Source organism: Peromyscus eremicus, chromosome 7 (assembly GCF_949786415.1).
Source record: "Peromyscus eremicus chromosome 7, PerEre_H2_v1, whole genome shotgun sequence".
In the NCBI taxonomy this organism is placed as follows: Eukaryota; Metazoa; Chordata; class Mammalia; order Rodentia; family Cricetidae; genus Peromyscus; species Peromyscus eremicus.
The window spans coordinates 73083405-73155493 of NC_081422.1; the positions used below are offsets into that span (position 1 = coordinate 73083405).

The window sequence follows — 72089 nt, forward strand, 5'->3', positions numbered from 1 at the left end:
TGCCACACAAACAAAACCAAAAATAAATACATATGTCATTTATCAGTACATTGAAGAAAATAGAAAGCAGGAAGCTCTAAGTTCTTGGACTAAATTTCTGTTCTTATCCTAAAGACTTACTTGACACTAAAGAAATGATGTCATTAGAGTGAGCTTGCCCTGTCCCAGGCCCGGCCACAGTTGTCTTGCTTTACAACCATATGTTCATTATTGCTGCTTTTGAAGCTGTGTTTTCCCAGCAGTCAGCAGAGTCCTGTCACCTTGTGGGTGCTAATTGAGAGTGGAAGCTACTGTCTTTGAAGCGGATGTAGCCCCTTTGCTCTTACTTGGAGCTTTCGATGGAAAGTCATGTAGATTTTGCTTCATTTGTCATGTTCTTAGTTTGGAAGTTGATCTCGTCTTGGCTGACAAACCTCCCTGGCTGTTTGTTATTGGGGCTTCGTTGATTTTCAGTTTGTTTTTTTCTGTAGTTACTAAGGGGAAGACAGCACATCTTCTTAGATTGGCTAACCACACACTGAGCATGAGCATATAACGGGTTGTTTCCAAATTAGGATACCTTTGAGAATGGAATAAGGACACCAGGCAACAGGTGTAAACTGGAACTGTCCTGCACAAGGGCATGGAAGATTGTCCTACACAATTGCCCACCCTGGCCAGCATTTTTCCTACACTTTCTCTTCATATTTGAGGATAAGTAAATTTAGATAATCAATTTTAAAATGGGCAATGATCTGCTACAGATGGATTTTTCTTACTAACTCATTAGGGATTCTTAGCATGATAAGTAATTGACTTCTTTCCATTTAAAAATGGTCTTATTGAAGTATAATTGTATAATACATGTAACATTGTACAAGTTTAAAATGTGCACATTGATACAGTGTGACACACACACATACACACACACACACACACACACACACACACTTCAATGTGGTGATATTGTGTTCCCCAAAATATTGTACACCCTAATAAATTTATCTGGGTCAGAGAAAAGAACAGCCACTAGATAAAGAGGCCAGAAAATGGTGGCACACACGCCTTTAATCCTAGCATTCCTAAGGCAGAGATCCATTTGGATCTCTGTGAGTTTAAAGCCACACTGGAAACAGCCAGGCATGGTGTTAATTGTTAATGGTAAGGAAAAAAAACTGAACAAGGAGATTAGATTAAGAGTTTTTGTTTGACGCCTTTAATCCCAGGAAGTGATGACAGAAAGCAGAAAGGTATATAAAGCATGAGGACCAGGAACTAGAGCTGGTTAAGCTTTTAGGCTTTTGAGCAACAGTTCAGCTGAGATCTGTTTGGATGAGAACTCAGAAGCTTCCAATCTGAGAAAAGGGGATCAGCTGAGGAATTGGCAAGGTGAGGAAGCTGTGGCTTGTTCTGCTTCTTTGATCTTCCAGCATTCACCCCAATACCTGGCTCTAGGTTTGCTTTTATTAATAAGACCTTTAAGATTCGTGCTACACTTCAAGACTGTGAACCTCCCAAGAATATGTTTCTTGGTGTCTCTTCTTATAGCCTCAGGCAACTCCAACCTATTTCCCCCTTAACCCCCACATTTTATTTAAACATTTAAAAAAATTAATTCACACAGCACTAGGTTTCATTAGGGTATTTTTGAAAAATATAGTTTTTGTTGATTCTTCATCCTCCTCTTCTACCCTCCACTCATAACCCTCTTTCCAGCTTCTATGGCTCCTGTGTTGCCCAGCCTTCGTTCTTCGATATCACTCATGGTCTCCTTCCTATTTCCTAGCCTCTACCCGCACACACTCTAACACTATGTAGAGATAAACATCAGAAGCAAGAACGTGTATATGAGAGAGAACATGTGATTTTTGTTTGAGTAAGAGTTACCTCACTTAATGTAATACTTTCCAGATTCATCTGTTGTCATGCAATTTTATTTTTCTTTACAGATGGATAAAATTCCATTACACACACACACACACAGACACAAACACACAGACAGACACACACAGGCACACACACAGACACACACACACAGGCACACAAACAGCACACACACAGACACACACACACAGACACACACACAGACACACACAGGCATACATACAGACACATAGACACACACACAGAGACACACACAGACACAGACTCACAGACACACAGACACACACCAGACACACACATACAGAGACACACACAGACACAGACTCACAGACACAGACACATACAGACACACACAGAAACACACACAGAGACACACACAGGCACACACACAGACACACAGACACACACCAGACACACACATACAGAGACACACACAGACACAGACTCACAGACACAGACACATACAGACACACAGAAACACACACAGAGACACACACAGGCACACACACAGACACACACAAACACACACAGACACACACAGGCACACACACAGACACACACACAGGCACACACACAGACACACACAGGCACACACAAACACACAGACACATATACATATATGCCACATTTTCATGATCCATTCATCTGGGGCAGACATCTAGGCTTGTTCCATTTCCTTGCTGTTGGGAAAAATGCAGTAATAAACATGGATGTGCAGGAATTCTTTGGTAAGATATAGAGTCCTTTGGGTATATATCCAAGAGTAAAATAGCTGGGTCATATAGAAGTCCTAATTTTAATTTTGTGAGACACTTCCAATGCTGATTTCTATAGTGGTTGTGCCAATTTCCACTCCCACCAGCAGTGAGTAAGTATTCCTGTTTCCCAATATCCTGGCCAGCATGTGCTGTTTCTTAAAGATAGCCATTCTGACTGGGGTGAGATGGAATCTTAAAGCAGTCATGACTTGCATTTCCTTAATTACTAAGAATGTTGAACACTTTTAAGGTACTTATATGCTGTTTGTTTTTCTTCTTTTGAGAACTGTCTATTCATTTCATTAGACTGTTTGTTAATTGAAAGAATTGATTTTGATGTTTAATTTTTCCAGTTCTTTATATAGTATAGATATAACCACCTGTCTGATGTGTGACTGGCAAAGCTTTTTCTGTTGTTTAGGTTGTCTGTTTGCTCTGTGGATATTTTTCTTTCCTGCGTAGAAAGAATTAATTTCATGTAGTCCAGTTGGTTAATTCTAAGTGCTATTTCCCGTGCATTAGAATCTTGGTCAGAGAGTTCTTGCAGTATCTGTATTTGATGTGTACTCCTTATGTTCTCCTCTAGCAACTTCAGGTTTCAGTTTTAAATTAGGGTCTTTAAATCCACTTTGATTTTTTTTGTGCAGTTGAGAAATAGATATGAATCTAATTTCATTATTTTTCATGTAGATATCTATCTAGTTTTGCAAGATCATTTTTTGAATAGGTTACTTCTTTTCCAGTGTATTTTTTTATTCCTTTGTAAAAAAAATTTGGTGGCCAGTGGATGTCCTTCTCTATCACTCTTGTTCTCTTGAGACAGGTTCACTCAATGGGAAATTCTTCTGGGGCTAGGATGGCTGTTCGGCAAGCCCCCAGAATGCATCTGTCTCCACCCCAACACTGGGATTACAGGTATGCTAGGTCATGAGGTAAGATTAGAACTCAGATTCTCATTGTGCAGAAAATGGTCTTGCCAACTGAACCTCCTTTCCAGACCCTCTGGAGTATAATTTGAGGTCAGGTGTTTCCATATGCATTTTAGGATTGATTTTTCTAGGTCTGTGAAGAATGACATTGGGATTTTCTTGGGGATTGTATTGAATCTACAGTTTCCTTTGGGCAGGATAACCATTTTATAATGTTGATTGTACCAGCTCAGGAGATGTAAGGTGCTTTCGTCATCCGGTACTTTCTTTAGTTTCTTTTCTCAGCATGTTAAAGTTTTCATTGTAGTGTTTTTTTTTCACGGCTTGGTAATGTTTATTCCTAGGTCCTTTGGAACTATTGTGAATAGGCTATTTTTCTTACTTTATTTCTCAGCAAGTTAACTATTGTTATATGTGAAAGCTACTGAATTTTACATGTTAATTTATATCCTGTAACTTTATTTAAAGGTATTTATTAAATCTAAGAGCTTTCTGGTGGAGTCTGTGGGGTCTTTTGAGTATAGAATCACATCATCCATGAATAAGGATAATTTGACTTCCTCCTTTCTTATTTTCATCATTTTGTATCTTTCTCTTGCCTTATTGCTCTGTCTATGACTTCAGACACTATCTTGAGTAAGAGGGGAGAGACCGTGGGTACCATTATCTCATACCAGGTTCTGGAGGTAATTTCATTACCAGATTTTTCCTTTTGATAATGTTAGGCATAGGTTTGTTGTGTATAGTTTTTATTATTTTGTGATATGTCTTATCCATTAGTAATTTATTCAGGATGTTTTATTATGAAGGCATCCAACCTGCTGTTGCCACAGTAGATTAATTTGTATTTTCCAAAATTGTGCATAAATAAGATCATGTGGTATATTATTATTTTGGAGGGGTTTAATTCTCTGAGGGTCTTCCTTATTGGTTGTATCAATAGTTCAGTCTTCTGTGGTATGTAGCACCAGCCCACTATGAAGACATTTCAGTTCCCTTACCCAACCATATGTGGGTGGTCACTGTGTTGTTTCCAGTTCTCAAGTTTCAGAAGTAAAGCAGGTATGGGCATTCACATATGTGTTCTTTCCTGGAGAAGTGTTCTTATTTCTTTAGGTAAATCCCTATGGGTGGAACTGTTAGCTTGTATGGCCAGATTTTATTTAACTTGGGAAACTACTGAACTGTTTTTCAAGCTGGTTCTAGTGTTTGCATTCCTGTCCCTCACATAAATAGGTGACATTGCCTCTCATCCTGATATAGGATGCCAATACCAGATACAGCCAGGCATCCTAAAACTTATATTGTAATACAGCTGAAATGATCTTAATTTGTAGTTTTAATTTGCAATATGCATTTTCCTTACAATTAATGACATTGACCATTTTTTGTCTCCATTATTGTCAGGCATGTAGAATTAGGCAAAATGTTTTTTCAGTCTGTCCTTTTATTGGCGTGTTTTCTTATTATCGTGTTTTGTAAAAACATATTTACTAAGAATTAGTTTTTAATGAGATATGTGATATGATTTGTCATGTCTTACATCGTTGCTTAACAATGTTTTTTGAAGATGTATCTGAGTAGTAGTCCTCCTTTTTCCTAATTTATACCTCAGATGTCATTTTGTATTGATCTGGATCTGTAAAACTTCACCTCACCATGTATTTGCTTATTGATTCAATTCTTTCTATGTAACACCAAATTTAAAGCTTTTTGCATGCAGGGGAATGGTATGCCCCTTTGAATACATTCAGTCTCTCTAACAAGTAACCATTAAACACTTACTGACATGTATTAAGATTTAAGCCAATAAAAGAACTCTTCTGAGCTTAAGGAACCCACAGTTGGGGATATAGTCCAGTGGAGGACACTTGCCTAATATGTTCAAAACACTGTGTTTAGTTCCTGTGCATGCACACATGCACACATGCATGCACACATGCACCAGAACCCAGAAACCCATGATCTGAAACAACAGTAGCAGAAGCCTGGAGCACTAAGTAATTGGACTGTTTGTGTAAAAACACAAACCCCTCTAAAGATTAAGTAAAGAAACCGATAAGGATTGTGCCAATGTGAGGTTCTAGTGTTCTCCTTTCCTGTAGACTTAGCTTTTCATTACATTTCCGTATTCTTAGAATTCTGTTTTCCTCTATTTGTACCTTAAACACAAAACTTACATTATGCATAGCTGAAAGAGACTAGGCTTCTTCCTAATACAATGACCAGTGATAATCCAGATAGGAAAAGCCCCGGGGAAGTAGCAATAATACAAAAATAAGCGCTTGGTTGTGCTTTACATTGCCTTCTTCCCTATCCCATGACCAAAACTGTACTCTTCTCCCAAGTAGGTCTCTAAAGTTCCTTGTCTGTTGGCACAAGGAAGGTTTTACCTTGTTTCATCAGCATTTGGAATATACTTAGTTTGGGTATCCTGCCCAGGTTAAGGACAAATATCAAGTTTCTTAATTTGTCTTTTCTTTATTCAACTAGTTGCTTTCTCTTGGACTAGGTTCTTGGTGTGAGGAGAGATCCACAGTGGAGCTCCAGATTGCTAGTATGAGACACCTGGCTTGTCTAGCTTTCCTCTGAAGTCTGGAGTGCCAGCTCACAAATGATTCATAGGATGTTTAGTTATGCAATGCTAGTACACAGACACAGGAGATAAACCCTGTTCAAATTTAGTTAAAGCATGAGAAATTCTAATAGCCCTGAGGTCATAGCTACAATTTGCATAAAGCAAGTTTGACATCAATCATCACATACAATCCAGTATCCTGATATAAGCTCCTTTGAGTTGATTTGCATGCTAGGAAGAGTGTGGCAAGATATTCTGAAATGGTGGATATCAAAATACGGTCTCTAGTTCCACCTTGTCAAGTTGACCTGGGGATTTGCTTCAGTGAATGTTTTCATCCTCCATTCCAGACCTGCAGGATTAGAACTCTGGAGGTGGAACCCAGATCTTTCAGATCCTTCAAGGGAGTCTTCGACTCTCTATATAGTTAGAGAGACTTTGTTTTCAAAGACCCATTTCCATTTTAGAAATACCACATGGAGAGCTGATTGTGTTTAACCTCCAAGTGCATTGATAATAGGAAGAACATTGAATAGAAGCTAATGAACTCCAGCTCTTGCAGCAAGTCTCTGCACGCTTGTGAGACATTTTTCCATTGCCAAAAGATTTGGCAAGAATGAGTGAAGTTCAAGGAGGCAGATTACAATCTCTGAACCAGTGAGTAAGTGAAAAGTCTCCTATCCTCACTGCAGTTCCAGCCAAGAAAAAAGATGGGGAGAGAAGAAAAATCCCCTCAAAGCCAGATCAAAAGCTGTAAGAGGACAGGGGCAGGGTGCTCCTTAGAGGGCAGTGGATTCTAGTCCTGGCCACAAGAGGAGCGAGGCCCCCACCCAACCAACACATGTTATGAATTGTGAGTACTAACTCTTTCCACATTTGCCTCACATTTACGTGGCTTTTATTTGTGGCTGAATCTGCCTTACAGGTGCCCTATGTTCCAGAGAGTAGAGATCAAAAGAATTCACTTCTCAGGATTCAGCATTGCATGCACAGCCAAAGCATGAAATACGCTTTTGTATTGTCTTTTTTCCCCCCCTACAAATGGGGCACTGGGTTTCTCAGGCTGAAGGTACTCCCTTCAAACAGAAGCAGCAGGAACAACAGCAAGCATCATCATCATCATCATCATCATCATCGTCATCATCATCATCGTCATTGTCATCATCACCATCTTCATCATCAACAACGACAATAGACCCTACTCCAGTCGAAGGGCTTCAACATAACATTTACTCTCAAGTGTTCAATGCTCTTAATATACCAAGTTCCATTAATTATTGCAGAACAGATGAGCTATAATAAACCCACTGGTAGATTCAGTATTGTTTCATTTTTCAAGAACTTTTCATTGGTGTGTGTACATCTTGCATAGCAAGCACTAAAGACTTTGTCTGGGCAGGCAGTTGATGCATCATGGGAACTCCTGAGAGGCAGCAGAAGCTTATTGAGAGTTTGCCCAGGGTGTCCTGACACAGTCAGATTGACCTGGCAGGGGAAAGAAAGAGTTTTTCTATCCCTGTCTATAGAGTGCCACCATATCCTGCCTGGTGTAGGGTCTTTCACTTGCAAAACTGGAAACTTACTTTACCCTCATCTAACCAAGCACGCTGGATCCATCCCAACATGTGCTGGATCCATCCCAACATGTGCTATCTGTTTTGTTTTTGCCAAGTCTTAGCATTTCATTTGGGAATTGGAATAATGTCAGATTGCTCCAGGAACAAGTACTTTTGTTAGGTTTATGGAAACTGTATCCGGATGAGGATTTCTCAGATGGTGCCCTTCAAGTTCCTTGTCTTAAGAGTGTCTGGCAATATGTCCTCTCTGGCACAGTTCTGGGATTCCTCTGTTGACTTCACGATATTTCCCTACAGGGGTGGTGGTGGTACCATAGGGATATTAGATCCAGATATATCCATTACTTATTTATTTCTGCAGAAGTTGAAGTGTAAAAATATAAATTTTTAAAATTGAAAAATTTACATATATTAGCTACAACATGATATTCTGCGATACTTATGAAGTGGTTAAATCAAGCATGTTAGCATATGATCTGCCTCATATCTACTATTTAAAATTCATCATTATTATTGTTATTCTTAGTGTATGTGGGAGGGGGAGGTTCACACATGTTATAGTGTCCATGGAGGCCAGATGACAACTCTGTGGAGCTAGTCCTCTCCTTCATTCTTACATGGATTTCACAGATGAAACTCTGATTGTCAGGCTTTTGTAGCTAGCCATCTTGCCAATTGATTGATTGGTTGATTGATTGATTGGTAGGAACACTTCAGATTTCCTTCTTGCAAGTTTCTGAGTCAGTACTGTGGTGCTTTGATTACTGAGGCTTTATAGTCAAATTTGAAGTCAGGAAACATGATGCCTCCTTCAGTTTTGTTCTTTTTGCTTGAGATGGGTTTGGCTATTTGGGAGTCTCAGTGATTCTATTTGAATTTTAGGGAAATTGCTCTATTTCTGTGAAAAATGTCCTAGACACTTTGAGATTGTGTTGAGTACAGCTTGCTTTGGATTGTATGTACATTTTAACAATATTGACCACTCCAGTGTGTGAACATAGGATATCTTTCTATATATAATTAGTCCTTAGTATTCATGAGTGATTGGTTTCAGGACTCTACACTTAACAGAATCTCTGGATACTCATATTATTTATATAAAATTTCATAGTATTTATATATAACCTGTTCATATATTGTTACTTTCTTCACATAATCTCTGAGCTTATATTACTTAATATAGTACAAGCACTATGTGTATATATAGCTATTATATTGTACTCTTCAGGGAAACAGTGACACAAAATAAAAGCCCATGTGTGTGTAATACAAATGTCCCCACCACCTCATAATTGTGGTCTTTGGTTGTTGGAATTCAAGGAACTTGGGCAGAAACTGTGGATGGGGGAGGAGTGGTGGTTGACAAGTATTTGTATCTTCTTTACTTCCATCAGTGTCTAGGAATGTCAATCTCCATGACAAATATGTTTGCAAGAAGTCTTGAAAAACATTGGCAGTCTGAATGTGGCGGCACATTAAAAGCATCACTCACATGCTGTTCTCTCTCCTAGTCCCCATACCTTCAGTCACTCTGCCACCTGACTTCAGAGGGAGTGGGCTTCAGTGGACACGCAGTGCTTTCCCCAACCATACTCAATGTACAGAATGTGCTCTTCTGACTTCAGCTGTTGGCTTCTCCCCCTTGTTGACCTTTGGTATCTGGACAGTCTTATTTGAGGACAAGGTTTGCACATCCTCAGCAGTTCAGACTCTAGCTCTCTTTGCTGATAACAGAGGCATAACCTTATCCTTCAGTTGATCATTAAAACCTTTGGGTTTCTACTAAGGCTCCCTGTAGAGATCGACAAACAAGAAAATACGTTCTCATGGCACTGACAATTTTAGGTCATGTAGAGAAATTGTTCAAGGATATTAGTTGTTTGGCACACATTTTCCCCGTAAATATGAGAATTTAATGAGTGAAATATCTTAGAACTAGAGTCAATTACAGGAATGAAATGCTTACAGGGTTTTTATTAATAGGTAATAATTGCACAGAAAATCACCTCATCAGAGCTAGTGGGGGAGTTGATTGGTTGCCTGTTTGAAAGACATGGAATTGTTTCTGAGTGTCTTCAATTAGCTTATCTAAAAATATCCCCTCAAATGAGTAATACATTAGATTTTGTATATATTTTGTAGTTTTTAGCTACTATGGTAGGAATTGATATTAATTTAGTTCATTAATTAGTTACTAAATTATTAAGTCAGCAACAATTTGTGTAGAGATAAGTGGAAATAAAGATATCAGATTACATTTTATGTACTCAATTACTCAATTTGTTTTAGGAGAGGAGCAATATTTGATTTTGATACCAAAAGGCTTTTGATTCTTACTAATGGCCACAATTACTCACTGTGAATGCGGCAAGTTTGACACAGACACATAAAGACACAGACACACACACACATACACACACACACATACACACACACACACAGAGTCAGTCTCGTTTATTTTAGGCTGGCCTTGACTTAATATGTAGCTAAAGATGACCTTCACCTTCCGATCTCCTTGCTTGTGCCTCCTGAGTGTTGAGACTAGAGGCATATGCCACTGTACTCAATCTATGTAGTGCTGGGGATCAAACCCAGGACTTTGTGTATAATGAGGCAAGCACTCTAGCAACCAAGCTACAGCTTCAGGCCTCTGTTTAGTTTTCAAGACAAGGTCTCTCTCTGCAGCCAAGGCTGACTACAGGGTCTTCCACCCTTAGCCTTGCAATTGCTGGTATTGCAGGTGTGTACCACTTGGCTTCATTTAAGTTTGTCATATTAAATGCAGTTTCTTAACAGCTTAGCTATCAGAGTAAAAGGTATAGTAAAAAAAAATCATAGGATATATTTGGGTGTTTGAAGGTTCTTGGAGAAGTTATTAATTGTTCCCAGTGACATGTATTCAGTGAATATTTTGATATTTGAAATAGCCATGTAAGTATTACTTATGATTGTCCTACTCTTTGACTTATTGCCAAAGAAATCTTAATTCTAACATAGACTCTTAGTGATATAAAATATAACTCTTCTGGAACATGGATTTTCTGGACTCCAGATTTAGTGCTCAGTAGAGTAGAACTGATTGCAGAGAGTTACAGGAGATTAAGGCAGAAAGGGTCTTTTGAGCTAATTAAACACAGACCCGCATTTTAAAGATGAAGGAATTGAAACTCAGGAGGTTAGAGGAGTCAGTCAGGGTTACACATCTTTTTAGCAGAAGTGATCATAGAATTTAAGACTCCCAAGACTCAGTTTGACTTTGGCATCTGTTGGAAAGGATTAAAACCAAATGTGAGAAACATGGACTACTGCACTGTTGCCTTGGTGCCTTTGTATGGATTTCTGGTGATGGAGCTGAGAGACAGAACACATAAGAGGGATTTCACTTAGCTCCTTTCAATTTATTAACCTTCTCTCATACGGCTCTGCAGTAGCTTTTTCTCCATGTTCTTAGTTGAATACTTGACTCCTTTGAATGTTATACATAGAGATGGATGCTGCCTTTGGATTTAGATACTGGGTTTTGTTTTCTGTCATTTTGTGAAGATGAGACCACATAAATGAGTTCAAATGAATTATGCAAAGTTTCTGTGAAGTGAGGGGTAACTATGCCACATGCTGAAAACATCTCTTTGTTTTCTTGTTGGTGACTGACGGTGTCCACCTAATTATGCACTGAATGTGCTGTAGAGAGAAATTGACTGGACACACTCCACTTAGGAAGAGAAAGGCTGCTCAGCAGGGGTGAAACTGAGTTAGACAGACCTCTAGAGGGCAGTGTTAACTTACAGTTAAGAACCAGCATGAGGCTGAGTCAGGTAAAGCAAGTTGAGTTGTCTTGGATAGCCACACCTCTTGGAGTTCTACATTCAGGAATAAGGAACATGTAAAGTGTTGGTATTTTGAGCAGGGATGTCTTGGACTCATTTCAGAGTTCTAATCTTTGTGGTGTAGAGAAAGGATACTAGATGAGGTATCAGCACATCTGGGCTCCCATTCTCCACAACAAAGGAACTGTGTACCCTTAGGTCTTCGGACTTTAACTGAGAAACTAAGTAGTTTGATGATATCTTCTCTCAAATGTCTGAGCAAGCTAGTTGTCCCCCCCCCTTCCAATCTCCCCAAGTCTTAGTTATACTCAGTTTCATGCTAAGGGCTCATCACAGTTTTTAACATTGGTATTTAAAGTGATATAACAAGGTACTCTTTCCAGAGATACATCTCCCATGTCTCTTGGCTACCAGCTCAGGCTTCTTTTCCACAATGACTTTCTAATTACATTACCATTCCAAGGCAGTCATTCTGGCCTATTATAATGTGTGAGAAAAATCAGTAATTTAATCTTGACTTGTTGACCCTTGTTGTGGGTTGAATTGTGGCATGCCCCAAATGAACACATTGAATGTGTAGTTCTTAATGTGACCTCATTTGGAAATAGGGTCTTTATAAATGTGATAGTTAAGTTGACATTTCACCAGAGTAGATTAGGCTACTAGCTCAATATGTCTAGTGTCCTTAGAAAAAGGACTTTGCATCTAGATACACACCCAGGAGAACACTGTGTGAGGGCTGCAGTGATGATATTATAAACCAAGAAAACCACTAGAGGAGAGCTGGGACACATATTTAACGTTTCAAAGGACTGTGGCTCAATGAGATCTTGATCTTGAAATTTCAGCCTCTGGAACTGTGAGACATTAAGTCTCTGCTGTGTCAGCCACTTAGTTTGTGGTCCTTTGTGACAGCAGCACTAGCAAACGGAAATAATCTAGTGAACCCTAGTGCTAGGTATTGAATGGAATGTTCCCTTAACTGCTATGACATCATGATGACTTGATCCTGCGACAAGTAACCTCACCAACACCAATATCAGTACTTTGTTCAAAGCGACAGCAATTTTCATGTCTCTTAAGGCATATAATAAACTTAGTAGGAGATTGTACCCTTCTGTATCATCTGATCACCTTTGTGTGATCACACATTGACCTCGGAAGCAGATAAAAGCTGTCAGCTTAGTGATACAGAATAATCTTCATCTTTCAGCAGTATTTGGAATGCAAACTCTCATTACCAAACAGAGAACACAAGTTATTTCTAACAGAATAGGACAACTCATAGGTTCTGATCATTGCAATGGAGGAAGGAATTAACCATGGTCATTATGTTCCTAGAATTTGTCACCTACATCTTTCTCCACAGATATACCTCAAACAAAATATATTGAGAAAAGTAGAACAGAAGTTGTATGCTGGAGAGTGGGAGGTAAGGTGTGTTAGAGCAGCATGGAGATCTTGTTTGGTCTGGGTCTAGATTTCATCTAGAACCTCGTGAACACTTATGAACAAGGACTGCCACTAGATCTAGTTCTTAAACGTGGGAATACCTTACATTAAAATATGCTGTGTAGAAAAATACCAGCTTGGATATGATTTAGAAATTCAGCAGTTGGTTCAGTTGCCTGGTGCCTGGTAAAACTCTCTCTTCATGCTCAGTTAAGGTCATCTCTGATTCCTGCATTACTTTGGTCCCCCACATAGCTCCTTGGATGCTGCTGAATTCCTAGGTAACTGTAGTCTAGGAGGCTGACATTGGCAGGCCAGGAGATTTAAGTCCCAGGCATAAGCACAGCATGGACGGTGCTTTTATTTATTTTATTTTATTTTTTCTATTCCCCAGTTGTGTTTTTGAACTTCAGATTCACTTTTAATGAGTTCCTATGCCTTGAAAGTGGGAAACAAAAGCTGAGCATTAACTTTGTTTTGTTCTACAGAAGAAATATAATTTATTTAAAAATATTTCTGATAAACTATAGTCTAATTACCAAAAAAAAGGAGGTAAAATATATTTTCATGCCTTTTTAGCAAAACCAATGAGATAGTTTAAATATATTTTCTATTAATTTAGAATATTTTTTTGGTCTGTGGGGCCCCTGGTAGTGAGACTAGGATTTATCCCTGGTGCGTGAACTGGCTTTTTTTAGCCCATTCTCTACCGTGGGATACCTTGCTCAGTTTTGATGCAGGGGGAAGGGCTTGGTCCTGCCTCAACTTGATATGCCAGGCTTTGTTGACTCCCCATGGAGGCCTTACCCTCTCTGAGGAGTGGGTGGGGGGTGTGGTGGGAGGGAGGTGAGGGGAGAGTAGGAGGAGGGGAGGGAGGGGGAACTGTGGTTGGTATGTACAATGAAAAAAATTTAAATTAAAAAGAAGATTTAATTTTATGTGTATGAATGGTTTGTTCACATGTATGTCTTTATACCACATACATGCCTGATACCCATGGAGGTTGGAAGAGGGTGTTGGATCCCCCGGAACCAGAGTCATTGATGGTTGTGAGTCACAATGTGGGTGCTGGGAATTGAACCCAGATCCTCAACAACAACAAATGTTCTTAACTTCTGAGCTGTCTCACCAGTCCCCAACTGGGTAGTTAAAAAAATATTTGTCTTTGGATATATATGTCATAAACTCCACACTTTTTAACAGAACAAACGATGATGTCATATATATATATATATATATATATATATATATATATATATATAAGCATACTATACATTCCACAAAGAAAAGATTAAATCATTAGCTGTGGTTTACAGGAAACATTTGGGTATCTTGAAGGTATGTACCATGTTGACAAATGAAGGTTTTTATCTAAGTAAAAGAGATCTTAGAGATACTGTTTTCCAAAGTAGGTTCAGTTTTATGAATTACCATGTACAGAAGAAGGGGATGCTAATATATTTCCTTTTTAAAAGGTATAGTGGCCTGTTTTAGAGTTGGTTTCATTCCGTGGACTCTATTTGCTTTTGTTCTTCTATGGGCAGAGACCTTCAGTCAAAGACTCCTGGAAATTGATAGTTAATTATAACCCATCATTTGCAAGCATCAAAATACCCGTAATTATTTCCCTTTTTCCACACACCAAGTTCACTCTCTGTTATATTAGTTATTCATTGCTTCATAAAAATCATTTCACAATAGCTTGGTTCAAATAACACATATTCACCTTAGTTTCTGTGGAACCAGAATGGAGGGGCAGTCTAGGTCTAGCAGTGTTTGAGACCCCTGTGTGGGCAGGGGCTGTGTCCCAAGGTTTTACAGCTTCCTGACTGTGGATGATGGGAGGACTCATTCTTTGCGGGACTGGAGTCAGGAAGTTAGACAGCAAGAGGAGAGCAGGATGGAAGCCAGAGTCTTTGCAGACTGATCTTGGCAGTGATACATCATCACTTCGTTACATGTCAATGTGAACTCCAAGGTCCAGCCCCAATACAAGAAGCAGGAAAGGAACACCACTGAGAGTCATTCAGAAGCTTCCTTACACACAAATGGTGGGCCTTGTGCTAATTCTACTTGTTTAACTGAATGATTCTCAAGGTAGGTTAGTACTTTATCCCACAGGAGCTTTTTAGGAAAGCATACGTTTAACAAACTATTTTCCTCTAAAATTTCTTAATTGTGTGTGTGTGTGTGTGTGTGTGTGTGTGTGTGTGTGTGTGTGTGTGTATACAGGTACATGCTTGGCAGTATACATGTATGAAGGTCAGTGGGTGACTTTCTAGAATCAGTTCTCTCCTTCCGCCGTCATGTGGGCTTGGAGTATTGAACTCACATCACCTCACTTGTTTGACAAAAGCCGTTACCTTCTTGGCCATCTTACTGGCCCACTGTTTCTCTTTAATATTTCAATGATACTTTTTTTTATTCCATCATTTTTAAGGCATAGATGTAGTAATATCTTTCAAAACTTCATGAAGGAGCAGTTAATATAGTCATTTTGTAGTTGAGATCGGTGTCATTTAGACCTAATAGTCTTTTGTCTACATGGGTAGAAAACAATATACATATGGAGAAGTGACTTCTTTTATTTAGAATTCCCCAGCCATTCTAGTGGCTGTGGCTTGGAAGAGGGTTGCAGTAGACTGGGGAATATTTCTGTTGTGAATGCTTATGGGGTATACAAGTACAGCAGTATCTCAGGGTGGGCTACCTTCTTACTAGTAGTTAGAATATCACAAAGATATCCTGTTACAACATCCCTGGAAAGAACAAATTTGCCCAGGAAGGAAACTTCTGCATTCTATTTCTGCTCACATTAGAAGCTTAGAGAATAGGATGGGCAGAATGCAAGGGAACAGAAGGAAAGATGTAAAAATTCAGAGTATATAGACCTCAGGACAGGACCTACGCTGGACTTCTAGATATATGTTGAAGATGTGGCTGGAATAGCCTCTGCATCAGTGGAGTGACTTCTCTGTGTTCTTTCACATGGGTTTGGCTGGGACATATGGAAATAACACTCTAGTCAGGCCAGTTGTAAAAATTTGGGCAAAACACACTGAAGACAATGGGTTGTTTGACAGGCTGAGATGGTTTTATATGGATTTTTATTACCGTGATGGGTAAATCAGCTGTGCCTGTACAAATTGTCATGTTTATAGTCTACTTGATGAAAAATAGTAGCATATGCCTAAAAAATTATGAGGAAAAAACCCTAAACTTTATAGCCTTCTAAAGGTCATAGCCAGAAAAAGGATTTTTCAAAATTTTTTCCTTTTTTCCCCCCTCTAAATTGATTCTATGGAAAATAAATTAAATCTCCTAACTGTGGATGGCCCAAGTTATCTCTTAGTGGGCAGCTCTGGATGGTGTTAGTCCCTCCTGAAGCTGTATTAACTTTCCCAAACACCTATGGCAGTGTGTGCCCACCAACACTTGGCTTCTCATTCCTCCAAATGAAAGGCCACATTCTCTACATTAACTCAAGTTTGCACGAGCGTTAGCTTTCCTGTACCCCAGAAGTACTCAACAGATGTATATTCTTACCGTACCAGTTAGTCTTCAAGTCCAGCTGATTTCTTGATATTTTGACGTAGACGTTGATGAACGATTTGTGTATTATGTGTCCAGTATGAGGACCTTGGATCCCTCACCTGTTCTCTCCTACTTTTGCACCCAGAGACAGTTGCAGGCACAGTTGACTTCAAGTTGGTTGCTATGTTTTAATGTTACGATGGTGTGAAGGTGGTACATGGTCAGTGGAAAAAGTGTTTGAAATTCTGAAGTTTGATGGGTTCACAGTGAACATCCCTGTCTACTCTTAGGTCAAAAATGTTAGAAATCATCTTAATTCCTATGCTTTTGTCAGGTTACATGTTCAATAAAAACAGAAACTTGTTCAAAGTAGGCATTTTGCTATCACAGCCAGCATCATGCCACAAGTCCGAGTTACCACCTCCCCTAACTCGATGGCTTTAATAGCTTCCTAGACGTTTTCTTATTTCCATGCTTTCCCTCTCAAATTCTGCCATCAAAGAGAAATCTTTAAAAAAAACTTAATTTCTGTATTTAATTTGGCACATTGCATTTGCAGCACATTTAGAGAGTAGAATGTGATCTTTCTTTTGCTTATTTTCTTTCGTGTTTTTGAGACAGGATGTTGGTATGTAGCCAAGGCTGGACTGGAACTGACTGTGTTGCCCAGACTGGCATTGAACTCATAGTTCTCCAAAATCAGTCTCCTAGGTGGTAGATTATAGATGTGAGCTACCATGTGGCGCTAGAGTGTGATATTTCATGTTGATGTATGTTCACAAGTGTATTAAGCTATCAAGGTAATTGGTTTCTTATCATCTCTAATGTTTATCACTTCTTTGTGTTGGGAATGTGAAAAGATTTCCTCAGTTGCTGTTTTTAAATATACAATTAATTGTAGCCCATTATAGTTATCTTAATATGCTTTAGAACACTGAAGTTACTGCTCATACCCAACTCCTCTCTGGTATCCACTCACCATACTCTATCCATTACCTCTTTCCTTATAGTAGCATGGCTATTTCCTCTGGACATGACATGGTTATGCCATTTCCATCTTGAAATAGAGATTATCTTGACCCAGAAGTCATGATGATGAAGCAAGCAAAGTGATACAGTGATGGATGGTTAGGTCTATGGCAGTCATAATGGAACTGTTGTCATTCTTCAGCAGAAGGGTAGAATCCCAGAACCCTCACCTAGGATTCTAGTCATCCTCCCTTCTCTCCTCTAACTCCCAGTTACATGCGATTTTGGGAGTGCTAGAGTGTGTGGAGAGTGAAAGATTAACTGGAAAGGAGCCCCACAATATAGCTTCCGTGGTATTGTCCATGATGGAGTGGGACTTTGCAATGATGTAGCTGTTTGGAATCCCACATTCCTGTAACAAACCTTTCATCATGCTCCTGTAAGTAAGCCGATAAATTCACCAAAATAGAATTTAATGGAACCCTTACTGTCATCAAGGCCCTGTTTAGGGGAAATGGACATTTTCTTTCATATCTCTTCAGGAAACACTGACACAGAAATTGATATCAAATTTGGGATATGACAGGATGAAAAATGAGATTAGGAATAGTGATCGCAAGAGTCTTTCTATATATGGCATCAAACTGAATCTGAGACTGAACCACCTTAGGATGAAGAATGTCTAGAGGCAATCTCGCCATGGCCATCATTCCCCATGTGATATGTGGTGTCACATTTTTTTTTTTTGCCATAGTAATGTTTGCTTGGACCTTCTGTGGGTATTAAGACATGTGATGAAGGTGAAGCCATTTGTAAGTGGAGTGTATGTGGAGGGAATACCACGGTAGTGGCCATATTCCTCTGTATGGTGGCATACCTGCTATGGGAGGACCCTTCTGTGCGCTGTGACTGTGTGTTGCTCTCAATGATTGATAATAAAAGCTGATTTGGCCTATAGCCAGGCAGAATAAGGCTGGGCAGGAAAGCCAAATGGAACTTATTGGCTTACTTACAAGAGCATGATGAAAGGTTTGTTACAGGGAGAAGGAAGAGTGGAGCCAGCAGACATGATCCAGCGGCCCAAGGAACAAGATGTCAGAGAACTGGTAAGCCACAGGCCACATGGAGATACATGGATCAATAGAAATGGGTTAATCTAAGTGTAAGAGCTAGTGAGTAATAAGCCTGAACTATAGACCAAACATTCTGTAATTAATATAAGCCTCTGAGTGATTATTTCAAAGCAGCTGAGGGACAGAGCAGGACAGAGAAAAGCCTCTGTTTACACATGCCTACCTAATGAGTGAGGTTTGCCATATGAGTAGCCCTCAGGGGATGTTCTGTAAATTGCTGAAGGACTAGAGTACATTACATTAGATAATTAGATACATTACAGTCCCCAAGAGTAGTGCATATGGAATGAAGTTCCTGGAAAGTTATTGCAGTGGTTGTGTGTCTGCTACTGTGTGTAATAAGACATGTGACTGAGGCCAAAATGTCTGTCCAGAGGAATCTTGCTTATCTAAAGGAAGAACTGTAATGGAAAAAAGGGGCATGTGGGCAGAATCCTCCATATCAGACTGTGTTTTGGCAGGGAGATTATATAAAAGGGAGGATGAGATAGAAATGCTGGCTTGTCATTTACTACAGTGCCGGACCAGGCTGAAAGGCAACAGAATACAAATTAGGTCTATGTTAGAGAGCCCCTCCTGGGAACAAAAAAATTGGAACCTACAGTAAAAATCAGATACTGAAGAGGTAGAAAGTGAGGTGAAGTGATTAAAGACACCCCTCAGGTCCAACTTTTAATGCAGAGGAAGAGAGAATCCACGATTCAACATAAGGCTGGAGACCCAAATAAAACTATGATGGAAGCAACCATCTTAAAGGCGAAATATTCTGCCTCTGGATTCTTCAGTTGGGAAGGACTTTTAAACAAGAAATGAAAGGGCATCTTCTAGCCAGTGTTATGAAGTTGGTACACACAGATATTGGAGTTTGGTGGCAGCTATTGAGGTTTCCAGGTTCTTCTGTCCCAGAACAAAGAATTGAACAGAAACCCCTACAGTGGGTGCTGAGACATGGAGCCGATACTGAGTTCTCTATCACAGGGAAAGTCTGTCTTCCTCTCTATGGGATAGGGTAGAGAGCCTGGATGATGAGTGGGGTACAATGAGGGAGTAAAGAGATGCCCTAAAAAGGCTAAGGGTTTAGAACAAACTTTGCAGTCTGTAGAGTAACGTGTAAGGAATCAGTGATAACAGGTTGCACAGAGGTTTCCCGTATGGTAAAAAAATGTTTTAGGCTGACATAGCAAAGGGAGGGAATGGCTGCTGAGACCATGCCTGTTTGCAGGGGGAGGGGAGGGGAGAGCAAGACAGCAGTTCAGGATTCTTTGAGGTTAGTAGTTTGTACTGGGGAACTGCTATAGGATATGGGTGGTGAGATTTTATAGTGTGCAAAGACTGACCTGTGTCTGCTATTTGGGGAGGCTTCTCGCAGGCATGTCTGGAATCAGTAGAAAGCTTAAGAGATTAGAAAAATAAACCATACCACTTGGCTGTCTGGCATGCCAACTATTCTTGGTGGGTATTGGGGTTATGTAGGCAGAGCCACATGGACAGTAGTCAGCAAAGCAAGAGAATTTATTAAAAAGAATTCACTCTCAAGGGAGTAAGTAGGACAGAGCAGAGAAGAAGTTCAGAAGTTTAGTGGTCTCATGCACAGAGGATTGGAACCTTTATGGGTCATTTGCATAGCATGGACTTTCTCAAGCTTGCAGCATCTGTTACACGTTGCAAGGCTGAGGACTTTCCAGTCCTCTTTGCCATCAGATTTTTTTTTCATATACTAATTTTGCATCTTTTGTGGAAGGCCTCTCCAGACCTCACTTTCTGCTCCATTCTCTTGCCCTGAAGCTGTGGGACATGGAGGTGGGTGGGGCCACTGTGAGTGAAGTGGAACCATAAAAATGGAGCAATGTATCCACTCATCCCTTGCTGAAACCAAGGTTGACTATTCTGAGACAACATGGAGGAAAGAAGTCCTTGCTGACTGGTGCCTATGAGCCACTGGGAGCACTTGGTTATCACCAGCTGAGGTGCCCCTGGGCTGGGCTGAGCAGCTTGAGCTGACCACTGAGCACTTTGGAAACAGGAGATGCATGGCAGCCTCATAGCAGTGTCTAAGGATGCAAGATTATGGAGAGTGAGATAAACTAGTGGAACCATTCTGGCAAGGACAAGGATATTTTAAAGAGAGAAACTAGTGGCCCCTAACTTTGCTGGTCAGCTGATTTAAACTGTTTCCCAAGGAATTGGCATTTCCCCAGGGATATTATGCTAGGAGAAGGAAAATCTGAAGCCAGCCAGAGGAGGAACGTCTCACAGAGTTCTGACAAGTTAACTTTTCTTGTCTTTAGATTTATTTTATGTATATGAATGTTTTGCTTCCATTTATGTCTGTGTATCATGCGGGAGCCTGGTGCTTGTGGAAGTCAGAAGAGGGCATTGGATTCCCTGGAACTGGAGCAGTAGATGGTTACAAGCTGCCCCTCTAGTTGCTGGGTATTGAGCCCAGGTCCTCTGCAAGAGCAACAGTGCTCTTAATAACTGAGCCATCTCTCCAGGTAACTTGTCTTGTTGGACCAACTTGCAGGAGAGACTGGAGCTGACACAATGATAGGCCAATGACCACTCCTTGACCAGATCTGCTTAGCTATGCATATCCAGGGATGCTAGAATGTACAGGAAACAGAAAGCTAACTAGAAGGAGGACTTTGTGAGGTCATCATCCAAGATTGGGTGCGGCTGTGCTAATAGAGCTGTTTTGGAATCATCTACTGCTGTGGGATGTTCTGTATGGCAAATGTGTTGCTAATTAGTCAATAAATAAAACACTGATTGGCCATTGGCTAGGCAGGAAGTGTAGGCGGGACAAGGAGGAGAATAAAGCTGGGAAGTGGAAGGCTGAGTCAGAGAGACACTGCCAGCCACCATGATGAGAAACAGCATATGAAGATGCTGGTAAGCCACAAGCCATGTGGCAAGGTATAGATTTATAGAAATGGATTAATTTAAGCTGTAAGAACAGTTAGCAAGATGCCTGCCATGGCCATACAGTTTGTAAGCAATATAAGTCTCTGTGTTTACTTGGTCAGGTCTGAGTGGCTGTGGGACTGGCAGGTGAGAGAGATTTGTCCTGACTGTGGGCCAGGCAGAAAAACTCTAGCTACAATCTACACTCCTTTAAGTCACCCATGTGCTTTTAAGCAAGCTCATAATGCTATCAGTTCACAAAATGAACATTGGCTCACAAATTTCACATTGGTGAAATCCTTACTTTTGGTGAAATTGGTCTATCATTGGTGCCCTATCTGGGGTGAATAGATATTTGCTCACATCTCCCAGGAAATACTAACACAAGATTACCAACTCCTTTTGCCTTCTCAAACTCTGATAACAACTATTCATTTATCTCCTAGGAGCTCAACTCTTTAAAACTTTCAGATGAAAGTGACAATATGAGCAATTTGCTTTGCTGTGCCTGATTTATTTCTCTTAATGTCCTACAATTTATTCACTTTACAATGCGATTTCCTTATTTTTATGGCTGAACAATAGTCGTGTGTGTGTGTGTGTGTGTGTGTGTGTGTGTGTGTGTGTGTCTATTCGTGTGTGCGTGCACGGGTGTGCATGTGTGCGTGTGTGTTATTGATTTTTTCCCCATTCATCTATTGATGAACACTTAGGTTGATACTGTGTCTTGGATGTTGTGAATTGTACTTCAGTAAGTTGTGCACATGTCTGTTTGACATGCTAGGTTCCTTTCTTTTGGATGTATATCCTAGGTAGGAGTTGCATCATATAGTAGTTCCATTTTTAATTTTTAAAAGATCCTGCTTGCTTTTTACTACCATGACTAGACTAAATCTGCATGCCCACCCGCAGTGTGTGATAATTCCTTTGTACCACATCAGGGCCAGCAATTGTTTTTGCCTTTTTTGCTCTAATGAGGATGAAATGTTTTCTTATTTTGGTTTTGATTTGCCTTAACCTGATGGTGAGTGATAGTAAGCATTTCTCCACATAGTATTGTGGGTCCTTTGTCTGTCTTCCACCCTCCAGTATTTTTTTTTTTCTGTTGGTTTAGCTTAGCAGCTGCACCTAAATCTACTGATATTTTACCTACCTTCTGTGGCCCCACACCCCCACAGCCATTGCCTACACCACTCAGGCCATGGTCTGGCAGGACTTCCAGTTGTGATGGCACCCACTGGCTCTGCTGCTGCCTCCAAATGTAGTTTTTAATTAAGTCTCTATGTTCTATTTACCAATAGAGACTTGGGAGTCAGATGTTGGGGTGAAAACCTGTTAGCTCAGAGAAGCTGAGAAGCAACCAGCTGACTTTTGTTTTTGACTGGAGACCCAGCAAGAGAGTGTCCCTCCAGCCATCCCAAACCAAAAAGACCACCAAAACTCCAAGTCTCCCTACTCTTCCCTGTGCATCTCTCTATTGGTCTTCCTGTCAACTCTGTCCTCTCTCTGACTAATTCCTTTTAGTTGCTGGCTCTGCCCCCTGATCCAAGGTTGATTTTATTAACACAGTCTCAGGTTTCACAGTGCAGTCAGGTATCACGTAACACCCTAGGGCTGGAGATTGAACCCAAGGCCGTGTACATGCTAGACAAGTGCTCCGCTGCTGACCTAACATCTCCAACCCTTGCATTTGAATGTCTTCTTTTTTTTTTTTAACATAATTTTTTTCCTTTGGGAATTTCACATCATGCACCCCAGTCCCACTCATTTCCCAGTCCCTCCATAGCTACCCTTTACCCTTGTAGCATTTTCCTGACAAATGAAAACTTAAAAGGAAATAATAAAAAAGCAAATAAAAATATTAATTAAAAACAAATAAGCAACAAACAACCCCAAACCAAAACAAAAGCCAAACAAACAAACAAACAAACAAACACTTTTCAATCCTCCATCTTTTCCACATCTCCATGGCCTCTCCATCATCTTGGTGGCATTGGGAGTTGCTGTGTACCATGCAGTATACCCTTTTGTCCAAACAGCTTTTCTTGTAAATGTTTATTGGGTGATGTATTGCTGGTTAGTGTCTTAGGGTTTTCATTGCTGTAAAGAGACACCATGACCATGGCAACTCTTATAAAGAAACATTTAATTGGGTGGAAGGCTCACGTACAGTTTCAGAGGTTCAGTCCATTATCATCATGAAGGAGAGCATGGCAGCATACAGGAAGATGTGGTGCTGGTAGCTGAGAGTCCTACATCTTGCAGTCAACAGGAAGTTGACTGACTGTCACACTGAGGGAAGCTTCAGAAAAAGAAACTTCAAAGCCCACCCCCACAGTGACACACTTCCTCCAACAAAAGCCATACCTCCTAATAGTGCCACTCCCTTTGGGGACCATTTTCTTTCGAACCACCACAGTTAGATTCACCATCAATGCTGGACCCTTGCTGAGACTCCTCTCGGATATCCTGCTATTGTCCTGAGTCATGGAGACTCTGAGGCTATGGTTCCAAAGGCCCAGTCCCTTCATGAGCTCCAGCAGGTCATAGATGGGGTAGATGTTGGGGAGCGTTAACTCAAAGCCCTGGATATATGTCTGGGTGGTAGCAGAATTGGTCAGTTCAGGCTGCTGGAACCACCCCCTCAGGTGAGGGGTGGAGCCAACTCTCCAATGCCCATGGTGAGGGGTGGAGCCAGCTTTCTCAAGTGTGTGTGTGTGTGTGTGTGTGTGTGTGTGTGTGTGTGTGGCAGCTCTCCTGTGCCAAGGTCTGCTATCCCATGGCTGGTGATGGGTGGAGTCAGCTCAGCACAGTCCTCATACTTCAACACCCGGTCCAACACATGGTTTGAACGAGTCCCTGTGGTAGCATAGGCAACGGACATCAACACAGACCCCAGCTGCAGCAAGACTACAGCCCCAGACATGGCTATTAGTAGCAACTTCGGCCCAGATTTCACTAAAGCAATGGATGGCAGCACAGGCCACTTAGATTGGCATGCTGTGGCAGTGGCTCATGATGCCTCAGACCCCAACATGGCCACAAGTGGTAGCCCAGAACCTGAACATCCTTGTAGCCTTTGGTGGCAACATGGGCCAAGGACATCAATACAGACCCTGGCTGTGGTAGGACCATGAACCCAGACATGGTCTTTGACAGTAGCCTGGGCCTGAATGTCACCATGGCCCCAGGTGGCAGTACAGGCCACTCAGATCAGCATTACCCTGCTGTAGGGTGCCCCTAGGACACCAACATGGCCCCAGGTGGTGGCCCAGGCCCAGACATCTGCACAGTCTTCAATGGTAACATGCAGCATGGATACCAACACAGACCCTGGCTGTGGCAGGGTCACATACCCATACATGATCCTATACTGCAGCTCGGCCCAGATGTCACCACAGCCCTGGGTGGCAGTGCAGGCCACTCAGATCAGGATGGCCCCTCCAGTGGCATGGGCCTCAGGCATCAATGTAGCCACATGTGGCAGCACACACCCCAGGTATTTGCCTGGTCTTTGGTGCTAACAGGAGCCACTGACATCGACATAGACTAGCTACAGCAGGGCCACGGACAGAGCCACCCAGACATGGCTCTTGGCAGCAGCCCATGCTTGGACATCATCATGGTTCTGGGGGCAATCGGGTAACCCACATCAACCCATTCCTCATAGCCTTTGCCTCTTTAGATCTGCCTCTTTCCACAGGACATGAACAATTCTTCTCTCTCTTTCCCATGACCCACCATATATTTGCTCACCTGGTTGAGCAGACCCTTGATTTCTTATCCCTACCCAGAGCAAGTGGCCCTAGGTGTGTGTGTGTGTGTGTGTGTGTGTGTGTGTGTGTGTGTGTGTGTGTGTCCTTCACCTGCCCAGTCCTAATGGTGCCAGGCAGGCCCATGGTTTCTTCTCCCCAGCCAGGGCAAGCAGATTCAGAAGGGCGTGTGAAGTGTCTTCTTATAATAAATATCTATTTAGATAATTTCAGACCCATTGTTTCTTTGCTGTTTAGTTTTTTTGGTTTCTTCATGGATTATGGATATTACTTTCTTCTTGGGTGAATAGTTTGCAAATATGTTCTCAAATTCCTCAGATTGGCTCTTCAATTTGTCAAGACATGCTATAAAGAAGCTTTTGAGCCTGAGGGAATGTTGTTTTCCAGTTTTTGCTTTTGTTGCTCATGCTATTGGGGTCATATAGTCTGAAAAATAACTCTAGTTAGACTATGTACTGAAGCCCTTCCTCTGTGTTTAATTCTAGTAGTTTAATATTTTTAGGTCTGATATCTAAATTAATTTCTGATTGGTTTTTGAAAAAAGATGAAGATAGACCTCCTTAAATTACTGCATACATTATTATGCATAGATCAATGAGTTCTATATTCTGAAAAAGTATCTCTGGATGATTTTGTCATTGTGTGAACACCATAGTGTATTATATTATGTATAATACTATGTATAAAATGGCTACAAAATCAGGTTAACATAGTCTTTGGGCTCACTGATTCTTCATTGACCAAAACAGCATCATGTAGCCCATGTCTATAATGATTACATCGTTTCCCTTCTTAAGAACTCCCAATGTCATTCCATGTTACTTGTTTTTTAATTCTATTTTCCCATTTTAAACTGTTTGTACTACTACCTGAAATTATTTCTTGTTGACTTGTTTTCTACTATAATCTACTACAGTCAAACACGCTGAGAAGTGGTTCCTCTTCTGACTTCCTTGTTTTTGCTGCTGGACTTACTACCCAGAACTGGACTGTGCTGTGGTAGATACTGCAAGACTGCCTACAAGTTGAATTGAACCAATATTTAAGTGAGATTAGTTTAGTTATAGGTTCCTGAAAATGTAATAGTTTATAGTTCTTGAATTAAAAAACATTTCTAACAAAAAATTCAGTTTCTTTGTTTCCCTACTCATCCATCATCCTGGCAAAATCAGTTCTTTGAGGGATGTTAGTTTGAGAACCTCTGTTTTCATACTCAGTATTAGCTAGAGGTTACCCACACTTCCCTGCTTTATGGTTTTTCCACATGACAGCTTGTGGAAAATCGTTTCATAAGATCAAGTACACAAGAGGAGTCAGACAGAAAGTGAGAATACAAGCAAGATGGAAGTTACAGCTTTTGTTGTCTCATCTAAATCTCTACAATAAGATGTTGTCTTATTCTGTTCACTAGAAACAAATCACCATGTCCAGCCCATGTACATGGAAGAAGGGATTACATAGGATGGGATTACAGCAGGGAAGGCCATTAGAAGATATTTTTAGGAACTGTATTCTTTCCACTCCTTTCATGCTGCTATAAACTTTTTATTGAGTAAGTGTTTAATACTAGGAATTACATAACATAGTTCAAGGAAGTGTCAGCAAACCTTATTAATTATTAGAATTGTTCAAAGAAGCTCTTACAGATTATCTGAGTCTTACCTTTGATAGTCTAATTTGGAAAATCTGGAAACTATACTCAATTGGTAACCATGAGAATGAAAACTTGATTTAAAAAGACTTATTTATCTGGGAAGGAAAATGTCACATTACTACAAGTAGAAAACTACCAGCCAGAAGAGGCTCTAGCTCTTGCTGCTGTCAATATCTCGGGAGAGCTCTACTTTCGATTAGGGCTATGCCCTGTACTGGAAGGACACATCCAATGAGACATATAGATGAATGTTTTGGAAAATATTTCTTTCTGGATTACATTGAAACCATTTCTAATCATTCAAAAATCATACATTTGTAGTTTTACTTGCAAGGAGGCTACATTCCTTAACTAATCCTATAACTCCAGGATACATGATGGAGAGATAAAAGTTTTCAGTGAAAAATCTGTAGTGAATTCTATTTCAGAGTATTAGGAGGTAAGTCATCATGTTATTTATAGAGTCTTCAGGGTTTTGTGTCAACACAAAGCTGATGGCTACCAGTCTTCAGTTACTTAACATCTTTTCCATTGATGGTGCTCTGCTCTGGTGATTATAAATGGTGGAAGTCTAAAACTAATGGAGTTCTCAAAGCAGTGCATAGAAAGTTCTTGTTATTTTAGCCTTGCCTCACATGTCCAGCTGCACGTAAGCTTTGACCTGTCCAGAGCATATTGTCTTCCTTTTCTCTTCCAGACGCCATCATTCTTGTTGCTAAAGGTGAAGCAGAACTGAATGAAATTCATAGTGCCTGAGGATTTTCAAAGAAGTTTTTCAATTCAGGAACTGGTAAGTGATAGACTCAGTCTGGTAGGGCATTTGTTTGTTGCCTCTTATAATCTGGATCTTTTTTCTTATAAACAAATTCCTTTGGAAAAATAAAAAGTATAAAATAAAACCTCATGGTAATGTCCCAGAAGCTGGCATTCTGTTAGCTGTTAAACTCTGTTCTCAAGATTTATGGGCAACTGCTGATTGTAATTAATGGCAAACATTCAGAAGGTGAACTAAATGACGAGGAGTTCTCACTGTTGCTATTTATTATGTATGTATTTATGACTATGGTTTCAGGGAGACTTTAGACTAATATATTTAATGCATCATCTTAAGGAATGAAAGAATCCTACTGGCTGAAATATGCAAAACATTTGGCTGGACAGCTCCAATTTTGCTGTAAGAACAAATGCTGGATGCTTTTGAGTAGTTGAAGAAGACTGTATTAAGAGACTACTTTATTTACCATGGTCTCCTATTCCTTGTTCTCCCTCTCTGTTTTTGATCCAGCTGGGATCTCCCACTCACCCAAGCTCTCTTTCCCTCGACCCTCGCCCTTCACTACCCCCACTCCTGTCCAGGCTGTTCATGTAGATCTCATTCCATTTCTCTGTCGTTGGGCGATCCCTGTGTCTTTCTTGGGGTCCTGTTTTCCAGGTAGCCTGCCTGGTGATGTGAGTAGCAGTCCAGTCATCCTTGTTCCACATCTAGCGTCCTGTTATGAGTGAGTAGATACCATGTTTGTCTTTCTGAGTCTGGGATACCTCACTCAGGATGATTTTTTCTAGATCCATCCATTTGTCTGCAAACCTCATGATGTCATTGTTTTTCTCTGCTGAGTAGTATTCCATTGTGTATATGTACCACATTTTGTTTATCCATTCTTCAGTTGAAGGGCATCTAGGATGTTTCCATGTTCTGGCTATTACAAAGAAACAAAGTGCTAGAGAGGCCCACAGAAATCCACAAAGATACCCCCACAACAGACTGCTGGCAATGGTCGAGAGACAATCCGAACTGACCTACTCTGGTGATGGGATGGCCAAACACCCTAATTGTCGTGCTAGAAACCTCATCCAACTACTGATGGATCTGGAGGCAGAGATCCATGACTAGGCCCCAGGTGGATCTCTGGGAGTCCAATTAGCGAGAATGAGGAGGGTTTATATGAGAGAGAATTGTTGAGACCAAGGTCGGATAAAGCACAGAGACAAATAGCCAAACAAACGGAAACACATGAAATATGAACCAATGGCTGAGGGGTCACCAACTGGATCAGGCCCTCTGAGTGGGTGAGACAGCTGATTGGCCTGATCTGTTTGGGAGGCATCCAGGCAGTGGGACCGGGTCCTGTGCTCATTGCATGAGTTGGCTGTTTGAAACCTGGGGCCTATGCAGGGTCCCTTGGCTCAGCATGGGAGGAGGGGACTGGACCTACCTGGACTGAGTCCACCAGGTTGATCTCAGTCTGTGGGGAAGGCTTTGCCCTGGAGGAGATTGGAATGGGGGGCGGGCTGGGGGGAAGGTGAGGGGGGCGGGAGGGGGGAGAACAAGGGAATCTGTGGCTGATATGTAGAACTGAATTGTATTGCAAAATAAAAATTAAAAAAAAAAAAAAAAAGAGACTACTTTATGATAGCAGAACTTAGAGAACAAATCTTTCTCTTTATATAAAGGGGATATTAGAATGACTTATAGGTTGTGGTCCAACAATGGCTGGTGGTGAATGGAAAGTCCAAAAATACAGTAGTTCACTCTATAAGGCAGGATGTGTTCACTGGTCTTTAGTATACCTGGAAATACTAGGTTCTAATGACAGTGAAGGAATGGATTTGTTAGCAAGGTGAGAGCAATCAAGCAAAGAGCAAAAGCTTCCTTTTTCTATGTCCTTATGGAGGCTTAGAGGAGAAGGTATGGCTCAGATTAAAGGTGTGTCTTCCCCCACCTCAAGATCTGGATTAAAGGCATGTGTCTTTCTACCTCAGAGATCTAGATTAGAAGTGGATCTACCTACTTCAAATTAAGCAAAAATCAGTCATAGGTGTGCCCTCCATTTTTTGGATTTTAGTTAATTTCAGATGTAGTCAAGTTGACAACCAAGAATAGCCATCACAAAGATTGAAAATATATTATCTCCTAAAATGTATTTGTCATTACTGGTCTGGGTTCTGATAACTAGGGAGCAAAGTAGGTATCCCTTTTTTGTTTAAGACAAAATTCATTTTGCTGTATGTGTTTAGAGTTCTTAAAAGCTTTGTATATCTATTACAGAAAATCAAGAAAATAGAATTAAAAACTGGCTAAAATATTCTCATACAACAGTCCACACACAGACAGCTATGTGTGCCAACTAGTATGATAGCCATTATTTTTTATTCTTCCAGCTTACAATGTATTATTGTATTTTATTGGCATAGCACCTCATTTTCTATCTTGTTTAGCTACTAGCTCTTTCTGCCTTTTCTTGTGGTCTGAATATTCTAAGAACTGAAGTACTTGGAGTAATGAGAAGATATACTGAAGAAAATATAGCTGACTGGCCACTGTGACTGAAGGGGAAAGATTGGGTAGCTGAATGGATTTTGGAAGAATATTGCAAGATGTTAGGCAGCAGTATAGTGCAATGGATAATAGACAAACAAGGTATCTCTGTTTTGGAGAAGTATATATTTGATTAGAATTAACTTTGTTGTGCAGTTTCTCAGCATGTGATTTATATCATGTACATTTGACCACTGTAGAGTTTGAGGAAGTTAGTGTGAGTTGTTGCATATATAGTTTTCGGTGATATAATCTCTCATGTGCAAGTACAGGCTATGCAAATTAGGCACATTTTGTGGTTATCAAAGTTCAGTCCTGGTCAAAAGCTTTGGTCATAGGGCACAGGCCATAGGGTTGCAGCTCTGCCACGACAGATACAAAAGTTTTTGATTTCTGGACAATGTGTGTGTGAAAATTACCTAAAAGAGATCTGCTCCATATTCCAGTCTTTTATCAGTAGTCCTTCTGGTCAGAGCAAAAAAGTTGGTTGGAGATCTGTTCTTGTACCTGCTTTAGGCTGTACAGGGTGACATGCTGGCCCTGCCAACTGAATTGTTTGTTACTCTGGCAGGAGTTCTATTAGGCACCATAAAAAAAGGTAGCCATACTTAGGAAATGCTTTGAATAGAAGGTCCTTGTTGCATTGTCAAGGGGCTTAAGAGAAGTGCATATTACATTGGTAGGTGTTGAAATCTTTGCTGAATCATTATCTAAAGATAGAACTGTTAAACCTTTGAAGACACATTCATGACAAACAAAAATGCAGGGGTCAAGTTGGCACCTGGAAACTTTATCCCTACTGGCCGATTTTAATAGTGCTAGAATGTGCTAAGCATACTATGAAAAGTTATTCATAAATATCGTCCTTCTGTGAGCCCTGAGAGTTACAATAATGACTGGCCTGACAAGATGTGCCCACTAGTGCAATCGTGGCACAAAAGTTATGGGACTTACCAGCCATTTTTGATTGGATTGAAGGCTCATTCCATGAGATGAAACATATACCTGGCACTCTCAACAGAGACAAGAACTTGTGGCTAGATAGGTCACAGATAGACTAGAGGAGAACCTGTAACTATTATTCTGCTAAATGGGCATAGTATTAAGGTCACTCTAGTGACTTATTTTTATCTCCATATGTCAGTTCATCTCTTAACCCCCACCAAAGAAGATTAGTCTTGAAGTAGATGGTGATTAACAGAGACTCTCAACTGGTCAACATATAGAGAAAAAGAGATTGCAGAGTGCTTGGCCCTATGGTATGCCTCTATCACAGCCCGACCCCCAAGGTTCAGCAATCTTTACAGAAGAGGGACAGGAAGATTATAAGAGACAGAGAAGGTGGATGACTTTGTGGAAACTGTTTTCTGGACGTAGCAGGGTATGTCTATGATCCCACAGCATACATAAGACCTGTGAAAATTCAAGCCAGACAAAAAGCAGCACACAGGAGGTGGAGTGGGTATAAAGTTCCACCCATAGTTGAGGAGCTGTTGGCATTTGATAGCTTCAGGAGAAGGAGAACCAGTTTTCTTTAATCATGTGACCTCTAGCAGGTTGATCATGCTCCAAGACAGGCCCCAAACCTGAGAGTAGTTGGGGAACACAAACTGAACACTACGGGTTTACAAAAAAGAGAGAGAACTCAAAGTTATGTGGACAGGGAGATGAAGGTAGATCTGGGAGGAGTTGGGGGCAAGGAAAGGGAATGTGATCAAAATACATTATATGGATTTGTCAAAGAATTAATAAAAATATTATTTTAAAAAGGCAAAGACCAAATACAAGAAGTAAACAGATGACCCTGAGTAGTTCCAGAAAGTGAGGCTACTAGCAAAATGAAGACCAGATACTTGTCTTAAAATTCCTCCAGTCAAACCCTCCTTTTGTTCCTTATTCTGAAAATCACTGGCATGTTTGATAATTTGGAGATATTTTTCACTTGTCCTGATTTGTTGACATAAAAGCAGCATTCCTTCTTTACAGGTTCCCCCTTGAGCAGTGTCCTGCAAATTTAGGGCTCAGTGGTTTTGAATTACAACTACAGGGAGTGAACTTAGTGTCCTGTATTATTCAATTCTTGGGTTAGCATCGTTATTTGATTAGTGAGTTCTAGGTAAAGTCTTCGGGCAGTATAAAGGAAGAAAGCAATAGGTCTCACATGGAGAAAAATGTTTTGACCATGAATGGTCACTCATGGCACCAAATACAACCTGTGTAAAACATAGGGAACATAGCATAATCACCTTCAGTTTTTTTTTTAATCTAGAAGAGTATGTGTAGTTCATATACACAATGATTTTTTTCTGTTGTATATTTTCTTTGTTAAACCTGTTTGCTGTTTGTATCTAGATTTTTTTAAATCTGTGCTTAACACAAATTATCTATTTTGTATTCCAGTTAGAATATTTTTCATTATACAGTGTAGAGATTAAAACAGATGTTTGGAGTAATGATAATTGGGGTTATGTATTGATTCAGTGACCGCAACCCTTATGCTACAGTGGTGCTCTTCAGGGATATCATGGGTTTATAGATGCCAGTGTTGGCCTCTTCTCACAGATGGGTAGTCTTGATAGAGCTAGGAACCTCAAACATTTTAATTTAATTGATTATTTTGGGTTAATAGTATTATAATGACAGTATGATAAAGGACTCCATGCCTCGTTAGATTAATGATATTAAGAAGATCGGTCTAGTTCTTTTGCTTGAAGAAATTTAAACATCTTCAAGAAGTCAAATTATGCTAAGATTAATTAGTTCAAATTATTTGAGACTTCAAAATAGAGGGTAGGAAGGAGAATGAGATAATGATTTTTCACCTTGTACCTCTAAATACTGCCTTAAGCAAGCTGAATAGGTCATGCTGGAAGTAATTACTGCTGCTGTGGCTAAGAAAGAATTGGCATGTAACCAAGTATTAGAAGGGGCTTCTCTCTTGGCAAACAAAACACATTGCTTAATCCTGCAGTGACCCTGAAAGCTAGCATCAAAACAGTTGCCTGATTGGCAAATATTGTGAATAACTGAAATGACTTCAATGAGAAATGTCAATTCTTTCCCTAGGAGTGTTTGTGATGCACTTCTGTGGGCAACAGCAGGGTTGGGATGGGCCAGAAGTGGGTGAAGAGAGAACTAGACTGACATCCAGGTCTAAATTCAGCCAATGATTTCAGAGCCAAGGAATGGAGAGGAAGGAATTAGTGGTTCAATGTGGCCAGGAACAAGACAGAAGTCAGTCATCTAGGACACAGGTGGGAGAGGGATGGGAAATCAGGCCCAGGCAGTGAAGGAGGAAAGATCAGAAATTCAGAAGTTCAAACCTGACAGCATAAGTGAGTGAGTGTAGTAAAACGTGAACTAGAAAATGCATAGTGTTTTAGGCTTCTTTTTCTAGTTGTTGGTCTTGAAGTTTTTATCAAGTAGCTCAAGGGGTCTCAAGAGACATGGTCTTAATTCAGACTTCTGTATGCTCTGCTTATCAGCTGTATACCCTTGGGAAAACATTAAATGTTTTTGGCATTTAATGTATTCACCCACGAAACAGGGATGTTACTGCACACATTCCATATGTCTTCTAAAAGTGTATTTGGTTTGGGGTAGGTTTGCCTGTACATTTAAGATGCGAATATTTTCTGACATACCACATTGGCATATGCTATGTGTTAATAGTATATTTGCAAAAAATTTTTATCTTATAGATAACAGAGAATATTATAATTAGTGGTTTAACAATTGATGTGGGGGATCAATAACTATAAATAGATGCTTGATAAAGTCACATTTTTGAGCAAATTCTTTAAGCTTGATTGTACTTATCAAGAAAATAATCTCACCTGTATTTCTATGAATAAATTTATTTAAATAAGTGAAAGACACCTACAGTGGAAGACATAAAACAATGATGAAAGAAATCGAAAGGGGTAAAAAGAAAAATATTGTGACTCATGGATTTGTTGAATCAAGATTGTTAAAATGTACATTCTACCCAAGGCTCCATGTAATCCCCATCAAAACACCAATATACACTCTTCAGAAAAAAATCCCAAATGTTTACTCAGCCATAAATGGAACTGAATAATTAAAGATATCTTGCACAAAAACCACAACAGGAAGCATATAAAATATACAACAAAGTCATAGCAGCTGATGTGTTATGGTATTGTAATAAGCACAAATAGACACACCAGTGGAGTAGAATACAGGGTGTAGAATTAAAACCATGCATCTATCTAGCCAACTTATTATTGACAAAGGTGCTAGGACCACACATCAGAGAAGGGCTAATAAGTAGTGCTGGGAAAATTGAATGGCCATATGTAGAAAAATAAAAGTATGTTTCTGTTTCTCAGCTGTGAAACAAACAACTCAAAATGGATTAAAGACTTAAATTTAAGAACTTGAAGAAAATGTAGGGAAATGCTTTAGGACATTGAAACAGGAAATTTTAGTTTTTTTAGAAAAGATCTCAAAATCACAAGGCATAAAAGCAAAATTAGTAGGGAAATGCTTTAGGACATTGAAACAGGAAATTTTAGTTTTTTAGAAAAGATCTCAAAATCACAAGACATAAAAGCAAAATTAGGTAAATGGGACTGCACTAAACGTAAAAGTTTCTGCATAGAAAACAAACAGTGGCGTGGAGAGACAACTTGCAGGATGTGAAAAACGTTTACAAACTGTTATACAGCCACCTAGGCACTGATACCCAGGATATCTAAAGAAATCCAAAAGCTCAATAGCAGAAAATCAGACTCATTAAAAAATGGGCGACAGACTTAGGTAGGCAGTTCTTAAAGGAAAATGTGAATACTGAACAGTTATGTAATATCTTGGTCAACATCACTAATCATCAGGGAAACCCAAATCTAGACCATAGTGAAATGTCATATTACCCCAGTAAAAATAGTTCTTCTAAAGAGACAAACAAGCAATAAGGTAACAAACTTTTTGGTAACCCAGATTTTTGAAGTATTCAGCACATTATTGCTAACTCTCCTCACCCCATTGTGCAACAGCACACTGCAACTTCTTGTTCCTATGTAATTTTGTAACAAGTGCTCACAAGGTGCAGAGAAAAGGAACCCCTTGCTCATTATTAGTTATTACAGAAATTGTATGGAGGCTCCTCATAAAAGTAAACCAGAACTACCAAGTAACCTAGCATGCCCAGAAGTGGGAACTAGTACAAAAGACGATGTCAATATGCTGAGGAGTCATCTATGCTTCTATCCACATTGCAGCACTATTCACAATAAGAAGGAATTGAAAAAGGAAGATGTTAATGAACTGGCGAGTAGATAAAGAAAATGTGGCACAGAAACCATGGAGTACTATGCAGTGGCAAACATTCTAAAGTCATGTCATTTATGACAGTGTGTCTGGAGCTGTAAGTCTCATGTTGAGTGAATCAGAAACATAAGCACTGTGTGACCCACTCATGTATGGAATGTAAAACAAGACTAAATAGAAGTTGAGAGCAGAATGGTGATTATAGAGGCTGGGAAGAATGGAGGACCGAGGAATGGGCAAAGACTGATTAGTGGTTACAAAATTAGATAGGAATAAGAAGTTCCAGTGTGGTGTTGCACAGTGGAGTGATGAGGGTTAGCAACAATGTGCTGAATACTTCAAAAAAGCCAGAAGAGAAGATTTCAAGGGTTCCCCCTTTCTTTTTACACTTTTTTTTGAGAATTTCATACATGAGTTCTGTATTTACATCCTTTCTTCCCTATCGTCTTCCTGATTCAACTCCTACCATGTACCCCTTCTCAAAATTCATGACCTCTTTTTAAATTATTGTTACACACACACACACACACACACACACACACACACACACACACACACCCCTTGTTGAGTGCATTTAGTGTTGCTTGTATGCATATGTGTTTAGAGATGACCACTTGGGATTGGATGACCTATGGAGCAGGGCTAGTCCACAGAGAACAGATTTTTCCACTTTTAGGAGCTAGTAATTGCCTGTAGCTCTTCATGTATGGGCAGAACCTTGTCAGATTTCTCCCACCCACGCTGGGAAGTCAGCCGGTGTTGTCATTGTGTAGGTCTTGTGGAGGTGATCGTATAATGGAGATTTCATCAATGCATTTTCCTATCATTTGTAGAAGACACCATCTCATCGCATCCTGGTCCTTTGGCTCTTAAAATCTTCCTGGCTCCTCATCTGCAATGTTCCCTGTGCCTTAAGTGTAGGGTTGTGTTACCGACGCATCAATTGGTGATGAGCACTGCTCCATCAGTTCTCTGCATTTGGACCAGTTGTGAGTTTCTGTAGTGGTCTGCTTTTTTTTTTTTTTTTTTTTTTTTTTTTTTTTTTTTTTTTTTTAATGAGGGGTGAGAACTACATTCAGCCATGGAAATAAGGATGGGTATTTAGAATGCAGCTGGAAATTATACTGGCTTAAGAAAGTCTCAGTAGGAGGTTCTCCTCTTCATCAGCCACAGGTAGTTGGCTAGATTTACAGTCTTCGTTATGAGTTCCTTCTGACTGAGTGGGCCTTAAGTCCGGTTAGATGGCTCTTGGTTATTAGTTGGATATAAGGTGTCACTGTTGTGCCCTTGAGCTTTCTTGCCTTTTTTTTTTTTTACCATTGTTGTGGTTCATAGGCATTATAATTCATATAACTATTAATTTCTTTTCTCCCTTGGAAACCTGCATGGCATCTTTGGATACTAGAGAGCTAGCCCTTGAGGAGATTCCTAGGTCAATTCCAGTTCAGTTCCCACAAGTCCTGTGTTTGAAATATGTGGTATCTTTGGACACCACTAGGGTTCTTACCTTCCAGTTCTAGAAGGCCACTGATGGCAATAGCAACAGCCTGCATTGTTTTGGAGAGTCTCTTGGACTCTCCTATCTAACAACACAAAAGGAGGTTCCAAGGCTTCTCACTAGGGGATGTTGTTCTATAGTCTATGTCTCTTGGGGGCTGCATTTTCATCCTGAAAAAATTTGTATAAATTATATATAATGTATGCATTTTAAGTAACATAAATATTTGAGGAGATAGGTAAGTTTAAACTGCTTAAAACATTATACAATGTCTATATGTATCAGTGCATTACCTATTGCCCTATTAACCTGAATATTTTATGTTGCTGCATATAAATTCAAAATAGACTTAATTAAGAATCACCATCACCATCAAAGCTTAACTGTTGTTTGTTTGAAGTATGACTCACCTCTTCCTTCCTTCCTTCCTTTCTTTCTTTTTCTTTTGTTCTCTCTCTTCCCTTCCTTCCTTCCTTCCTTCCTTCCTTCCTTCCTTCCTTCCTTCCTTCCTTTCTTCTTTCCTTCTTTCCTTCCTTCCTCCCCCCACCTTCTGTGAGAGTTAGTTTTGTCATCTTAACACACAGAGCCACCAGGGAAGAAGGGACACCAGTTGAGGAGTTACCCCATAAGACTGACCTGTGGGGATGTCTGTGGGGAATTTTCTTGATTAATGTTTGGGAGGACCCTGCATAAGGTGAGTGGTGCCACCCCTGGACAGGTGGTCCTAGGTTTTAAGAAAACAAGCTAGTAAGCAGGATTCCTTGGGTCTCTATTCCAGTTCCTTGTTCCAGGCTCCTCACTTAAGCTCCTGCCCTGGTTTTCCTTGATGATGGACTGTAACCTGTAAGTTAAATAACTCTCCCAAAGTTGCTTTTGGTCATAATGTTCATCATAGCAACAGAGAAGCAAGTAAGGAACCCTTCCTTCCTTCCTTCCTTCCTTCCTTCCTTCCTTCCTTCCTTCCTTCCTTCCTTCCTTCCTTCTTTCCTTCCTTCTCTTCTTTCTTGGCAGATTCTCTCTAAGTAGCTGAGTAGTCTTTCCAGGTGACCCCTCCTGAATCGATTGTAAAGGCCATTGGGTCTAAATGATTATTCCAATCTGCTCAATAAAAATGGTTCCAGTTAAACATTATGAACATTTTAATTTACCTCTAAATAATGACAAAACATGTTAGAAAATTTCCAAACTCAGTTGGCCATGGCATCTTTTGGTGTGTGCCTTATATTAAAATCCCATAATGTGGGACTAAGGAGAGGACTCAGTTAAGAAAGTGTTTGCTACATATGCACAAGGATTTCAGTTTGGATCGTCAGAACTTAAGTAAAAAGCTAGGCATGTCAATGAACACTCAATCACAGCATTGAGGAGTTGGAAACAGGCAGATGCTACTGACCAGCCATGCTAGCCAAGTTGGTAAGGCTCCAGGTACAGCAATGAGGTAGAGAGTGATTGAGGAAGGTGCCTGATATTCATCTGTGGTCTTTACATGTGCTTACATATATACAACACATACACATGTATGTGCACACCACACACACACACACACACACACACACACACACACACACACATCTAACTTTAGCTTTCCGTAATTCAGGTAATGGTAACCACATAGCTCCAAGCAGCAGAAGTTTGTCTTTCTGTTTGCTTCATAGCTTTGGCTGCTGGGTTAAATGGCTACCCACTACAAATGACCGCTAGTACTTTCACATATATTGTTACTTTTTGTGTTCATGAAATTCTTACAGAAAATCATTACAGAAAGATTTCTTAAATATATACTTGTTGGGGCAATGGAGTCACACAGTCCATAGATATCTGTTATTTTATCAATAGCCTTTTTTTTTTTTCAGACATGAAGTGATTAAAACAAAGCAACCATCTCAGCACTGTGAAGGGTACGTCTCACAGGAGAGCCAATCAAGTACAGAGATAAGTAACACTATTGAACAGTGTTCACAGAACCTAAACAAGTCTTGTAATTAATAGTTTGGCTATCTTCCCAAAGAAAATCTGAAGCATCTGCCTGGGCTTCTGACACTGTTTTTTCTTTTTTTTTTCACAACAATGTTCGCGATTGGGCATTAAAGGGCTATCGTGTATGGAAAATCACTTAAAGATGTTATTTCATGAGGCACTCAGAGTCCCATCTGATCTGATGCATTCTGTCAGTTGGCTTCTCAATGCTAATAATGTTTTTACCAGACTCAAATCATTGGTCATCCTCTAGAATCCTGGCCACCATCAATACTAGTTTAACTCAAATTAATTCTAAAATGAAAGGTGCTATATTTAATCAGGCTGAATACGTAATAGTCCCCCCAAACTGTATTTTAAAAGGTGATCTTGTCAACCAGCTAGTATCTAAGAGAAATACTGTGTATGAAGTAAACGTGGACTTGGCTTTGAGCAGGTGTGGACTGTTTTCCTTGTTTTTTTTTTTTTTTTTTTTTTTTTTTTTTTTTTTTGATCAAGAATGATCCAGAACAGCACCCTTGATCCTGACCCTGAAGCAGAACTCTTTGTACAGTTCACTGATGGTGATTAGTGTACACAGGGCTGGGTGAAGTTTGCCTCTGTCCCGGAGTCCAGCTCCCTCAGGGACTCTCGTTACTCAAGAGCTGTTCTGTTCCCAAACTGCTACCCCAGCTCCCACTGCTCTGAGTATGAGCAAATGCTGATGAGGCTGACCACACTTTACCCTGTATTAGCCTTTCTTGCTTGGGAGTGAGAGCAGCTCACACCGGGTTGAAGACATGAACAGAAAAAGGGCAAAGTCTTTTTGCTGCTTTGGTTCCACAGTTTAAGGGCCATATTTTGCATTGTGTCTATGTATGAGTCATATTTTCTGTATTTTGTAACCCTCAAGCTATATCCTTTGTTAACATAAGTTAAATATGCTTTAAAGACCCTACATTTTAATATATATTTAATATATATTATATATATATTAAATATATATATTTCCTTATGCTTGATAGAAAGAGTTGAGACTCATGACCTAAGCAACCTAAGCTCAGTTTTGCTGAGCATGTTTGGGGCATAGATTTCTTTTGTCTGTGGAGTTTGAACCTAGGCAGATTTAACTATGGCTTCTGCTGGGCACCTGATGCTGGGAGAGACAGGCTGTGTGGAAAGGAAAAACTTTACACAGGCGTCAGGCCTGTCCTAGGATAGAGTACAGGTATGGTTTTGTCTCTGTATTCCTTTATAATGCCATGCCAGGGCAAGACCTCCCCTGCTTTACAGGTACACAGGACAAAATGTCATTTTCTTACTTAACCCATTAGCAACTGGTATTTTGTTTCATTTTGAAACAAATTTGTTTCATTCAATTCCTACTTTGAAATAGCACTTTTAGCCCCCAATCCTAATTAATACATAAAAGGATAATTCCTTATTTATAGGGCATAGAGCAGTAATTATCAGTGATGAACACAGGAGAGTTTTTCATTTGTAAGCCCTTAGCTTTGAAACTTCAAAATATGTAGAAACAGCACCTAAAAATCAGTATAAAATATTTAAAAGATGTGAAACAAAAAATTATTCCTGAAATTTATTGTGAAACATGCTAGAAACATATGTATGAATGTGTTGTTTCTTTCCACAATGTCAGAGTTTATCAAATAACAATAAATTAACAAGGTTTAGTGGTTCCAATAGTAACAATTCGTGAGAAAAATCTACTGACCTTGCTAGCCTGGCTGGGGCAAATGTAGATTTCAAAATTTTAATCTGATTTACTAATATTTATTTATATCATGTGTCATACAACAGGAGAATTCAGAAATAGCCTGAGAAAGAGTCTTTATTGATAAGATAATGAACCATACCAATGCCGAGAGCTGTAAACAGAAATAAACTCTTTCTTCCCCAAGCTGTTTATGGTCATGGTGTTTTATCACAGCAATAGAAACCCTAGATAAGACACCTCATTTTTTATTGTTTTTATATATATATATATATATATATACACACACACACACACACACACATGTATATGTATATATGATTAATTTTTGGTCATTGCATGTTCAGAAACTTTTCATTGTCAAATTCCTTGTGACCTCCATAATCAGTTGTTGGGCTGTCAGAACTGCACATTAAGAAACTTTGCTATTAACTATGTTCGAGTGCTTGGCTTTCAGACTCTCCTACTCTCATAGCCCCATATATTCTTTTGGGATTTGTGTAGATCCCTTTTTTATCCAACAGCAAAACCTTTACCACAGGCACAACTGAAATATCCATCTAAGGAGCTTGTGTTTGGAGGCAGGAAATGTAGGCAATGCAGGGAAGGGATGTTTGCTCTCTAACACACTGAATGTACTTGTTCCATTAATTATCAATGAATGAGCAAGACTCAGCCAGAGGGGTGTGCCAGCACACATACAGAATCTTTACAGAGTCAAATGGAGCCAGGATATGGAATGAAAATCTGTAAATCTAAATTTAGACAACCTTCCATCTTATTGCAAAGGGCAGAGGACAGAGTATATTCTGTTTAATGGGCTACAAGCTTGATAAGTAACTCTTTAACATTTTGACATTTGTTATATGGGAACCTATTTATGCTTTTTACCCTAAGCTATGTAAATAATCAGGGTTGGGTCTGGTTTAGGGCTCTTTATTGAGTAGACTGAAAAACTGACCATGCCTTCTTATTCAACTTTAAAAGTCTTTGGAAAGAGAATCATTCAAGGATCTGGCCATGTGAAATAGGCATGGAAATTAGAAGAAAATTCTGGAGGTTGTACAGGTACCCCACTGGGGTTTAATTGAAGAACTGTAAACTTTATTCCCAAATTGCTGGAAACGAAAAAATTTAAGCAGTAAGATGGCAAAGTTGGCTCTGGTTTTTGACCAGAAGGTGACAAGAATGGATGTGCTGGGGCCACCTAGGAAATTCCTAAGGCAGTGCAGATGGAGATGAGGGATTGTTTAAAGTCCTCAATGGTCACAGTGGCTGAGGAAAGAAGTCAACAGGGAAAAATCTCAGAAGCACAGTTAATCAATGTTGTGGAGTCATCAGTTATAGAACGTGAAGAAGAAGAAGAAGAAGAAGAAGAAGAAGAAGAAGAAGAAGAAGAAGAAGAAGAAGAAGAAGAAGAAGAAGAAGAAGGTGATCTTAGATTAATTCTAAATCTCCAGTGTGAATAAGATTAACACAGTGCTAATGTAGACAATCTTCTCTTGAACTTATCCAGATTATTTTGTCTCTAGCATTTTTCTTCAGGGACAGGAGTGCTTTCCACAGTTGCCAACATAGCGGTCACTTCTCACCTGTCAGTTCTCACTAGAAGAACGTGACAGAATTGGGCACTTTGGATTTGAAATGCTTTCTTAGGCTGTAGCAGAACCTTCTGCTGTAGGCTTTTTTCAGCCCATCTCCACTTCACTAGCTATTGCTTTTTACCTGAAAGTGTGGGAGCCTCCTCGACTTTGTCATCTTCAAAGACTGGAGAAACTTCATTGGTCCTTGACCACTTCTTTTTTTTTACTTTCCTCCCTAGTTAAGTTTACTTGCTACCAGGCTTTAAAGCTTTAAATCCAACTGACTAATTTCCAGTTTATTGTTCATTTCTTACCTTCTCTGCTGGGTCCCAGATCTGTCTGTCTGCCTGTCTGCCTGTCTGTCTATCTATCTATCTATCTATCTATCTATCTATCTATCTGTCTGTCTGTCTGTCTGTCTGTCTATCTGTCTATCTGTCTGTCTGTCTGTCTATCTATCTGTCTGTCTATCTCATCTACCTGTCATCTATCTATCTATCTATCTATCTATCTATCTATCTATCATCTATCATCATCATCATCTATCTGTCTGTCCGTCCGTCCGTCCGTCTGTCCGTCCATCCATCCATCCATCCATCCTACTCTGTGCAGTTAGAATCCCTTTTAGAAAGTCTTCAAAGTGTTATTGAACTGTATTCAGCTTATTCTTTGCCTCACTTGTTTGCTTTGCTGCTCTGTTCAGGTACCCTTTATGTCATTTATGGAGTCCCAAGTTCTCCTCTTTCTATGAAAATGTCCATAATATAAATGAAAAACAAATTGTACTGTTTTGACTTTTTCTCTTTTAGGTAAATGTTTTCTGTCAGGTGTGAAGTTGAGGTATGCTGGATAAGAAGTCAAGATGTACACAGTGCTATGCTATGACCAATTTTTCAACTCAATTTTGCTCTGAGTTTATATTTTTTCTTTGATTTTATTTTAAAGAAGCTGAGTTTCATTCTGTGAAGCACAGACAACATTTGATTTTGTAGTTCTACACAAGAAAAATCATCAAGGATCCAATAAAGTTTCTCTAGTCTTTGAAGATGAGAAAGTTGAGAAATTTGCAGGGTGACATAATGCATTGCTGAAATTCACCAATATAAATCCAGCAATGACTTTGGCAAAGGTGACAGCTCACACATATATGGATTAAGAGTGCATTACACATTGTACTCTCCAAATTCCCATAGGTATTGAGTACAGCTGAAGAATGTTTTTGACGTTTATTTGTTCTGAAAGATTATATTCAGCCATCTGTTTCTCTTTGTATCTTAAGAACAGACTTAAATGAGCTACAAGTTATGATTTAAAGAAGATAATCTTTCTTATTGTAAAGTGAACTTCAGGATTAATTGTGCATTGGTTCAAGGGAAAGCTTGTCTACAGTGGCTTAATATGGAGTTCTATAAGGTGGAATATACTTGTAATACCAATATAGACTCTCAATACTGTAAAGTTAGGGAGAAATCCATTGACTTATGAAATTGGAGACAAAAAGAGTTCTGGGTATGAGGCATGAGCGACTGACCACTCCTTTTTTTTTCTACCATACAATGGTACTTAAAAATGTTTTTTGATTATTTATTTTATGTGAATGATTATTTGGCTCATGCATGTGCGTGCACCATGTCTGTGCCTGTTTCCTGCTGAGGTGAGAACAGGGTACTGGCTCTTTAGGAGTTGTAGTTACAGATGGTTATGAATCACCACATGGATTCTGGGAACAGAACCTCAGTCCTCTATAAGAGTAGCCAGTGTTCTTAACAATCAAGCCATTTCTCCAGCCCCCATAAATAGTACTCCTTTTAAAAACAGAGCATAGGAACAAAATAAGATTTACTTTCTTTCAAAGCCGCGGGAAGAAACTGGCTGCTGGCAGTGAGGGTTGCTGTAGGAGTTAAATTAAGTTATAGGATTGCTGGTTGTCCACTGCTGGCAGGGCCTATGTGAGGCTTCTCTTGAAACAGTTGCTCCAACTGTCTCAGGTGAAGGCTCTCTCTTGTTACACAATGTGTAAGGATGGACAATGAAGAGAATTCAGGCTTTAGCTTACACCACTATCTGTGACTGATTGCTCTGACAGAAAATAGTGGATGTTATAACTCTTCCTATCAGAGAAACTCAGTAGAAGCCATTGATTATGGCAAAGGGCACTGGCTAGACTTAGAGGTCACAGGTGTTGGGAGAGAGGCCAAAGCAGACAGATAATCCATTTAATACTGAACAAAAGAAAAACAGTGTCCAGTGTGGCACAAACCAACTACAAAGAAGCTATTCTTGGTAAAGATCTGATATTTAAAGTGAAGACTAAGAATTTGCAGGTGCATGCTAAAGGCTTTGTGTAAACAGCACTCAAAGCAAGGATGGGACAAAACTAAACCTCAAGATTAGCTCCATAAGAAACTTAATGAAGCATGCAGTTGTACTATGTCAGAAATGATATCTTTTGCACACTGGTGATGATTTCCACAGCTTCAAGAATATCAGAATTTCCTCTGTATTCTTTGCAACTGTTGCTTAAACTACTACATACTACATTGTACACAATTCATAGTCTATAGAATGGATTCAGTGTTTTTGCAATTTTCATGAAGTTCTGACCTTATGAACATATTTGAGCAGTGTTACAAAATGTATGCAAAGTATTGTTCTATTTAAATACTTTATTACATTTATTTATTTATTTGTGTGTGTGTGCACGCACATATAGAGGTGATAGGACAACTTGGAGGAGTGAAAAAGGGCTCCTGGATGAGCTACATTGCAATAAAATAGTCTTTAAAGAAACTAAAATTATGGCTAAAGAGGTGTGCTATTTACTGAGGCAGGAGTCAGCTCTGCAAGAAAACAGTGTATGTATCTAGCAGGGAAAGATCAAAACGTGTGAGACAAAAGCTGAAGAGAAAAAGGATGAATGCATCAGAGCTAGAGTCCTCAGTGATCCTGCATCAGAAATGGATAGATCTGGAAGTCAGAAAATCCAAGAGGTAGCTGAACTCAGGAGAGTGATCAGTTAGCTGGGTATAATGGACACCATAGACAACAGTAGAATACTCACATAGGGCATACCGAGACAGAACCACACTGTGGGCCATAAGACACATCTTAACACAGCAAAAGAAGAGAAGTGATGCAGTCTCTGGCCTTGGACCAAGAAGTCAATAACAGATGGACAGTTGGAAATATCTCCAAATATTTAGACACTTCCCAACACACTTCTAAATAACACATGGACCAGAGAATAAATCTTAAAAGAAAGAAAAATCATTTAGAACTAAATAGAAATGAAATGCAATCTATTGAGGTTTTTGTTAACAGTGGAGGGCATTTATATGCTGAATATTGATTAACTGAGTCATTAATAATTAAGTGATTCAAAGTGTGAATGCTGTGCTTTTGGCAGAGATGCATTGGGTAAGCATTGGGTAAGGTGGAACATGAAAATGGCAACTTAGTTTAGAATATTCTAAATATTGAGAGTTCCTGGATAAAACTTTTTGTTTTCAATTAATTTAATCCTGAAGATGAAGACAATAACCTTGCAGTTAATTTAGTATAAACATTTTTCTTTCTTTCAGTAACTGTGTGTTACCCCTTGGTATTTAAATATCCACTCCTTCCTGGCTAGAAACTCTCTTAAAACACTTTCACTATGATTGTTAAGACTCCTTAGTAGATTCTGGGATTTCTCAGCCCCTTTATACATTAGCTAAGTCTTATCCTGATGTTTATTATTCACACTTAAAATAATATTTTAATTTAACCTTTGAAAATTTCATAATGTGTACACCATAGTTTGGTCACAGCCACCCTTACTACCTTCCTCCAGCTCCTCCTAGTGTCCTTCAACACCTTTTCCTCTCAACTTCATTTCTTTAAAACATTAATAACCCACCGAGTCTCATTAGTGTTGCTTATGTATGCATACATTCGGGGCAAACTGCTGGAGCATTGACAAGCTTCCAGCGGGCATACCCCTAGAGAAGAATAATTCTTCTTCCTTCATTCATCACCATTTGCCAGTGACTCCTCATGTAGAGGTAGGACCTCAGGAGCCCCTTTGCTATCCATGTTAGAATTTTGTGTTGCTCAAATCCTAATTGGTTTCTAGTAAAAACCTGGATCCAGATATTGGGGTAAGTGCTGAAAGATCAGCGAGACAAAGGAACAAGCCACTAGAGGAAATTCTCACCACTACTGAATCCTCAGGCCGAATGGAAGGTCAGATCCTATCTCCATGAATCCTCAGACTGAATGCCTCTGAGTCATCAGCGGAAAGGTCCTTTGAGTTCCTGTCTCCTCACACTTTATATGCCTTTCTCCACCCAGCCATTTCACTTCCTATCTCACCCTCCCTAGTGCTGGGATTAAAGGTGTGTGTGTGCTTCCCAAATATTGGTAGCAAAGGCACGCAATCTCAAGTGCTGTGATTAAAGGAATGTGACACCATAGCCTGGCTCTGTTTCTTTTAGACTAGATTAATCTCATGTAGTCCAGGGTGGTTTTGAACTCACAGAGATCCAGAAAGATTTCTGCATCCCGAGTGCAGGATTAAAGATATGTGCCACCACTTATGGCTGATCACTTAGAGTCACATATTCTTAGCACTTAGAGTAGTTATGAGTGTCGGCACTAACCACTATCCACTGCAAGAAGAAGCTTCTCTGACAAATGTTGACAGCGGCACTCATCTATGAGTATAAACAAATATTTAGAAAGCACTTTGATAAACACCAATAGCAGGTTCCTTTCTTGGGCCTATGGTTTCCATGAACATGGAGTTTTGGTCAGCTTTACAGAACCAGGAATGAAATCCCTCCTGTGGATTATGCCACACACCTTATTCCAATAACCACCATGCCACCATTGTACCAGTGGGTATGTCTTGACTGGCACAGTTGTATTGTAACATTCAGGGTCTAGTGGTGGGGCAAAACTACTGATGTCTCCTCCCTCTACCCCCAGAAGCCTTCATAGTACCTTTCAGTGCTAGGAAAGCTCTCCAGCAGATAGAAAAGTAACTGGTCAGGTTGAGACTGAGTTCTCAAAGTTATGTAACCAAAGTATTTTGTGTCTTCAGCATTAGGGTCTTACTTTCTTTTTATTTATGGTGTGCAACCAAGAGCAATGGCAATAGCCTCTGGGGCCTCCATGATCAATAACTTGTAGGGACATTTCCCATGTCTGGCACTGAGGTTTTCATTTAATAGCACATGTCTTCTGGGAGCAGTATTCTCCATTCACACAGGGTCCCTCTGTTCAGACTCCTTTAAGAATTACATTTCTTTGATTTAGCTTCCTAACTAGAGGGCTTCATAAGGTTTCTTCCTAGATCATCATTTTTTATTTACCCACTTCTCTTTCCCACCCCTCTGACACCAATCCCAGTATATTGAACCCTCAGCATTTTCTTTGTTTTTTTTCCTGTCACATATTGTATGGCCTCTTCCTCAGGATTGCAACATTCCTTCCAAATTGAAACATTTACTCCAAGAAGGAAGTGGAGACGCTTGAGCCCCAGTGAACTAAACAGAAGGTAACATGGCAGGGAGAATGGGAACTTGGAAATTTCCTCAAGGTGATTACCCAGTGGTGCTAAAGTAACTAAACAGTTGCTGGGGGTTGACACTCCAGACAGCAAAAGTGTTGAAGGAAAGACGTGTTTAGACTGGTGCTGCCTGTGAGCTGTGTGGAAAGCTTCCTGGCTGCAGTTTTCAGGAATCATCTGTTGCACGACATTTGATCACATTGTGTGAAGATGTGACTCTGTCCTTCCTCACCTGCCCAAGACACCTTCTGATTGGTTTAATAAAGTGCTGAACAGCCAATAGCTAGGCAAGAGAGGATAGGTGGGATTTATGGAGGGAGATAGGAACCTGGGAAGAATCTGAGGTGGAATTCACCAGCGAGACGTTCAGGAAGTTGGACGTACTGTACTGAGGATGGGTAATGAGCCAAGTGGCAGAACATAGATTAATATAAATGGGTTAATTTAAGTTTTAAGAGCTAGTTGGGAACAAGTCTAAGCTAAGGCCAAGCTTTCATAATTAATCAGAAGTCTCCATGTCATTATTTGGGATCTGGTGTTCCGAAGAAAGTCCAATTACAGCCATCATCCATGTTGGGGTGGGTTTGCTGGTGATACACCTGCTTTTGAGTCATTACTGCTTCTTGGGAGTTATCTGTGGTTGATATATTGTGCACCCCAATAAACTTATCTGGGGGCCAGAGAACAGAACAGTCACTATGTTAAACATAAAGGTTAGGCAGTGGTAGCACACTCCTTTAATCCTAGCATTCAGCATTCCAGAGGCAGAGATCCATCTGGATCTCTGTGAGTTCAAGGCCACACTGGAAATAGCCAGGCGTGGTGACACATACCTTTAATGCCAGCACTTGAGATCTCATGTCTTACTTGGGAAAGACACACACCTTTAATCCCAGGAAGTGATGGCAGGAAGCAGAAAGGTATACAAGGCATGAGGACCAGGAACTAGAAGCTTTGTAAGCTTTCAGGCTTTTAGCAGCAGTTCAGCTGAGATCCATTTGGGTGAGGACTCAGAGGCTTCCAGTCTGAGGATTCATGGAAACAGGATCGGCTGAGAAGTTGGCAAGACCTTTTAAGATTCGTGCTACAGCAATGTTTGTCTTTCTTGGCCTGAATGACCTCACTCAGTTACATTTTTATTTAAAAACTTTGATTGTCTGTTTAAATCTTCTGTTTGGGGACCTGTTGCAGGCTGAGGTGGGACCAGGGAAGAAGAGAGCACGAGAAGAGCTGATGAAAACTGAAGGTTCTGTGACGACACCAAGTTATCCTCTGGTTGGATGCTGTTGAAATGGTTGCCCAAAGGATGACTGGGATGGTTTCAGTGAACATCTGTAAACACTTCCCAGGCACCTGGTGTTCCTAGTGAGATTTGTCATTGTCGACATAGCCCCATTTAGAGACAGCATTGGCATCTTTCATTGTCACCTTACATACACTCAGCGATCTCAACAAGAAGGAAGTTCCTACTTCCTCCTACCTTCTCAGGTCATCATTCAGACCTGGGAGTATATAGTGCCTTAAATACAAGCATCTCTCTGAGACAAAGATTTAAAAAATTTTTTTAATTCATTTTACATACCAACCACAGATCTCCCTCTCATCCCTCCTCTTGCTCCCCACCCCCTTCCTTTCCCCTGATGCACATCCATCCCTTCTTCCAAAAGGGTAAAAAGGGGTAAGTTCTCCCATGGGGGGACAGTTAAGCCTGGTACATTCAGTTGAGGCAGGACCAAGCTCCTCCTTGCTGAATCAACGGTGAGCAAGGTGTCCAACCATAGGTAATGGGATCCAGAAAGCCAGCTTATGCACCAGGGATAGATCCTGATCACACTGCCAGGTGCCCCTCAAACAGACCCAGCTACACAACTGTCTCCTGTATGCAGAGGCTCTAGTCCGGTCCCATCAGGTTCCATAGCTATCAGTCTAAAAGTTCATGAGCTCCTGTAAAATGAATCTTAAAAGATCTTGTTAATAAAAACAAACCCAGAGTTAGGTATTGGGGCGAACACTGAAAGATCAGAGAAACAGAAACAGCCATAGCTAACCACACCTCTCCAATTCCTCAGCTGATTTTGTTTCCTCAAACTGGAAGCCTCTGTGTCCTCATCTGAATGGATCTCAGCTGAACTAATGCTCAAAAGCCTAAAAGATTAACAAGGCTCTAGTTCCTGGTCCTCATGCCTTATATACCTTTCTGCTTCCTGCCATCACTTCCTGGGATTAAAGGCATGTGTCATCATGCCTGGCTGTTTCCAATGTGGCTTTGAACTCACAGATATCCAGATGCATCTCTGCCTCCAGAAATGCTAGGATTAAAGGTGTATGTGCCACCATTTTCTGGCCTCTATGTCTGTCTGTCTAGCAGCTGTTCTGTTCTCTGACCCCCAGAAACTTATACAACACCAAATAGACTGGACCCAAAAAAGAAATCCCCTCACCACATAATAATCAAACCACTAAATATATAGAATAAAGAAAAAATATTAAGAGGTATAAAGGAAAAAAGGCCAAGTAACATACAAAGGCAGACCCATAAGAATAACATCTGACTTCTCAGTGGAGACTCTGAAAGCCAGAAGTTCCTGGACAGATGTTATGCAGACACTAAGAGACCATGGATGCTGGCCAAGATCATTATACTCAGCAAAATTCTCAGTCACCATAGACAGAGTAAACAAAATATTCCATGATAAAACCAGATTTAAACAATACCTATCCACAAATCCAGCCCTACAGAAAGCACTAGAAGGAAAAATCTAACACAAGGAAGTTAGATGCACCCATGAAACCACAGGCAATAGATAATCCCACACCAACAAATACCAAAGAAGGGAAACACACAACACTACCACCAAAAATAACAGGAATTAACAATCACTGGTCATTAATATCAATGGATTCAATTCGTGTATAAAAAGACACAAGCTAACGGAATGGACACGAAAACAGAATCCATCCTTTTGTTGCATACAAGAAACACACCTCAACTTCAAAGACAGACAGTACCTTATAGTAAAGGGCTGGGAAAAGTCTTTCCAATCAAATGGATTTAAGAAGCAAGCTGGTGTCGCTATCCTAATATCTAACAAAATAGACTTCAAACTAAAATCAATAAAAGGGATCGAGAAGGACATTACATATTCATCATAGGAAAAATCCATCAAGATCAAGTCTTAATTCTGAACATTTATGCCCCAAATACAAGGGCAACAACATAGGTAAAAGAAACATTACTAAATCTTAAACCACACATCAAACCCCACACACTAATAGGGGGAAACTTTAACTACCCATTCTCACCAATGGACAGGTCTGCCAGACAGAAACTTACCAGAGAAATAAGGGACCTAACAGACTTTATGACTCAAATGGACTTAATAAACATCTATACAGCATTCTACCCAAACACAAGAGAATATACCTTCTTCTCAGCACTCCATGGAACCTTCTCTAAAATTGACCACATACTCAGTCACAAGGCAAATCTCAACAGATACAAAAAATTAGAATAACCTCCTGTATTATATCAGACCACCATGCCTTAAAGTCAGAATTCAACAACACAAATTACTATTTAGCTGGTGCTCTGGTCTTCACATATGAGTAAGGGATGCTCTTGGCTTTCCACAAAGATCTCTCTAAAGACCTCTCCCTTCTCCATATGTTGTCCTTTATACTTAAGTCACCTCCTGTTTCTGGTTGTGTGTGTGGGGACTGGGGATTTACTGTAAAGCCAAATTTCTGAATTAGTCTGTCATAGTACGCCTTGTGGGAGGCCATAGTTTTGTAGAACTTAGCATTTATTATCCTTAGCTATGGGCCTTGGCCTTGGTTTCAGGAATGTAAGAAAAAGTTTATTCAACATCCTATTATAATCCCTGATGGGAGATTTATAGCCATTTCTGAGCCAAAAAACAATTGTCATCAGTTATTTATACAATGTACTAACATGTAATGTTTTAAAGGTATAAATTATTATAAATGAGTCAACTAACTCATCTTTATTCCATTGTGTCAACTATCAACCCACAGAAACACTTTCTACCAGGGACTCCCAGTGACTACACTGGGCTGGAACTCAGGTAGGCAATTTCTATTGTCTTCCTATCCTCCATTATTATATCTCCACACTTAAGCTTAATCTTATATCAGCCTACTAGCAGAAACACCTCCTGCCAGCCCACCTTTGTTTTGGGGGAAGAGTCCTCCGGGTATGGACTCAGGTCCCCCTAGCTTTTTTCCAGAGCCCCTCTCAGCCTTTAGTCCTAGCCTATTCTTTTCTGCTACCCATTGACCTGCAGAATAACTCTCTACCAGAGACTCTACAGCCACCACACTTGCTTAACATTCAGAGAGACAACAACCAAACAATGGAACACCCACCCAACAAAGACAAGACTAAGGATCAACACCAAGAAATACTCCAAACATCATAACTCCAGATGCCTAGATCCTAGCTCAAAAACATAAGCATGAGCAGCCAAGACAATATGACTCCACCAGTAACCCTATTGTAGTAGGTCCCAAGAAATGCAGTATAGTGGAAAGCACAAGGGCTTCAAAATTACAATTATGAATATGTTCAAGGACCCTAAAAAGATACGAACAAATTCTGTAAGTCTGTGAAAAAACAACCAATTGAATGACACATTGAAAATGATTCCAGGCATGAAAATAGAATTAAACAAAGAAATACAATGACTAAAGAAAACTCAAACTGAAATAAAACTGGAAATTAAAAAAGTTTAGGATGTCCAACACAATCCTCAGAGATAAGCCTCATGAACAGATTATAAGACATCGAAGGGAGACTATCAGGCATTGAAGACAAGGTAGAAAAAAAGAGAGCTTAGTCAAGGAGTCAAAGAAGATGCTAAATCTAAAAACAAAACAAAACATCCAGGCACAAAACATCCAGAAAATTTGGGACATTATAAAAAGACATAATCAATAAAAAATGGAGGAGGAGGAGGAGGAGGAGGAGGAGGAGGAGGAGGAGGAGAAGAAGAAGAAGAAGAACAACAACAACAACAACAACAACAACAACAAGAAATAATAATCCAGGTCAAAGGCACATAAAATATATTTAAAGATTACTTTTATTGTTTTTAATTATGTGTACGTGTGTGTGTGTGTGTGTGTGTGTGTGTGTGTGTGTGTGTCTGTGTCTGTGTCTGTGTCTGTGTGAGGGGTATGAGTGCATTATTCTGGGAGGCCACAGGCAAAGGATCCCCACGAACTGGAATTACAGGCAATGGTGAGTCACCATGTTGGTACTGAGAATCGAATCTAGGTCCTCTGAAAGAGCAGTAAGTGTTCTTTTTTTTTTTTTTTTTTTTAAATGTTAATTCTGCTTTATTAGTCAACTGGAAAACTAGACAACCCTCCAGTCTAGGGAGGCATTAACTTAATCCTCTTCTTCATCATCACCAGCTCCAGCACCACCCCGGCCCTTCTTGGCATTCTTCCTCTTCACTCGGCCTGGGCGGCCACCACCATAAGGAGAACGGAGGGAGAAATCAATGTGCTTCTGGGAGTCCAGACGAACAAGAAGGATGGAATGTTCACCACCTGCTTGCGGACCCTGATATGACGCTGGCGGATGAGCACATGGGCATGGTGAATAGATTTAGCCAGACCCAGCTTAAAGACCTGGGTCTGCAGCCGCCTCTCCAAGAAATCCTCAATCTTCAGGCCCAGGATGTAATCCAGCTTCATCTTGCCCTCATCCAGCACTCCAATGCAAACAAGTCGCCTCAGCAGAGCATTGCCTTCAAAAAGACGCCGCGGGTCCTTTTCGTCCAGTGTCAGCAGCTCCCGGGCGGCCTTGCGGATCGTAGCCAGGGTAAATTTGACCATCCAGACCTCACGTTTGTTCCGGAGCCCATACTCTCCAATCAGCTTCAGTTCCTGGTCGAGACGCGATTTCTCGAAGGGTCTCTGTGGGGTCACATAGGTTTTGCGACAAACCCAACTTCTGGCAACCGGCATGTTGGCTTCTCTAGGCCCGTGACAAAGAGCGCAGTAAGTGTTCTTAATCATTGAGCTATGTCCCCATCTCACAGAGAATATTTTTAATAAAATTAGTAAAAAATTCCTCAGTCTGAAGAAGGAGGTATCTATCAAGGTACAGGAAGCATACAGAGCACATACAGACAGGGCCAGAAAAGAATTTCCCTTTGATACATAATGATCAAAATCCTAAATGGATAGAACAAAGATAGAATACTAAAAACTGCAGGGGAAAAATACCAAGTCATACATAAAGGCAAGCCCATCAGGATAACAACCAACTTCTTCTTCTTCTTCTTCTTCTTCTTCTTCTTCTTCTTCTTCTTCTTCTTCTTCTTCTTCTTTTTCTTCTTCTTCCTCTTCCTCTCCTTCTCCTCCTTCTTTTTAAGGTACACAGTTTAATAACAGTTCGTCAAAGAAAAAACACATTGTCATCTTGAATTTATACATTGACTGTAATATCTTGATCATTTCAGTAATGGGGAAATATAAGGCAAAAAGGCTCTTACATGCACTTTCTCTAGCCCAGTCCCATGGTTTCCACTTGGGGACAGGAGAAAAAGCCATCCTTCCTAGCACCTGACTTCTTACTGGAGACTCTGAAAGCCAGAAAGGCCTGGATGGATGTTCAGCAAACTCTGATATACCAGACCAGACTACTACACTCAGCAAAACTGTCAACACAATCAAAGGAGAAAAAAAAAATCCATAATAAAACCAAATTTAAGCCATACCTATCTACCAACTCATATTAACAGGAGGCCCCCAAAGGAAAACTTCACTCTGAAGAGTTAACAACACTTAAGGAGACACAAGGAACAAATAATCCCAGAACAGTAAATACAATTGGGGAAAAACAAGTACCATAACAACAAAATATCCGGAATCTGTAAACACTGTTCATTGATATCTCTTAACTCTCCAATAAAAAGCCAGAGATCAATAGATTGTATTAGAAAACAAGATTCATCTTTCTGCTGCATCCAAGAAACACACACATCACCATTAAGGATAGGTCACCTCAGGATGAAAGGATGGAAAAAGGTATTCTAAGCAAAAGGACCCATGGAAAACGCCAGTATAGACATTTTAATGTATGACAAAACAGACTTCAAAACAAACCAGAAGAGATAGGGAAGGTCACTACATACTCACCAATGGAAGAACCCACCAAGGGCATATTGTAATCCTAAACATTGATGCGCCCAAGACACATTACTAAAAGAAATTTACCATAGCTAAATTCATGTATTGACCCTCACACAGTGATAATGGGTGACTTAGGTATCCACTCTCAACCAATATACAGGTCTTCTAGGCAAAACCTAAACAGAGAAATGCCAGAGTTAAATAATGTCATAAATCAAATGGCTATAACAGATGTAATGTAAATACAGAGCACTTCACCCAAACACAAAGGAATATACTTTCTTCTCAGCAGCTCATGGAACTTTCTCCAATATTGAGTTAGACACAAAGCAAGTGTAAATAGATATAAAAATTGAGTTAATCCCTGCATTCTATATGACCATCATGGGGCAAACAGGTGTTTGTTCACATCTCCCTAGGAGAAGTACACAAGAGATGCCATGTAAATAATAAAGTCAACCAAAAGTCTAAGCTATGTAGTTAATTTTTTTTCACCTAGTCAAAAACCTTTGTAAGCCAATGTATTTTGTCTGTTGTCACATGACCTTATTTTAGTAGTACTTTCTTGTGTGATGAGTTTTATTACATTTAGTTACTAAAATTGGGATGTGGGCAGGATTAATTTTACAATACTAGGGTCAAATTTAATATATAGGCTAATTCAAAATTTATAAAATTATATTGCATCAACTTTAAAGTCAAGTGGAAATTATTGAAATCAAAGTAAAAAAATGAAAAAATGTATGTGAACATATAAGAAAATACTACTTAATGAATGTCTGACCTTTTACACTTGCAAATGTCACTAATTATTTTAAAATATTTGACATTTAATATAATCCAAGATCATCGTACTCAGTATTTTCTTTTTTTATGTTTTTTTTACACCATATGCAATTTTTTAAGGAAAATTTAATTCACATGTTTTGGACTCATTTGGCTGTGTCATCAAAATTCTGGTTTGTAAAAACTATATTGCATCCAAACAGTCTTTTAGTGTATTTTAAAATAAATCTTTATTATGTCATTTTTTCCCCTTGTTAAATGGTAACATATTTTTTGCACTGTTAGAGGAATTCAAACACACATATTTGCTTTATTACCATTCTGTAACTCTGGATACTTGATTATTTATTAAACTAAACAATTAGCTTCATATTATAAAAACAATCATTTTTGTTTAATGTCTGCGTTTAGAGATGATTTCATTAGTGAAAATGATTGGCAGGACATAGTAATTATGAATACAACAATGAACACTCACACAACTCTTTTGTAAATTGCAAACTAACAGTTCCCAACCCAGTCCTATTTTTGACACATGAAATAGGACCTAGCCCAGTATTGTTGAATATGATGTATGTTAGGTAATTGGCTCAAAAATTTTGCATATAAATTAAAATCTTAAAAATATTCCATTACACTTATTGATTTTATGTCTGCAATAGGAAGGGGAGTTCTTATGCCCTGGCACACTTGTGGAAGTCAGAGGACAACTTGTGGGAACTGGTTCTACCACCTGGGTCCTCTGGGTGAAACTTAGGCTGTCAGGCTTGGTGGAACGCACCTTTACTACTGAACCATCTCACTGGTTTAAGAACACCAGTTTTTAAAGTACCTTTCTGAGGTGGGCAATTCATGTAAGAGAAAGCAAACATTCAGTAGGACTAGGCATCCATACAAAACAAATTGTGAAATTGGATTTTGATCCAGAGAGTTCACATCTGAAATAGAAAGTTGGTAGAAAAGGGTTCACATCTGTTTAATTCATTGTTTCAAAAATAGAAATGTAGTGTTGATTTTCTTAGATACTAAATGAGTTTGAACATAACAAGGCACACCTCACATCTGTCATAGTTCAGAGATTCAAGATACTTATGAACTTGGTCATATCCTTGTTCTGGAATTAGACAACTTCTTTTTTAATGACACAAACCTAGAGTTGACTAAGGAAAGACTGTTAATACAGATTTAAACATGTTTACTAGAGGAAGGGGAAAGAAGACATGGGTCCCTCAAGACAGTGCCTAGATAGTTTTTAAAAATTTGCTTATTATATATTTATTGTGTATATGTACTATATGTAAATACATTCTTACTGAAAAAGGTCATCCTTGAACATTCAGTAACAAAACCATTCCATTGAAAACACCAGTTAAAGGAGGGACAATCATAGCAGAGTAAACTACAAGACAGTAACCATAAATGCTATCACTTTACTGGAGGAGAGCTATGTTGATATGCTAATTAGAACATTCTTTATTTAATTGTATTCTATTGCAGTAGTTTAAAAAGATCCTATTTTGTGCCAGGCTGTGGTGGCACACACCTTTAATCCTAGTACTCGGGAGGCAGAGGCAGGCAGATCTCTGTGAGTTCAGGGCCAGCCTGAGCTACAGAATGAGTTCCAGGAAAGGCGCAAAGCTGCACAGAGAAACCTTGTCTTGAAATCCCCCCCCCCAAAAAAAGATCCTATTTTGCTATAGTAAGCAACAGACCCCAATGGCAGTATCTTAAAGCAGTGGTAGTTTATTTCTTGAGAACCATTGCATCTAGTGCTGTATGGTACTCTGCCACAGGAACTAATGCCAGCCATCCAGGAGTCCATGCTGGTGAAGAACCCATTTTAAGAGGTCAGAGAGTCTAGGGGGTTATTTTTCTTGAGAGTTCATTTCCAAATCTAGTTTACTCTACGCATAGAAGGAGTAGAAATGAATGTACTTGCCAAGTCAGAAAAACTAAAGGGAATGTGATCATAGAAGGAGAGTGGAGGCAGAGATCAGGGCACAGCAGAACACCAGTTCCTCTACCCACCAGTCCTCACTTTAATGAAAGAATGGATTTATCCAGGGTATTTGCTGATTTAGAATCTGATTGGAAATAAAGAACAAGTAGAATAGTTAAATCTACATCACATTTGTTTTACCATGTAAGCATATCACCTTTTGCTTGTGGTAAATCAGTAGGTTTAAGTAGTTACATTTCATGCTGTAATTTATACAATAAATTCAATTTGTGGGGCTTATGTTGATGTTTGGAAGTTCTGTTAGTTTCACGCTCAAGTGAGGTGGTGCTCAGTTCTACCTGCAATGCCCATTACATCCATCTCTTACTCATTTTCATCTTATTCCCCTGTACGGATCAATTCTAAAGCCCAAGTTCCCCTGCTGTAGGCTTGTAAGTTAACAGCAGCATAAAGAGAGGATAACCTTGGATACCCCAAAGCAAATGCAAAGCAAGGCCTTCTACTCTCCCAGTGGCCTAATACCTGTAACAAAGGTGACTGCAAAGAGGCCAGACACTAAAGAGGTACAAGACAAGGTTGTCCACTCTCTCCATACCTATTCAATACAACTGAAGGAAATCAAGGGAATGCAAACAGGAACAGGAGAGATCTAAGTATCTTTATTGCAGATGATATGATTGTATGTATGAGTGACCCTAAAAATTTCTCCAGGAAACCCCTACAGCTGATATACACTTTCAGCAAAGTAGCAGGATACAAAATTAATTCACAAAAATCAATAGCCTTCCTATATACAAATGACAAATGGACCAAAAAAGAAATCAGGGAAATAGTATCTTTCACAATAGTCACAAAGAATAAACTATTTTTTATAATTCTAACCAAGCAAGTGAAAGATTTATAGATAAAAAACTTTAAGACATTGAAGAAAGAGATTGAAGAAGATATTAGAGGATTGAAAGGTCTCCCATGCTTATGGATTGGTAGGATTAATATAGTAAAAATGTCCGTTTTTACCAGAAGCAATCTATAGATTCAATGAAATCCTTATCAAAATTCCAGTACAATACTTCACAGAATTTGAAAGGGCAATTTTCAGCTTCATATGGAAAAACAAAAAACCTAGGGAGGATAGGTGAAATAATCCTGAATAATAAAAGAACTGGAGGAGGTATCACCATGCCTGATCTTAAATTGTACTACAGAGCTATAGTAATAAAAACAGCATGGTACCAGCACAAAAACAGACACAGTAATAAATGGAATTGAATTAAAGATCCAGTCATAAGTCCACACACGTATTGACACCTGATTTTTGACAAAGAAGTTAGAAGTTCACATTGGAAAAAAGAATCTTCAACAAATGGGGCTGGTCAAACTGGATATCTACATGTATAAGAATGAAAATAGATTTATAATTACCACTCTGGACAAAGCTCAACTCCAAATGAATCAAAGACCTCAATATACAGTCAGATACACTGAGGCTGATAGAGGAGAAAGTGAGGAACAGCCTCAAACCCATTGACACAAGAAAGGACTTTCTGAACAGACTACCAGCAGCACAGGCACTAAGAACAACAATTAGTAAATGGGACCTCATCAACCAAAAAGCTTCTGTATGGCAAAGGACGCTGTCATTCAGACAAAGTGGCAGGCTGAAGAATGGGAAAAAATTTTTGTTTTTAACCAACTATACATCCAATATAGGGTTAATATTTAAAATATATAAAAAAACTCAAAAGACTTGACATCAACAACTCAATTAAAAATGGGGTATAGATCTAAACAGAGAATTCTCCAAAGAGGAAACACAAATGGCTAAAAATCCCTTAAGAAATGCTCAACATCCTTAGTTACTAGGGAAATGCAAATCAGAACTACTTTGAGATTTCATCTTACACCCACCAGAATGGATACGATCAGTAAAACATATGGCAGCTCATGCTGGGGAAGATGTGGAGTAAGGGGACACTCATCCATTGCTGGTGGGAATAAAAACTTGTACAGCCACTATGGAAATCACTGTGGCAGTTCCACAGGAAGCTGGGAATAAATCTACCTCAAGATCCAGCTATACCACTTGGGCGTATACCAAAGGCTCTTTACCCTGCTACAGAGACACTTGCTCAACCATGTTCATTTCTCTGACGTCAACAGATTAATAGATAGAGAGAATGTGGTACATTTATACAGGGGATATTACTCAGCTGTTAAAAATATGAAATTATGAAATTTGCAGTTAAATGGATGGAACTAATAAAAATCATCCTGAGCAAGGTAACCCAGATCCAAAGAGACAAATATGATCTGTATTTGTGTATATGTTTGTGTTAACTATTAAGTCTTCGATAAGCAAGCTACAATCCATATAACCATAGGGATTAGTTATAGAGTGCAGGACTTGGGGGAGGGATGGATCTCTCTAGGAAGGGGAAATATAATTGATAAGGATGGATGGGGGCAACTGGAACAGGAAGATCAAATGGGGATGAGGAGGGAAAAGAGAAAGGAGGGAAGGAATGTGAGAAGGGACAGCTAAAATTAAAGGCCATTTGAGGGGTCTTATAGAAATCAAATACTGTAGAAGCTTTCTGAGTCTCACCCCCAGTTCTGCAACAGAATGCCTGCTGCATTCCCTTCCCCTCTGCTCACATCACCCATGGATTCCACAGATCTCCCCCGCCCAGCACTCTCCCTTACTTGTTTTATCCCAGCCTCCAAATCCAGCAGGCACCCCCTGCTAGGCCAAAGCCCATGCCTGCCCAGGAAACAGGTAGGTTGACTGCAGATTTTCACCTCTCCTTTGGCTCTTCCATCCCAATCCCCCCAGTCTCATCCCTACCCCCCACATCCCCATCTCCAATGGAGCACAAATTATCATTTCCTTCAACCTTCTTTCCCCCAACTCATCCCAGTATTACAGCCTCCAACACCATCAGGCATTCCTTATGGACACATCAGCTAAGCAGGACACTCATCCCTAGTGCTATAACAGACCTTCTAGGGGTGACCTTTCTCTACCCTCTCCCCCGATACCAAGGAGAAAAAATAAGCAGATCCTGGTTGAACACTCTGCTCTCCTCCTTCCTGTGAACCCTCTTCAGATCCCCAGCCTATCCTCATTCCTAATTATCAGCTCCAATACCCAGAAACACATTTTACCTGGAATCCCCAGTGGCTACACCTATCAGGCCCACAGAAAATTTCCTACCAGGCAGCACACAGACTCCACACTTTCCTAAAAACCCAGAAAGGAAACAGAAATCAAGGAACAAAACACCCACCCAACGAAGACAAAACCAGAAACCAGTACCTAGACCTATAATCATCCCAATTCCAGATGTCTAGATACCAGCATAAAACCACAATCAATAACAACTGGAACAATGTGTCTCCATTAGAGCACAGCAACTCTACCACAGTAGGCCCTATGATATAATATAGATGATAGAAGGAATGGATACATTGTCAAAGAAAGTGTTAAACCTAAAAAACTCTTGGCACAAAACATCCAAGACATTGGGGACACTATGTAAAGACCAAATCTAATAATAATAGCAATAGAGGAAGGAGAAGAATCTCAGCTCAAAGGCCAAGAAAATATTTTCAACAAAATTGTAGACAAAAATTTTCCTAACCTAAATAAGGAGATGCCTGAAAAGGCACAAGAAGCATATAGTGCACCAGATAGATTTGACCAGAAAACAAAGTCCCCTGGCCACATAATAATCAAAACACTAAACAGAGAACAAAGAATTTTAAAAATTGCAAGGGAAAAAGACCAAGTAACATATAATGGCAGACCTACTAGAATCACACCTGACTTCTCAATAGAGACCCTAAAATCCACAAGTGCCTGGGCTGATGTGCTGCAGATTCTAAGAGGATACATATGCCAGCTCCAACTACTATACTCAGCAAAACTCTTAATCACCATAGATGGAGAAAGTAAGATATTGTATGATAAAGCTAAATTTAAACAATATCTATAATCCAGCCCTACAAGAGGTGCTAGTAGGAAAACCTTAACCTAAGGAGGTTAACTACAACCATGGAAACAAAGGGAATAAATAATTTCAGACCGGAAAAATCAAAAGAAGAGAAACCCACACCCATACACACACACACACACACACACACACACACACACACACACACTCACACACTCACACACACCACCACCACCACCACCACCACCACAACCACCAAAACAACAGGAATCAACAATCATTGGTCATTAATATCGTTCAACATTAGTGGTCTCCATTCCCCACTAAAAAGACACAGACTAACAGAATGGATGCAAAACAGGATCCATCCTTCTGCGGCATAAAAGAAACACATCTCAACATCAAGGATAGATATTACCACAGGGTAAAGGGTTGGCAAAAGATATACCAAGCAAATGGACCTAAGAAGCAAGTTGGTGTAGTCATCTCAATATCTTACAAAATAGAGTTTAACCCAAAACTAATCAAAAGAGATGAGGAAGGACACTACACACTCATCAAAGGAAAAACTCACCAAAATGGTGTCTCAATTTTCAACATCTATGCTCCAAACACAAAGGGAGCCACATTTGTAAAAGAACACTACTACAGTTTAAATCACATATTGACCCTAACACATTGATAGTGGGAGACTTCAATACCCCAGACTCATTAATGGTCAGGTCATCTAGACAAAAACTAAACAGAGAAATGTTGGAGCTAACAGATGTCATAAACCAAATGGACCTAACAGATATTTATAGAACATTTCATTCAAACACAAAAGAGTCTCAACAGACACAAGAAACTTGAAATGACCCTTGCATCTTATCAGACCATCACAGTTTAAAGCTGGATATTAACAACAGAAACAACATAAATCTTACAGACTAATGGAAACTGAACAACTCGCTACTAAATGAAAGAATGGGTCAAGACAGACAGAAAGAAAATAAAGACTTTCTAGAATTGAATGAAAATGAATATGCAACATATCCAAACTTATGGGACATGCTAAGAGGAAAGTTCATAACACTAAAGTGCCTACATTAAAAAAAAAAAATTGGAGAGAACTCACACTAGCAACTTAACAAACAGCACACCTAAAGGCTCTAGAACAAAAAGAAGTAAGCACACTCAAGAGGAGTAGAATTCAACACACTAAAATCAAAAAACCAAATAATCCAATCAAAAGATGGGGTAGAGATCTAGACAGAGTTTTCAATAGAGGAAACTCAAATGGCCAAAAAAAAAAAAAAAAAAAAAAAACTTAAAGAAATGTTCAAAATCCTTAGCCATCAGGGAAATGTAAATCAAAACATCGAGATTCCATCTTACATTTGTCAGAATGACTAAGATCAATAATGCAAGTGATATTTCATGCTGGCAAGATTGTGGATCAAGGGGAACACTCCTCCATTGCTGGTGGGAGTGCAGACTTGTACAATCACTGTGGATATCAGTATGGTGGCCCTCAGGAAGTTGGTAATTGATCTACCTCAAGATCCAGCTGTACCATTCTGGATAGTATATGATCAAAAGATGCTGCAGTGTACTACAAGGACACTTACTAAACCATGTTCATTGTTGTTCTATTTATAATAGCCAGATAATGAAAACAACTTAGATGTTCACCAAACAAAGAATGGATAAACAAAATGTGTTACATTTACACAATGATCATTACTCAGATGTTAAACAAAATGACATGAAATTTGTAGGCAAATGGATGTAACTAGAAAAATTCCTCTTGAGTGAGGTAACCCATACTCAGAAAGATAGATATGGTGTGTATGTGCTTATATGTGGATATTAGCCATTAAATAGATGATAGCCAACCTACAATCTGTAGTCCCAGAGAGGTCAAATGCAGAGGAAGTGTCTGGGGTGGATAGAATATATTTTTATGGGTGGACTGGGAGCAGAGAGGACAGGGATGGGAGGATCAGATGGGAAGGGGAAGGTGGGGTTGAGGGAGGGAATGTAGGGAGGTCATCAGGATTTGAGGGGTGTTATGGAAACCTAATGCAGTGGAAACTTTCTAAAATATATAAAGGTGATCCTAATGAAGTTTCCAAATAATTAGGAAGATGGAGTCCCAGTTGTCTATCTTTTGTCACCAAAGCTTCCAGTACCAGGACTGGGTTACATCCAATTGGGTTCTTGGCCAAAGGGGTCCCATGGGAATTTTCAAACAACTCAGGATGTTGCCAAGATAATAGTTTGCTCTCTGCAAATGGACAGTAAAGCCCCGTTGCTGAAGACAATACCCACACATGCCACTGAACAAGGAGAGGTCGAGCTGGTACCTGCATCAAACCTTCTCCTCTATGTTCTAATATCCTTGATATGGGAACGTACTCTGCATGCTACCCAAAGAGAAAATAAACACCAATGTAGGCATAAAACTTTTGATCTACAGTCAATTCTGCCTCCAAAATATGCCAGGGCAATGGTGGCATGAAACTTGTGGGGATAGCCAATCATTGTCTCATTTGACTTAAGGCTCACTCCATGAGATGGAACCCGTACTCAACATTGCTTGGGTGACCAAAAACCAGAGACTAGATAGTCCAGAGACCTAGAGTAAAACTGTAATACTACTGGTCTGAAAAAATAAAGTTTCCTAATATGTATATAAGGAAAATATATTTATATACAATCTAAATTACATGGGGGACAGAGCCCTTTCTGGATGTAGGTCATTGCCAAATGAAGCTCCTTGTACCAGGAATGGGTTACATCTAATAGAGTAGTTGGCCAAAAGGTTCCCATGAGAATGCCAAACAAGGCTACTGCCAAGGCTATTGTTTGCTCTCCACTAACTGATGGTAAGGCCCTGTTGCTGAAGACAACACTTACACAACTCACTGAACACAAAGAATTTGGACTGGTGCTTGCCTAGAGCCTTCACCCATATGGACTAGTGTAAATGGCACTGGAAGCTACTCTGCAGACTATCAGAGGGGAAAGGTAAACACCAGCCCAGCTACAGATCCTGTGATCTACAATGATGACCTGATTGCACTATGAGCTAGTGCAACGGTGGCCCAAAGCTTGGGGGCGTAACCAACCAGTATCTGATTGGAATTCAGGCCCACTCCATGAGGTAAAGCCTATACCCAGGACTGCCCAGGTGGTCAAGAACTTGAGAACCAAATAGACTGGGGACCCAGGGGATAAGACAAATACTGTTATTCTGATAAAGGAATGTAGCAATAAAATGACTCCTAATAACATTCTGCTGTATTCTAATACTGTCTCTCAGTCATCATCAGAGAAGCTGCCTTCCTCCTGTAGTCGATGGGAACAAAGCCAGACAGTGCATAGAGTGAGAGACCTTGGAACACTTAATTCTAAGTGGGATTTCTCCACCAAATCTCTTCCCTGAGGGCTCAGGGAACCCTGATGAAGAGGAGGTAGAAAGATTTTAAGAGCCAGAGGGGAGGAAGGACACCAGGGAAACAAGGCTTTCTAAACTCAGCAGGACCAGTGCACACACGAGCTCACAGAGACTGTGGCAGCGTGCACAGGGATTGTACAGGTCTGTGCCAGATGGGGCCCCAGTGCTAAAGGAAGTGGACACAAGCTCCCATCCCTAACCCAGAAGCTATCTCCCATTGATGACTGCTTGCAAATGAAAATTCAGTTTTCTCCAATGGAGTCTCACTTGGAATACAAACCACTCTTAAAGTCAGGCCCCATACCCAGCAGTAGATGGCCAATACTAAACAAACCAAATGGCATGTCTGTCCCTGCCCCCCCTGCCCCCTGGACATTTTTCTTTTCTAATCTTTCAGGTCCTTTGCATATACATTATGATTTCTGGGTTTTTGTTTTTATGGGATTGTATGAATATGTGCATCTCTGCATCTATGTGTGTTTCTTGACCTTTTTCTTAATTCTTTTCCCTTCTATTTGTTTGTGTTGTTCTATCCCAGTTTGGCTGTCTTTGTTTTATCTTATTTTACTCTTATGCTCTAGATGCCTGTTTGTTTTCTAAGGGAAAGGAGAAGGGGAGGGGAGGATCTCAGAAGAGCTGGGGTGGAGAAACTGTAATCAGAACATAGCATATTTTTAATGAAGGAAACGTAGGGACAAAAGTGGTACTTTCTGGAAACTGCAGGGGAAACTATTGTATTAGCTGTAGAGACAGCTCTATGCTTCTTCGACAAAGCTTTTCTTAGACATCTTTTGTGTTCTTTCAAGTTTCCCATAGTAGCCTGTGCTGTTGCACAGCAGGATTACAGTGCTATTTACTGACAAAACACCTTGCTTTCCCAGAACAATGGCTTGACATGTTATTATGGAAATGTGTTTCTTGATTTCTAATGGGTCAAGGAAGAAATACAGAAAGAAATTAAAGACTTCCTAGAATTCAATGAAAATGAATGTACTACATACTCAAACTTAAGGGACACTGTGAAAGCAGTGCTAAGAGGAAAATTCATAGCACTAAATGCCTTCATAAAGAAGTTGGAGAAATCTCACACTAGTGACTTGATTTAAATATTGTGTAAGTCTGAGGCTCCTTCAATTCCCATGAGAAAGTAGCTCTAGCATGATGGTGTGTATCAAAGGGGAACACAGTCAGCTTACCATCATTAAGTTTGAAAAATTATTATGAATTCATTTGCAGAGGAAAATCAACACGGAATGGTTTTAAGATGTCATCTTACAGCTTATGTTGTGGGTAATGAAAATGTCCCTTTAGAAGAATACAGGCAGGTGTGTGGGAGTTGGCATAGGGACGATTGTTTATGGAAGTGGTTATGAAAAATACAAAACATTTGAGTAGAACACTGTAGGGAAATGATGAGATTTGTTCTTTTAAAATTTCTTTATTAAACAGTAATTACTTTCTTCTCCTCAAACTGTAGTGCAAACAATTATTGAGCGCTCACTAAGAGACTTGAGAGTAAAATATGAAAAACAATGACAAGAAGACTATAAATAACTAAAATTAAACAGCTTCTTAAGGCTGTATGATTTAAAAAATGTCCTCGGAAAAACAAGCTTTGACGTGTGACTTGACAGCCATGTTCGTGAGTACTGTTTATTTGTTGCTCTCTGGAGAGCAGACTGCACAGCTGCCTCACAATGAGGTGTTTGGCAATCGTTTCCTTGAAGAAGTCATTCTGAAAAGTCTTGCATTAAAAGTAAGTTTTCAGCCATTACATTCAATTAAAATTTGTGAGACAAATATAGATCATATTAGTCAAATAGGTGACTACTCTAATTTAATTAACATTTCATTCTGCAGATCTACCGTTTCTCTCAGTTACTTTTCTAATGCTGTGACAGAACAGCATGACCAAGGCAACTTATAAAATAAAATATTTAATTTGGACTCTAATGGCTTCAGAGGATTAGAGTCCATGGCCATCATAGTGGGTCATGGCAGCTGGCAGGCAGGTGGGAGAGCTCACATCTTGATCCACAAGCCCAAGACTGAGAAAGCTAACTGGGAATGGTGTGGGCTTTTAGTGAATTCCAGATGCATTCAAGGTGACCACCAAGATTGGTCATCACATCACTGTTTTGGAGGTTTAAGGGAACTTACTAAACTCAAAGGGTTTCTTAGGACTTTGTTGGTATAATGAGTAGACAAGATTTTTTTTTTCTTTTTCCTCTTAATGGTTTAAGATCTTCTGTGGGTGAAACTTTTGAATGTCTCAGTGAAAAGTGTTTTTTCCTCCCGGGTTTTAAAGTTATTTTTGTCACTGTTACTTATTAACTTAGTATGGTGGTGACAAGGAGACATTAGGAACACTAATAGCGAGACACCCCTTTTAAGCTTAGGAGAAGTGGGGGGTGACTTACATAGTCAGTGTTTGTAGACTCTTGAGAGTGCTCATTTCCATATATATCTACTTTTGTTTGGCTGAGGCTTAGCTTCCCTCCACTGTCCTTCATCTCACTGGCTAAGTCTTTTCTTCTACTGAGAGACAAATAACTCCGGAGTAGTGAAATGCCCGGAGCTTGTCCTGTCACCTCTCAGTGTGGGAGTTGATAAAATACTTAAGTTTCAGAAAAAAAAAAAAGAGTGGAATATAAAAGTTATCGTGAGTATAGCGGAGAAAGGGAATGTAGCCCAGGAAAGTGGGGTAGAGAGGTGCTCATTAACACATTGCTGATTTCCTGAGCGTGTTGAAAAGTCATTTTATGTGTTCATAACCAGCTTTGCAGAAGTAATGAGAAGACCAGCAGGAAACCCTTTCTGCATCTAACCCACGCCTCTCTGTCGCTTTCCTCGGTAGATGGAAACGGGTGGGCCAGTGTTGGCTAACTTCTTTCCAAATCAGTAAAATGTGTTTTTCAAATACTTTGACGTCCTAAACTTTGTTCCCATTCATCTATGTAGTGGACGGATAACTCCTGAGTCAATGGGCTGTATGTTTTCAGGGAAGTAGGTCTTTCCAGCAGTCTACACAAAGATTCTAAGAGACTGGCTTGCTGCCCATGTCTCCAAGCACCTGGATGCAGCATGGTTATGATTTTACATCATGTTTATAACTCAACTGTTTTCCAAACATTTGTTGGTTTCTTAAAGGAAGTGCTAGCCTAGACCTTTTCTCCTTGAATTTGGGTCAGGCATCATTTTTTTAGAAGCTGTTTAAAGATGTGTGGGTGGTTATCAGCATTACTACTCATCACCTACTACTTACATCCCAAAGCAATCATTTCCTGTCCCGTCCTCAGACCAGGTGAGGCACAGGATGTGAGATGGGGGTCGTCCTGGTGCTTACTTGTTGCTATCATTAGCTGTCTAGGAAGTGTTCAGGACCTTAGGAGGTGACTGAGACATTTCCCAGATTCTCCAGATGCTCCTGAATAGCCTCACTCCTGCCTTAGAAGGAAAAGACCCCTTTGGAACGGGGCCATCTTCACAGCTTCTGCAGTTGCTGAGCCTGTGGGGCTGGACACAGAGTTGGGATCCTCTGCTTTTTACTTCCAGCAGCTGTAAGGGGTGTGCACCTTTTGCATGCTCGTTTGTTTCGGGATTTCAAGTAATTAAATGAGGGATAAAGTTTATAATTTTACTTTATTCGACAAATTCTAAGGCTCATTAAACTAGAAGGTTCCTTAGATGTCCAACTTTCTGTTTTTGTCCGCAAGAGAATGAAAACTAAATAGAATAATGAACCACCAGTGATTATGAAAGAGAATTTGCATAGGGGTGGATGATTTTGTCTATGTTGACTTTTGAACGGGCCTTTAAATAAAAGTCTTAATTTGTCCAACATAGGAAATCTGATTTTTTATGGTGTTATTTTTGTTATAATGTTACGGTTTTTGCTATGTACATGTTCTGCTTGTCAAATGCAAAGAGAATATTATTCTTGGAGCATTTTCACAGAGTCCAGGAGCCATTTGCTCAGGGCATCCGCTTCTAACAACAGAACCTCTTTCTTTTGTCCTTCCTTCACATACACTTTCCATTGCTGCAGATAGCAAGTAGTTCTTGAAATGTGTTTCTCTCATTCTTTCAGTACTGTTCCAGAGTGACCGCGTAGGGCCTCTCAGAAGCAGGCCAGCACGTGGATGGCAGACTGAGCTGTGGTGTGAGTCTGTTCCACAAAAGCATCACTTAGTTTTCTATGAGACCAAAGGGATGACCTCATGTCTTGTGGGCTGCAGTCCTGTGTGTTCGGTTGGCTCGTTTTTCCTGCTGTGTCTGCTCTCTTAGCACGCTCTTTCCTGTCCTGTGTGAAGGGAGAAGGAATGCGTTCTTCCCTTGTCTTGACTTTTATGCAACTTATTCCTTAAAATGCTTTACCATGAGAGAGTCTTAGGTGCTTGCAATGAAATAATTGGACATCACAGTTAACGTTATCTTGTTAATGCTATCAAAATGGCATTGATGAGAATTGCCAAAATAATCTTTTTTGCTTGGTCCACGAACCTATATGGTTTCTGCTGTTTTAAATTCATAACCCTAGTAAATTTATTTAGTGGTTAAATTGTTGGTTTTTCTTTTTTAAATATATCCAACCATAGTGTGTGTGTGTGTGTGTGTGTGTGTGTGTGTGTGTGTGTATGTGTGTGTGTGTGTGTGTGCGTGTGTGTTATACTTGCTAATGTGGGTGTGTGCATTTCTGTGTGCAGTCACACATACACGTCTCTACTTGTGCATGTGCAGGACAGAGGTTTGACTTTGGGCAGCCTTCCTCTGTTTTTGAGACACAGTCTCTAATGGAAGCTCATTTGTTCAACTCAGCTGACTGGCCAAAGAGCTTCAGATACCCATCTGCACCTCCCCCATTACTAGGGGCACAGGTTTGGGCACTGCCACACTTAGGTTTTACATGGGTGTTGCAGACCTGGACTTAGACCTTCATGATTACCATTAACATGTTACCTGCTGAGCCATCTTCCCAGTCCATCCACCCCCAACTATCATCACAATGGACAACCTATCCAAGATTCCCAGTTACTTGTACTGTCAGACACTGATACAGAAATTAAATTTCACCTTAAAGCATAATTCAGTGATGTGTTTTTGAGAACTGCTTAAAACCCTAGAGAAAACTGCTTTTTCTCCTTGGCTCTGTGAGGAAAGTTCTGAACATTTTTATTAGAACTGGTTCAGAATGAATACTGTATAAATGACTAGAGACAGAAACTCTATTTTAGTTCTCATCTTAAAGGGAAAGAACAAACCTTCCTTTTTTCCCTCTTCTTAATCTGTCACAAGCCCCTCCCTCAGGATCCTTAGCCCTTGAAAGAGAGAGAGGGAGAGAGAGAAAGAGAGAGAGAGCCATAGTGCTAAAGTTATAATTTTAAACAACTTATATATTCACATAAGTGGTCTCAAAACTGGGAGTGGACTATTGCTGTGGGATGTATGGCAAATGTGTTGCTAATTAATCAATAAAACACTGATTGGCCGTTGGCTAGGCAGGAAGGATAGGCGGGGCAAGAAGGAGAATAAAGCTGGGAAGTGGAAGGCTGAGTCAGAGAGACACTGCCAGCCACCACGATGAGAAACAGCATGTGAAGATGCCGGTAAGCCACGAGCCATGTGGCAAGGTATAGATTAAAGGAAATGGATTAATTTACGCTATAAGAACAGTTAGCAAGAAGCCTGCCACAGCCATACAGTTTGAAAGCAACATAAGTCTCTGTGTTCACTTGGTCGGGTCTGACAGGCTGTGGGACTGGCAGGTGAAAGAGATATATCCTGACTGTGGGCCAGGAAGGAAAACTTGAGCTACAAATGGCGTCCAATGTGGTGGCAAGAGTTTCCACCTAAAACCTGAGAAAAGATTCTAAAATGGAGCTAAAAACAGCTTCCTAATTGTCTCTCTCAAATGAGCGGCAGCTGCCAGTTTGAGCTACTTGTGAGTTCCTAGTGTGTGCGCTCAACCTGCACTGGCGGGAATGAGGCCTCTGCAAGTGGCACATTAAGCTGCATGGTGGGTTTAGACTTTGCTAGCACAAAAAAAAAAAAAAAAAAAAAAAAGGTTTCTGGGCTACATGCTGCTTGGCTAAAAGCATAGACCCATGATAGCTCCCAGAGCTGGTGGTAAACGTAGCCATGTTGAGAAGCTGTGGGCGGAGCCAGCAGCCACAGCTGCTGCAGGTTAAAGCAATAGATTCACAATAAGACAGATTCAGATGTAATAGTTTACAATGTGTGTAAAATATATGTAGGCTTGAAAGAGACAAAAAAGGTGATGTATACAGTTATATAAAGAAATAGTTTTTAAAAATAAAGTCTTTAAAGAGACAGTAAAGGTAGTATAAAAAATAAGCCATGTAAAAATGGATATTACACAGAGAATCTGGATTGTGTTGTCTTTGGGATTTTTAACTGCAGAAAAACATTTGATTGTAAAAGCTGTTGAGTTATGCCAAAATGTATATTTTAAAGGTACCTTGACTTCAAAATTTGGATATAAGGATATGTTACTTTGGAAAGGAGTCTCTGCTTTTGTTCCTACAGAAAGCCAAAGGCTATGGAACTGTTCCAGATTAAGATACATCAGGTTTGACCAGCCAAGACCCCCTGAAAGATCTCCGATGACACCATGGCCCAGATGATCCAACATCCAGAATGGTTTGAAGGCATCTGGCTCAGACGATACAGCCTCATGGACTATTCCATAATTCTAAAATTTTCTTTGTTTCCCCATAAGATACAGCGCCCCCTTCCAGCAGGAAGTAGTAAGAGAAGCTATGCCCAAATTCCCAAATTATATGTAATTTTACTTTGTTAAGGTTAAAACCTTCCTTTTTGAAAAAAAAAGGGGGAAGTGCTGTGGGATGTATGGCAAATGTGTTGCTAATTAATCAATAAAA

General features: G+C 39.8%; 1 protein-coding gene and 1 long non-coding RNA gene across 5 annotated transcripts; one reads left to right on the forward strand and one right to left on the reverse strand.

The window, feature by feature from the left end:
• The first annotated feature begins 17723 nt into the window (after nt 1-17723).
• Nucleotides 17724-47957, forward strand: LOC131914407 (uncharacterized). Of its 4 annotated transcripts, none has more exons than XR_009380121.1 (4): nt 17724-17926; nt 18528-18593; nt 27649-27741; nt 47789-47957. It is a non-coding gene; the product is annotated as an uncharacterized LOC131914407 (long non-coding RNA). The 4 variants fall into 4 exon arrangements; XR_009380122.1 differs by lacking the exon at nt 47789-47957 and adding an exon at nt 38911-38955; XR_009380123.1 differs by lacking the exon at nt 18528-18593 and having other exon boundaries at nt 47789-47948.
• Nucleotides 47958-53218: 5261 nt separating this feature from the next.
• On the reverse strand, nt 53219-53889 carry LOC131914408 (small ribosomal subunit protein uS4-like). The gene is given in 2 exon segments (XM_059267035.1): nt 53219-53435; nt 53438-53889. Coding segments are annotated over 2 exon segments (582 nt in total). The 5' UTR covers nt 53877-53889; the 3' UTR covers nt 53219-53292.
• Nucleotides 53890-72089: the final 18200 nt, after the last annotated feature.